We start from the raw sequence: 64,533 nt of genomic DNA, 5'->3' as shown, positions 1-64,533 counted from the left end.
GCCCATTAAAATTCATAAAAAATTTTCGTAAATCTTTTTTTCCTCTTTTATAAAGATCAAAAATTTGATGTTTAAGTGTATTTTTCGAAACAGGTTTTGCTTGTGGAGTACTTGCGGTTTGTATAAAGTGTTTAACATCAAAATTTTCACCAAAATTAAAAGATAAACGTTCAACGGCAACACATCTAGGTAATTCTTCTTTATAAACTTTGTCACTGTAACGAAATAAATGAGGAATGTTAGGATTGACGTATCCGAAAATTTGTTGTTGGCTGGTGTCGATCCCCGCTTGCGTTTGATGTTTTGACTTCAGACGCCGTTTAAATGTTCAATAGCCACCTCCACCTATGAATTTGTATGTTGCCCATAATATTTACATTTTACCTATTACTTGTTTGCGCCCGAATGTCCTTTGTGAAGTGTTCCCATATGTCGAATGTGACCTCCCATTCTGACTTCTTTGTTGTTGATGTTTCTTCGATCTTGCTAGGAAGATAAAGACTTTCTTGCGTTGGGATGTACTCGAAATTGGGAATAATGTTAATATCATCAACATCGTCTTCCCAATATGCAAAATCATGAGGATGGTGAAGATAATCGGATTTCCCCGTTGGGCTCTTTTTTCTGTTACTAGCTTGATTTTCACTTGCCATTTTTTGAGAGAATTGAGCGGAAAGCGGATTCAGAAAATTAACGAAATTGAGCGGATTGAGAGAATTGAGAGGATTGAGAGAATTTGAGAAAAAAAAATGAAAGATGGAAATGTATATTTATAATAGTTAGGATAGAATTAATAAATTAATTAAAAAAAGAAAATAAAAGGGTGAGAGAAAAATGGCCGTTGCAAGCGGTTCATCTATATATGGACTCATAACCGGTCCATATGGGACGGACCGGTTCCGGTTCGAAATCTGCGGGCTCGGTCAACGGGCTAGTTATGGGTTTGACCCGGGCCGATTCCGGGCCCAATTTGGCCCGTGGTCACCACTAAGTAGAGACCCTAATACTAACGCATTTCGTCGTTAGTTTAACAAATCGCTCGAGTATAGGTTGTTGACACACGATTTTTAATCAATTTTTCTTTAGTTTTATTTTCCAAAATTCCCAAAAATTCATAAAAAATCAAAAAATTAAAAATCAACATTGGAAGCCTTGGCCAAGCTTAAGGAACCAATTTTGAATAAAAAATAATTTTTCATATTTTTCACATTTTTTAATATTTTCGAAAAATAGGAAAATATTAGAAAATTCATAAAAAAAATACTTTTCGAGGTCACAAAAATATAGAAAAATGTCTAATATTTTTATTTTAATTATCTTTTCATATTGACCTCAAGAAAAATAAAAAATCGAGTTCAATTTTAGGTGTTTCTTCACAATGCCTAGAGTTGAATTTCCATAAAAAATACCAATTGAGTCTTTTTATTTGCAATTTTTCCACTTTTATTGTCTAGACATCCAATTGCAGTCCTTTCAAGTTTCAATTTGATCAATTGCACCCCGCATAGCGCGAATTGCATGGATTAGACAAAAAATCCCCAAAATATTTGCAATTTAGTCCCTCAACTTACCCATTTTTGAAATTACTCTTAATTGAGGGACTTTTGTGGTAAAATTGGACCGTCTCCCTAGGTTTTTACACATTCTGAATCGATTGGCAGGATTGATTTGGTCCAATTTGGTCGAATTGGCACTCAATTGAACTTTTCTCCAAATTGGGATTTTAGAAAAATTTGGGGTTTTCATAGAAATTGAAGTGAACTTTTGGGCAAAATTGCATTTCTAGATAATATCCAGGCCCCTAAGTCCAATTTTGAAGTTTAATTGCAAAAATTCTCACTCAATTTCAATTAATTTTGAAAATTCTACGAAATTCACCGTTTGAACCTGTTCGGACCGGTCTGACCGCCGGTCGGACCGATCGAACCGGTCCAGCACAATGTCGTCTTTCTCACAGAATTGCGTGAATTGCAGGTTTGAGAGGCGAGTTTCAATGATCAAATCGAAGACCAATTCGAAACCAATTGAATCGATTCAGGTGGGGTTTTTGATCCTCGGACCAAGGCGCGTTGATTGCCATCGGCGGCTCGGACAATGGCCGCCGGAAGTGGTCGTAATCGCCGGTCAAAGGTTCGGCACACACAAAAGTCAACATATTAGAAATCACGAGCAATTCGCACTCATTTGTGCTCGCTTGAGTGTCAAACGGACATTGACGGAATCATAACCGATTCCGTCATCGTCCGGCGACCAAAAATCGTGTGATTGGCACGTGAGAACCTTGGCCAGCTCACACCCGACGCGTGCAAATTCAAAACGGGGTATAAAAGGCTGGGAACCGCATTCGTAGCGAGAGTTGTGATTATGCATGATGTGCACGCCATTTGGAGCATAAGCGAGGAAAAGAGAGAATTCAAGAGTTATACGCGAGATTGATGAAGAAGCCTCGTGCAATTAAGACGAACCCAAAGCACTCCCCGATTAAGAAGAAAGAAGTCATCACCATATCCTCCGCTGATGAAGAAGATGTTGAGCTTCCCGAGATAGTGGAGATCTCATCGGATGAGTACACCATTTCGATTGCCTAGTTTAGTGCGACTTTGGGGCATTTCTAAGGTTCATTACATTTTGAGTCGATTATGTACTTTCATTTATATCTGTTGTCCGAATATCTTTAGATGCTATCATGTTCTATCTCTTTCGGCTTTATTATACTAGATTTGTGAATTTCGTGAGTTGTCAAATTTAGAGTTGTAAAAGCGACTTTCTATCCCGATCACACTTAAATGATCCTAATCAATTACATGCCATCTTTGGGTGAGATTTGGTCCATAATTACCCTATTTGGCTTATTTGGGTCAAATGGGAGTAGTTGACCCTCATGTTACCAAAAGATGACATGGAATTTGGTTAGTGCATTTGCATGTCATTTCATGCATATTCATATTAAATCCGTGGTAATTGACTTTGGGATCATCATTTTGCATTTTTAGATCATGGGGAATGGAGATATCAAAGTCATCTCGGTACCGCGCAAGGAGCTTTCTTTATGGTGGGATCGCCTTGACATAATTAATAAAGCATACGTTGAAGGGCATTTGGGGACGATTGGTGGACTTGATCAAAGTTGAATATCAACCGGCTCTCATTCAAGCGTTGGCCAAAGCATGGGAATTGCGCACGATGACATTTAATTTCCAAGGTCTTGAACCGACTCCTACACTTGAGGAGTATACCGCTATCATTGGGGCTAAGTTTGACGATCATATAGCTCAACCCCCTCTTGACATGGATTCTACTCGTTCTCTATCGAGCTTTCTTCGTCTCAAAACCTCTGAAATAGGAAAAGTCTATAAGTCCAATTATGGCAAATTCACATTCTCCTTCCTTTTTGACAACTATTCCTCTCTACCCACCGAAACCGGTCATAGATCGGGAAAGATGTTCATTTTAGCCTTCTTTGCATTCGTCCTATTCCCAACCTCTAGGACCACTTTTGACCCTTCTATAGTCCATATTGTCAGACAAGCATGTTGTCGTTGGAATTATTCATACATGATTTTAGCTGAGACCTTTCTCTTCCTAAACCGTTCCAAAACTTCCAAAAATGCCATTTTCCAAGCATCTAATGGATTACTCCACATGTGGTTCACATCTCATATAAAAATTTTCCAACTCCGAGTAGGGTGTTATGAGATTAATGAGCATGTTCACCCACTTAAATCCTTCCTCAAGTGTCAATCCCTCATACCCAAAAACTCTTTTAAGAAGTGGGTTGAGCTATTGGAAAATTTAAAGCCTGAGCACATTAGATGGCGTTTGACTTGGCCTAAGATCGTCGAGGCTCGCATCATTGGTATTGAAGATAGCCCTATCCCCTTCTTGGGATGTACTGATGCTGTGGCATATTATCCCATTCGTGTGGTGAGACAATTTGGAGTTTTGCAAGAAGTGCCACCGGATGTTTGTCCTGGGATTTTCTCATTTGACATGACACGGGGAAAGCTCACAAAAGAAGCAAAGAAGTTGTATCGGGCTCGGATCAAGCTCATTCTTCATGCTTTGAAGAACTCCCCGCTGCAACAAGTTGAATGGCCGGATTATTTATATGACGAGATGAACATTCATAGAGCCTCCAAGGAGTATATTCAGAAGTTTAAGGAGTATCGCCAATCATTGGTTGAGCCATATGTACCCGAATGCGTATCTCCTCGGATTGAAGAGGTGGATTCCTACGAGCCCGAGTACATGGTACCGTATGTCCCGGGAGTGGAGCCGTACATTCCTGAAGATCCGGAGTAGTGGGTGTCGGAAGAAGGAGAAGACCCATACCTGTGGGATTCTGATGGATCAGAAGAGCAAGAAGAGTGGAAGCGTCCTCGACTTGGATAGATTCATTCCCCCATTTAGATTTTACATATTTGTTATCTTTTAGACACTTTTGAACAGTTTGGTTTGTAATAAATGCATATTATTCCTTTTTATGAGCATTTCATGCATACATATAAAAAATTCAAATTACCACGGATCAACGTCTCTAAACCCTCCGATGTTCCCAATACTGATTTGATGTTCCGAAAAACAGGTGATTGATAAACACGAGGACTCGTAGCAAGACGCGCCAATTAAGAATGGAACAGGAAGAGCTCGCACCTCGTGTGGGTAACTTGGAGAACCAAATGAATATGATCGCCACAATGGTGGCAGAGATGAAGGCAATGCTGATCGCTAGTCAGGGGAGATATCCCGTTGATCCGAATCCCCAAGCCCCTGCGGGCTCGTCTGATGGAACAAACGCTAATCCGGCACCCGCCGCCAATCCCACCTTGAATCCGGAGCAACCGCCTAAGGATCCTCCCATTGTGATTGATCCGGAAAAGAAGGAGAAGCAAGTCCTCAAAATGGAAGAGGAAATCAAAAGACTCGCTAAGATCGAAGAATGCTTAGCAAGTCGTGGGTATGAACTCTCGAGATTTGATAAGGTCGGGCCATTTGAAAAGACCGAGGTTCCTACTGATTACAAGGAACCAGATTTTGTGAGGAAATATAATGGGACCGGGTGTCCCAAGGCGCACTTGAAGTATTATCTGCGCCGAATGTCACAATTCTCGGACAACATCCCACCGCTGGTTAACACTTTCCATGAAAGCCTATCCGGGGTAGCCTTGGCGTGATTCATTGAGTTGGAGCCAGAGAGGCTCGCCGATTGGGACAAGCTGGCGGACGAGTTCCTTCGGCAATACAAGTTTAACACCCCGACTACCCTCACTAGAGAGGACCTTCCGAGAACCGTAAAGGGAAAGAATGAGGCCGTTCGCGCCTACGCTCGGAGATGGAGAGCATTGGGCGTGCGGGTAAAACCGCCCGTCCCCGAAGAAGAACCGATAGACCTTTTCCTCAAAGCACTTCCCTTTGAGTATTTCGACAAGTTGAACACCTCTGGGTGTCAAACATTTGCGTACTTGATTAGGTGGCGTAACGTCATGAATGGGCACTAAGAGAGAAGAAGATACCCGAAGCACCTTTCGGACGCCAATACCCCTTGAGAAGGGATAATAGGGAGCAACCTGGAGAAGTGGCCTTTGTCCCAAACCCGCCTAAGCCCAAAAATTTCTCACCTTCTACCCCTACCCAAGGAACACCCTCCTAGACTACTTCCAAACCACCGTAACCTAGAAGAAGGAACCGACCCGTTTTCACCCCATTACCTCGACCCTTATCCAAACTACTACCCATGTTGTTGGAGAATCGACTAGTTGCAAAAGAGCCACCTAGAGCTCATCCTCCAAGATTTCCCGGGTTTGATGAGACCCGGACATATGTATACCATATGGGAGAAAGGAGGCATAATGTGGACAACTGTCTCGCTCTCAAGTTCAAGGTACAACCATTGATCGATGGAAAAGTCCTAGAGTTTGATAAAGTTGAACCAAATGTGCAACAAAACCCGCTACCCGAGCATCGCGAGGCAAACGCGATTTTTGGAGACGAAGAGGAAGAGGTTCTGGAATTTATAGTGGATGTAAGTAAAATGCGGGATATCCTAGCATTGGCCTCACAATACCCGGAAGGAGAGAGTATTTTCCGGGAGCAAAAGGAGGCTTACTTAGAAAAACTAATCAATTTGGGCGTCACAGGAAAAATGGAAGATGTCGCTTTTAAGGGGATGTATGTGATTGTGGACATGCTGGCGGAAGAATTCACAATGAAAGCTACGAGGGGATGTGGTTGGAAAGTACCCTCGGGATATTTGATGAACGTCAAAAACGATAAGGAAATTAAGGAACATGATGAATATGAAATCCGCATGGACAAGACCCGCAGGGGCGATAGAAGGTTTTTACAAAAGGCCCTAGAAAGAGGAGAAATAGTTGACAACCTTGGAGAGGATAGTGGCGGTTACAATTTTAAAGTGTTATATTCGGCGCCCCCGAGCTTTTTCGTTGACTATGGAGAAATAATTCTAGACGGTTGGGGTGGCATGGATGATCCCGAAAGTGAAGAATTTGTGGGAACGGTTGATGAAGCTAAGAATCAAGAGGCTCCTCGGAATGAACAGGTGAATCGGGAGTCCAACGTGCGACTTTCTAATCTGGAAACTCACATACGTTATTTGATAACGATGGTGGTAGAATTATCTCGCTTGGTGACTAAGAATAACGCCACCACCGTAGAGAAGAATATGCAGAATCTAGAGATACGGCGAGCCATGGAAACGCAAAATCGAAAGATCGCTCTCTTGCAAGAGCAAGGGGATGATGTGTCAAGGAAGATGGATGAGTTGAAAGAACTGGTTACGCCACTCACTTAAGCAAGAAATGTTCCGCCCCAAGGCGTGAACCCGAGAGTGACCTTCCACACGAAGTATAATGGCGCCTGGTGTCCTCTGGCACATATTTCGTATTATCTCCGCCAAATGGTTGGCCATCATGAAGATGACGAAACGCTAATCCGGAATTTCGGACATAGTTTGACGGGCCCCGCACTAGTATGGTTCCAATCAATCGATCCGGACTGGGGCCCAAGCCGGAAGGATCTATCAGAGCACTTTATACGGCACTTTGAAGTTGGGATCAGAGGGTACTTTACTAAAGCTAATTTGTTGAACATTAGAAAAGGGGAAGATGAGAGTTTTGAACTCTTCGCTAGGAGATGGAAGAAACATGCTGCAATGGTGCAACCGCCACTATCAGAAAGGGAGATGCTGGAGTTCGTGCTCAAGTTACTTCCGGCAGAATATTTTGATCACATGTATGCGTACACGTATTCTTCATTCCAACACCTGGTGGAGATTGGCATTAGAATTGAAGGAATAATCTTAAGGGTCGGGAGGGAAAGGCAGAGGCGTCTAGATGAAGAAAATGCTACGCCGGTAAGGGCCATGTCCGAACATAATCCCGATGATATCCATGAAGATGAGATAATCGGGATGGTAGATATCCCGATTCGTTTCGTGATTGATTTGAACAAAATAGATAACTGGGAGGCTGAAGCTTCTAACTTGGAGAAGATAATAGCACTAGAATCACCTCGGGAGGAAATCGGACCGGTGAAGATTAAATTGCCGCCTGTGGAAGAGTATAACTCGAAGGCGGTTCACTGGGATTATGGAACGGGCGAGATTGATGCCATAATGAGGTCGGGAAGATGTTATCCACCAAGAGAGGCGGATTACGAAAAGAAGGTCCAAACTGCGGAAGAAGTTGAGAAGTTACAATCGGTCGTAAGAACCGGTGAATATGAGGTCGTCGACCAATTGTGGAAAATGCTGGCCCGCATCTCTTTGCTAGATCTCTTTAAGAATTCTGAAAAGTACAAGAATGCCCTCCCGAAAGTACTAGACGAGGTCCATGTCCCGGAGACAATTAACAAAGTTCAATTAGGGGATTTCGTGGGGGCTATCCTCTTGAAAGACCAGATATCCTTCTCGGATGAAGATTTCCCAAAGGAAGGGCGTGTGCATAATAGAGCCCTTTATATTGCCGTAAAATGCCACGGAAAAGAGGTTCCTCACGTTCTGATTGACAATGGCTCGGCCTTTAATCTCTGTCCTCCGAGCACTTTGAGAAGCTTGGGGATAAACGAAGATTTCGTCAAGACATCCAAGGCCACCATCCGGTCATTTGACGGGGTCTCCAAAAACGTAGTGGGAGAAATTGAACTGGATATCTTGATTGGACCGGTGACTTTCTGTGCACCGTTTCAAGTGCTGGACATTCATAGTGCCTTCACCTTGCTTCTTGGAAGACCGTGGATTCACGTGTGCAGGGCGGTACCTTCCTCCTTGCATCAAAAGGTAAAATTTGTAATCAATGGTCAGCTGATCACCATCCATGGTGAGACAGGGCACCGCGCTTCGTTAAAAGGGATGGTCCCATACATTAAACCTTCAAAGGAGGAAGAGCTGAGTTATCATACTTTTGATATTGTATCAGTCATGCACGTACCATCCGACGTGAGGATGATTACTCCAAGATTGTCGAAACCTGCGACTATGGCGGGAAAAGTGCTACTCTCAAACGGTTTTATCCCGGGAGCCGGATTAGGGAAATACGGTCGGGGGATCCGTAACCCTTTGAATTTGAGCTCTAATGACCATAAGGTAGGTCCGGGCTATAAAGAGATAGTAGGGCGAAATACGGGTCGAGGCCGAGGTCGAAACAATTGTTACGGAGACCAAAGAGGCCGTGGACACCGAGATGGCCGTTTTGTAGGCACCGATGCGTGGAAAGCCAGAGGGAAGATGTTCCTAAACCCCTTATTTGAGGTGTTCTCTAAAGGAGACAAATGGCTGGAAGATGAGGATGTTTCTGGAGATGCATAACCGGACATGTTCAACCCGTTCCTGGATAATCGTGTGCACGTGATTATTGAGTGGCTGGAAGATGATTTCCCCACCCCGGAGTAAAAGGCTCTTTCTAAACTTTACCTTTTAAATGCATTTTGATTTCTGCATTCGTTGTTTTAGCACCATTTGGGTCTCATGCTGTGATCTAAGAAGTGCGATCTTGTATTACTTTTAGTTGCATTTATTAATGAAAGTCATCTCAAGCTTTATTACGGACATGTGGAACAACGGATTGGTCCGATGATGACAATCGCTTATCTTGTGAAACTTGAGGCCCGATCCGCCATGTGATCTTGAATTTTTAAAATGGCTTTTTGAGAACAAGGACGTCCGAAAAATTGTGGGCTAGTTCTCTTTTCTTTTTCTTCAAAAATCAAATTCGAAAAATGTTTTCATGTTAGAAAAGATTATGCATTCTTTAATTTTGTCATCTTTGAGTACTAACCATTCATGATGCATTTCGGGCATGCCATCCCACCCATGCATAACAGGTTAATATGTGACTTAGATCAGCTCGATGATTATGCATATGAAATTGATATAGAAGAGGGCGATGTGAGCGATATCAAGAGAGAATGGGATTGTTTTGAAGAGTCCAAGCCACCTATCTCCGAAGAACTTATCACTATTAATTTGGGGGACTCTACTTGCGTTCAAGAGGTGAAAGTGGGAGGACATTTATCTGCAGCAGATGTTTTAAGAATGACGGCATTGCTCAAAGAATATCAAGATATTTTCACCTGGTCATATCTTGACATGCCAGATTTAGACCGTGAAATAGTGGAGCATGCTCGTCCCACAGATCCCGCTTGCACACCGGTTAATCAGCCATCTAGATGGATGAACCCCGAATTAGCAGATAAAATCAAGGAAGAGGTGATGAAGCTCCTCAAAGTTGGATTTATCGAAGCAGTCCCATATCTTGATTGGGTCGCCAACATCGTACCGGTTAAGAAGAAGGACGGAAGAATTCAAATATGTGTGGATTATCGGGACTTGAACAAAGCTAGCCCGAAAGATGATTTTCCCTTACCGCACATTGATGTGCTCGTCGATAGCACTACGGATTTTGAACTATTCTCATTCATGGATGGATTCTCTGGATATAACCAGATCATGTTGAAGGAAGAAGATAAGATCAAGATCTCGTTCACTACACAATGGGGGATCTTCTGCTATAAAGTCATGCCCTTTGGGTGAAAAAACGCAGGGGCAACATATCAAAGGGCTATGGTAACCCTCTTTCATGACATGATACATAAGGAGATGGAAGTTTATGTGGATGATATGATCGCCAAATCCATACCTGGAGAAGATCATGTTTAAGTGCTAAGGAAATTATTTGATCGATTGAGGAAATACAAGCTCAAGCCGAATCCTGCGAAATGTGTATTTAGCGCAAGATCCGGAAAACTGCTTGGATTTGTCGTAAGCGGTCGTGGAATCGAAATCGACCCCTCCAAGATCAAAGTCATATGGGAAATAGGGACTCCTTCTACTTTTAAAGAAGTAAGGGGCCTACTGGGAATGTTGAATTATATATCCAGATTCATATCGCAGCTGTCAGAAACGGCGAAACCCTTCTTCAAACTCTTAAAGAAATGCGCGAAGGTAAAATGGGATGCAGAATGTCAATAAGCGTTTGAAAAGATCAAGGAATACTTGGTACAACCTCCGATCTTGGTACCTCCTATCCCTAACGTTCCTTTAACTCTATATCTGACGGTTCATGATGAGTCCTTGGGAGCTCTACTTGCCCAAACTAACCCCAAGGTTGGAAAGGAATGGGCAATATATTATTTGAGCAAAAAGTTCACAAGATCTGAAGCTAAATACTCATCAGTGGAAAGGACTTGCGTAGCATTGGTTTGGGTTCTCCACAGATTGAGGCGGTATACCTTGCACTATCATATCCAACTGGTCACCGAGAATGACTCTATCAAATATCTCCTGGAAAAACCAGCTTTATTGGGAAAGATGGCCAAATGCGAGTATTGCTTTCGGAGTTTGACATCAGAACCTCACCCCAAAAATCTGTCAAAGGGAGAGCGATTGCTGATATGCTAGCTGAAAATCCTCCTAAAGACGTTTCAGAGCAAAACAAGGGAGGTCAAAACCTGAACATATCTGAAGGCAAATGGATAATGTACTTTGATGGCGCAGTGAATCTCACTGGATCGTGCACCGGGGCGATTCTGATATCCCCTGAAGATCAACATTATCCAGTCTCAGCTAAGTTGGTATTCCTATGCACCAACAACATTTCTGAATATGAAGCTTGCATACTTGGATTACAATTGGCTATCTCATTAAAGGTAAAGAAGCTATTGGTATATGGAGATTTCATGTTAATCATTTTACAAACCCAAGGGGAGTGGAAGACAAAATATCCCAAGCTTATCCCTTATCATAAATACCTTGAAGAGCCGATCCAACATTTTGAGGAGATCACTTTCGAGTATCTACCAAGGACTCAAAATCATTTTGCTGATGCTTTGGCCACACTATCGGCAATGTTACAAGTGCAAGATGGCTTTGAGATAAAATCGTTAAGGATTGACATCCTTGATCAACTTGCATACTGTATGGTCATTGAAGAAGAACCCGATGAAGAACCATGGTATCATGACATCAAAAATTACCTGTTGAAGGGCGAATTCCCGCAAGACAGTCAACCAGAAGATAAGAAGTACATTAGCAAGATGGCTTCTAAATTCTTCCTCAATGGACAGATCCTGTACAAGAGATCCTTTGATTCGGTTCTATTGAGGTGCGTAAATGCCAAAGAAGCAAATCTCATTATGAAAGAGATTCATGAGGGGGAATGTGGGCCGCATATGAATGGTCACCTCCTCGCCAAGAAGATCATGAGACTCGGATATTCTTGGATGACTATCGAGTCGGACTGCAATCAATATGTTAGATCTTGTCATCAATGCCAAGTATACGGCGATAAGATAAATGCGCCGCCAATTGAGCTACATCGGATGTCGGAACCATGGCCATTTTCTATGTGGGGAATTGATATGATTGGCCCTATCAACCCGAAGGCCTCCAACGGACATCGTTTTATTCTGGTGGCTATTGATTATTTCACCAAATGGATTGAAGCCAGCTCATATGCCAACGTCACTGCGAACAATGTGGCTAAATTCATCAAACGAGATATCACCTCAAGATATGGAGTTCCAAGAGCCATCGTTACAGATAATGGCTCCAATCCGAACAATAAGGTAGTCGACCACTTATTGGAACAGTTTAAGGTAAGACACCTTAATTCTTCACCTTATCGCCCACAAATGAATGGAGTCGTGGAAGCGGCCAACAAGAACATCAATAAGATATTGGCCAAAACTGCTGAGAAATATCGAGACCGGCATGAGAGATTGCCATACGCTCTCATGGCCTATCGAACTTCGATTTGCACTTCAACCGGGGCAACTCCCTACTCTTTGGTATACGGTATGGAAGCAATCCTACCGGTAGAGGTGGAAATCCCCTCTTTAAGGATCCTGTCTCGGGTAGAACTCACGGAGAATGAGTGGAATCGGCAAAGACACGAACAATTGAATTTGATTGATGAAAAACGATTGAAGGCTGTATGCTATGGTCAAAGCTACCGGAAGAAATTAGCCGGGGCTTTTAACAAGAAGGTCAAGCCTAGAAATTTTGAAGTAGGGATGCTAGTTGTGAAGAAAATGCTCCCAAATGCTCAACATCCAGGAGGCAAGTTATGCCAAATTATGAAGGCCCCTACGTGATTCAGAAAGTCTTATCCGGGGGAGCTCTTATACTTGTAAACATGGATGGAGAAGAATTGGCAAGTCTAGTAAATGCAGACGCTATGAAGAGATATTATCCTTGAAATAAAATCAAGCTTCAAAGCAATTGATGAGCAGATCTGAGTCACATAAATTTTGCATTCGCTTGACGTTTGCATACATGCATTTGCATACGTTTGTATTTTGCGGGTGAACCGGGAGTCATGAAGAATCCTACTGAGCAATGGTTCGAACAAGGAAGTTGCTTCAGAATTTAAAATTTTAAACATCTTTGATTGACCGTTTCCTTTTGTTTATGTAGGAAACAGGAATCAACATCCGAAAAGATAGGAGGAAGTCGCTTCGGGATTTAAAATTTTGGATATCTTTAACTAACTGTTTCCTTTTGTTTATGCGGAAAACAGGAATCAACATCAGAAGGAGATAGGAGGAAGTCGCCTCGGGATTTAAAATTTTGGATATCTTTAACTAACAGTTTCCTTTTGTTTATGCGGGAAACAGGAATCAACATCCGAAGGAGATAGGAGGAAGTCGCTTCGGGATTTAAAATTTTGGATATCTTTAACTAATCGATTCCTTTTGTTTATGCGGGAAACAGGAATCAACATCCGAAGAAGACAGGAAGAAGTCGCTTCGGGATTTAAAACTTTGAACATCTTTGAACCGATTGTTTCCTTTTATTTACGCAGGAGACGGAAGTCAATATTTGAAGAAGACAGGTTTGAGTTTCTCCTCTTTTATGAAATATCTTCGTACACTGTCGTGATTGAAATTGAAAAACTTGGAACCGCAAAGCCATAAGGCCCTTTCAAAGAAGCGTTCCTTTCAAATTACAGAAACATCTTTTGAATACACCTTTTGATGAAAATTTTTTGCAAACGATGAATTATGATGAAAACGCCCTGAGTTTCTATGAAAGGGCATGTTTTGAAAGCTTTTCAAAAGAATGATTCTTCAAATGAAAAGAAGCAAACATTATCCTCAAACACGTCCCCGATACACTTGAGCGATGAGTGAGAATGATAGAGCGAAAAGAGCTTAATCTTGGGACGTAGGCATAATTCGCGGTGATTACATCGATTGAAGTGATGAAAGGCATTTCCATTTCAAAATTATCCATACACAGTTATATCCCTTGATACCACTCTGAACCAAAAAGGGAGAATTTTCTGAATATAACCCTGTCAAGAACCACCCCGCACCGGGGCATATTTGGAGGTTCATTGGATGATCCATTGGAGAAAAGATCAAGGTAAGACTTTATTATGCTAACCTGCATAAATCTTTTTGTAATAGCTTCATGTGATTTCTAGCAGTGACTTGGAACACCTCAAAGTGAAGAAAAACATTTCATTTTTATATCCCCCAACACTTACCCTTTGAAGAGCCAATTTGAGCCTTTAAATATTCATTTCTAAACCCTTGTTGGTGATCACCTCCCTACATTGGGGGCAAAGCAAAGGAATTGCCAGCAATGAGTCAAAAAGCGTAATTGGAAGAATTCTTGATACTGGTCTCAAAAGAGCCAATCAATGCAAAAATGGCAAGAAACGAAAGGGCTAGAAAAAGCAAAGTGTTTGGTAAAAGCAAGACCAAAGCCCATGAAAAGGAGCGTTCCGAAAAGGGCAAAGTTTGAAAAATCAAGATGAAATGGGGAAAATCCTCAAAGCAAGCTGGATAAAGCCGATCATGAAAATTCCTCAAAAGCAAATGAATGCTGGTTAGAATGTCAAGGTGATCACCCAAGTTCACCCCTTTTTCTGAAAATATGGCCTTTCTTAAAAGCCCACCTTAAACCAAGATACAACCTGTCACCAAAACTTTTCTGATCTAAGAGGTGTCTTAGGTTGATGTAAGAAATCACACAGGAAGCTACCTCTTAAAGAGGTAAGTACAATCCTGTCTTATCATGTCTTCGGGGTTCTTGATTTGTAGACCCGAAGAAGCTATTTTTTTATCAAGGTTCATTTCTAAACCTCAAAACGAATATCCTTTGATAAGCCTTTGACCTGGCCTGAATTACGGTCCCTTTTAAAATGCCTTCTCCGATTAGTCGGATTGTATGCATCTCAAATGATCCCGAAACCTCAAGGTTAGGTTTCCTGTGAGCGGATTTGAATTTCAAGAAAAGCCTTCCCAAAATGGTGAGAAGCCCTCTTGGATGAAGGAAAACCCTTTTGAAAAAATTTTAAAACAACCTTTTTGTAGAATACTCGGGATGTGTTATTCAAAATCCATCCCCAGTGGAAGTCCGAACTTGTGATTGGACGCATTTCCTTCACAATTATACTTTGAAAATTTGTCCGAAATTCTTAAGTTTCTCCCCCGAACTTAAAATTGTCATTCTAATGATGTTTGATTGAACTTTCTGCGGGTTCCCTAGTGAGCCCAAATCCTCGGAAAAGTTAAGTTTTAAAGATTTGATTAACTTGGATTTTCTGCGGGTCTTCCGGCATCCCTAGGTCCTCAGACCATCTCATTTGAAAAATTTGAAAATAAGGTATGAGCTTCTGTAGGTACACTAGTAAACTTAGGTCCTTAGATGGCACCCTCCTCTTTGAAAAATTTAAAAATAGGGTTTGAGCTTCTGTAGGTACACTAGTAAACCTAGGTCCTCAGATGGCACCCTCTCCTTTAAAAATTTGAAAATAGAGTTTGAGCTTCTGTATGTACACTAGTAAACCTAGGTCCTCGGATGGCACCCTCTCATTTGAAAATTTGAAAATTGGGTTTGAGCTTCTGTAGGTACACTAGTAAACCTAGGTCCTCAGATGGCACCCTCTCATTTGAAAATTTGAAAATCGGGTTTGAGCTTACGTAGGTATACTAGTAAACCTAGGTCCTCAGATGGCACCGTCTCCTTTGAAATTTGAAAATAGGGTTTGAGCTTCAGTAGGTACACTAGTAAACCTAGGTCCTCAGATGGCACCGTCTCCTTTGAAATTTGAAAATCGGGTTTGAGCTTCTGTAGGTACACTAGTAAACCTAGGTCCTCAGATGGCACCCTCCTCTTTTAAAAGGTGAATCCCCAGTGGATAGCCAACTCATTTTAAATCGACAAGTCCCTTCCTAGAGGATAGCCAATCTCATTTTTAATAGGTGAAACCCCTTTGTTACAAGGGTGACCCTCTCTTCCAGACGGTGAGTCCCTTCCTAGAGGATAACCGATCTGCATTTTAGATGGTGAGTCCCTTCCTAGAGAATAGCCAATCTCATTTTAATAGGTGAAACCCCTTTGTTACAAGGGTGAACCTCTCTTCCGCACGGTGAGTCCCTTCCTAGAGGATAATTGATCTGCATTTTAGATGGTGAGTCCCTTCCTAGAGGATAGCCAATCTCATTTTAACAGGTGAAACCCCTTTGTTACAAGGGTGAACCTCTTTTCCGGACGGTGAGTCCATTCCTAGAGGATAACCGATCTGCGTCTTAGATGGTGAGTCCCTTCCTAGAGGATAGCCAATCTCATTTTAATAGGTGAAACCCCTTTGTTACAAGGGTGAACCTCTCTTCCAGACGGTGAGTCCCTTCTTAGAGGATAAGCGATCTGCGTCTTAGATGGTGAGTCCCTTTCTAGAGGATAGCCAATCTCATTTTAATAGGTGAAACCCCTTTGTTACAAGGGTGAACTTCTCTTCCGGATGGTGAGTCCCTTCTTAGAGGATAGCCGATCTGCATTTCAAATGGTGAATTCCTTCTTACAGGATAGCCAATTTCCCCGGATGGTGAGTCCCTTCCTAGAGGATAACCAATCTGTTTTTTAATAGGTAAAACCCCTTTGTTACAAGGGTGAACCTTTCTTCCAAATCTTTAAACCACCGCTCGACACCGGACGGACGCCGACCATCACGAAATCTCGCCAACCATTCGTAGGTAATTCCATACACTCATTCACTCGACCTTAGATCAACAAATCTCGGACCACATACGGGTGAGCTACGGGTAAGTCTCTCCCTCTTCTCATCTCTCTTTCACATGAAATGAGCATGAATTGGAAATAATTTCTCGCGGAGTCGGAGCTTTAATGACAAAGGTAAGGCAATTGAATGTCAAAACTTGTTTTCTTTAGATTTCTTCCCCAGCAGAGTCGATTAAGGACCCAGGTGTCACCTTATCTTTGAAAGCAACCTCTAACCAAGATTACTTTCAAAGAGGGGCAGCTTTTGACACCTAATTTTTAATCAATTTTTCTTTAGTTTTATTTTCTAAAATTCCCAAAAATTCATAAAAAATCAAAAAATTAAAAATCAACATTGGAAGCCTTGGCCAAGCTTAAGGAACCAATTTTGAATAAAAAATAATTTTTCATATTTTTCACATTTTTTAATATTTTCGGAAAATAGGAAAATATTAGAAAATTCATAAAAAATACTTTTCGAGGTCACAAAAATATAGAAAAATGTCCAATATTTTTATTTTAATTCTCTTTTCATATTGACCTCAAGAAAAATAAAAAATTGAGTTCAATTTTAGGTGTTTCTTCACAATTCCTAAAGTTGAATTTCCATAAAAAATACCAATTGAGTCTTTTTATTTGTAATTTTTGCACATTTAATGTCTAGACATCCAATTGTAGTCCTTTCGAGTTTCAATTTGATCAATTACACCCCAAATAGCGCGAATTGCATGGATTAGACAAAAAATCCCCAAAATATTTGCAATTTAGTCCCTCAACTTACCCATTTTTGAAATTACTCTTAATTGAGGGACTTTCGTGGTAAAATTGGACAGTCCCCCTAGGTTTTTACACATTCTGAATCGATTGGTAGGGTTGATTTGGTCCAATTTGGTCGAATTGGCACTCAATTGAACATTTCCCCAAATTGGGATTTTAGAAAAATTTGGGGTTTTCATAGAAATTGAAGTGAACTTTTGGGCAAAATTGCATTTCTAGATAATATCCAGGCCCCTAAGTCCAATTTTGAAGTTTAATTGCAAAAATTCCCACTCAATTTCAATTAATTTTGAAAATTCTACGAAATTCACCGGCTGAACCGGTTCGGACCGGTCTGATCGCCGGTCGGACCGGTCGAACCGGTCCAACACAGTGTCGTTTTCCTCACGGAATCGCGTGAATTGCAGGTTTGAGAGGCGAGTTTCAATGATCAAATCGAAGACCAATTCGAAACCAATTGAATCGATTCGGGTGGGGCTTTTGATCCTCGGACCAAGGCGCGTTGATTGCCACCGGCGGCTCGGACATTGGCCGCCGGAAGTGGTCGCAATCGCCGGTCAAAGGTTCGGCACACACAAAAGTCAACATATTAGAAATCATGAGCAATTCGCACTCATTTGTGCTCGCCTGAGTGTCAAACGGACGTTGACGGAATCATAACCGATTCCGTCACCATCCGGCGACCAAAAATCGTGTGATTGGCACGTGAGAACCTTGGCCAGCTCACACCCGACGCGCGCAAATTCAAAACGGGGTATAAAAGGCTGGGAATCTTTGCGAACAAAAAAGAAGAGGCTCATTGTGCTCGCCGGACCAAACAGAATAGAGAGAGAAAGAGATAGATAGAGAGAGAAGCTCTTGGGCGACTCCATTCTTGGAGCTTCGAGCGAGTCCGCAAGTTCTTCGTGAGATCAATCCAGGCCAAATCAAGGCCTGCAATCAAGTTCAAAAGCTTCGTATCAACTCCAGGATTCGATCACGCCAGCTCGGTCAAGTTGCGAGCTCCCGAATCGGTGAGTCAATCTTCTAATCTCGCTACTGTGTTATCATGGCATCCTTACATCCCGAGCATGATTAGTGAAATTGCTGTGTGCCTTTTGATGCCCGAACTTCACCGACCACGATCGCATTGTTTTCTCGCTTTGATTTTGCCCAAACTCCATGAGTCGAACCTTCATCGCATCTCGGTGCGGCCGAACATTGGCCAGGCATTTCTAGCCTATGCGAGTTCAATCAGAACTCGAGGTAAGCTTCTAGAACTCCCGATTGTGCGATTGTATGAAGGAATTGGCTTATCTTGCTTTATTTTGCTCGATTCAAGTTCTGGATGTCTCAACCGTGTGTAGTCCGGTTCTTGAGATTTAGTCGATGATTTCGCTTGATTCCGATATATGTGAAACTGGAAGTCTAGATGAGTCGATAGGAGTTGGTTTCGTGAGAATTGGTAGAGGATTCACCGTTAGATCGTCGCCGGAAGCTTCCGGCCGTCCATTGCGTCGTTGGCGGGAGGAAGAAGACGAAGCCGACGTGTTTGGTCGGCGAGTCAACGTGCTGAAGTGGCGAGCTGTGATTAGTCCAGCTCAGCGCAGAGTCGGCTCGTCCGTTGAGCGAGCTGGGCGACTAGGATCAATCGACGGTCGAGATAATTAGGCTAGTTTAATTCTCGATTGTTTGATTAGATTTTTTAATATTTCGAATATATTAGATAGGAAAATAAAATGTTGAAATGGTGTCGTTTAAGGTAGATGATGCGGCGTCGTTTTCATATTAGATAGGATGAACGGTCCGGATTAGCTTTAGAATAGATCGCGACCGTTGAAGGTTTTAATCAATGCGTCGTCGTTTCGAGGTTTATAGGGACGGATGGCTCGGATTAGATATAGGATTAAATCGTGGCCGTACATTCGTTTAACAAAGCGACGGCGTTTAAGTGTACGAGTCCGAAGCGTCGTCGTTTTGTGTGTGGAAGGAGTGAACGGCTCGGATTGAGCCTTAGATCATATCGTGGCCGTCCATTTAAGGTGTGATGCGACGTCGTTTAGGGTATGCAAGCGGATGCGGCGTCGTTTTGCTTCAGAGTGCACGGATGGCTGAGATTAATCTTCGAAGTCGATCTCGGCCGTCCATTCCATTTTTGTATATTTAGAATATCAGAAAATAGCTTAGAAAATAGAAAATAAATATAAAAAATATATACGGTGTCGTTTTAGTGTCGCGAGCGAGTCAAGCGTGGTCTAGACCGGGTTGACCCGGTCCGGAATATTAATAAAAAAATAATAAAAAAATAAATAAAAATTCCAAAAAATCCAAAAATTCATAGAAAATTCACAAAAATTCCCAGATTTTCCCAAAAAATTTCTAAAAATTTCTAGATCGATTCGGGACTCTTATAGTCCGGATCAAGAATTTTCGAGGTTTCGAGGGTCGATTCACATCGATCCGGAAAATTCCAATTTTTTAGAAAATAAATGAAAAATTCAAAAAAAAAAAAAAGAAAAGAAAAAATAGAAAAATTCAAGAAAATCACAAAAAATGGGAAATGGCCACATTCAACTGGCCCGACCCCGATTTTGTGATTTTCGGGTCCCGAACCCCAAAAATGACCATTCTATTCTGCTGGGCCTTCCGCCCCAAATTTTCCCGAACCATCCCCGGAACCCAAACTTGATATTTCTGTGGGTCGATAGGGCCATATTAGACACATGTATACATCGAACCTTGATTGATTGACTGGATTGACTGTGATTATTTTGATTGTGCACATTAAATCTTCTGATTGTGATCGTTAGGAATAATAAAATTCCCATCTGCATGAATACCTTAAGAACGCTAGAACCTACCTCACCCAAAATTTCATCCGCATGAATTCGTAGGTTAGAAAATCACTCAACATCGGTAACCGAAAGGGTGTCAATGTAAATCTTGGCGTAACCAAGTCCCCGGACCCAAATCTCTGGTTCTCGTAGAATCGAACGGTTTCTCCCGACCGCTTGGTAGGGTTTTCCGATCATACCCTCCAATAAATTGATCGGTAGCGTCTCCAAAATGCATGTACACTACGCACATGCCACCCGACCACACAAAGGTCGACCTCGATATTTGATAAAATTTTTCTCACATCGCGATTCGAGCAATGGGTCTTAGGAGAGACCCGCGATCCCTAAAAGATCCCGCCGACAACCGGGGTTTTTCTAGAAAAAGGGATCGGCTTGTTAACTCTCACCCGCGCCGGAAGGGAGGGTCGCGACATAGGTTTACTGCAAATCAGATAGCAAGTAAAGATTAGCATTTTGAAGAAGAAATACAGAAAGAATGAAGGGAAGGATAATAAGGATAGGGCTTTCTCCAAGCCGCATGAACAGAAAGTTCTTGAGTTGTCCAAGAAAATTTGGGGTGCTAATAAGAGCAACGATGCCGGCGGGAGGGGTGAACAGATGCCTATGATCAAGGCCAATGATACCGCTAAGAGTGCTTCGTCTAAGTCGAAGTTGGAAGCCTCAAAGTCGGAGGCCCAAGGAGAACGGTGGACTAGTTCCATTTGAGCACAATGGCATGATACACGCGAGTATTGGCGGAGAAAGCTGGATTGATTCAATGGATGACCACTCTTATCTTAGACCCGGTCCCAAAAACATGTTTAAACGTATTTCGTCCGCCTTTTTTTTTTTTCCTCATAAATGTTGGTTTTAGAAAAATTTCATATTCCTGATTTTCTCCATTATGATTTTTCGTATAACTGCATAGATGTTACGGTCCCAATGACTGTTGAGTGGACTTATATCCCAAAACCATGTTACGTTTTTGGGCTCATGATGGAGTGATTTTTCTTGGCTCATAGAGTGATTTTTCTCGGCTTACTTATGGGGTTCGTGCCCCTTCAAGAACAAGGAGTAATATAGGAATGGATTAATGCTTGCCTCGATTGTGTTCTTGCCATTTTCCTTTGGCTCCAACGGGATTATGACATGGAAATTAGTTAAGAGCGAAACATTCGAGAGGAAGGTTAAAAATTTTACCTAAACTCTGTGTTTGGGCAGCCCAATTGGTCAAATCGTCAAGTCAAGGAAAGTCATCCAACGAAAATCTACGCTAAAATCCTTCCATCTGTGGTTTTGTGTGCAAATTTTTAGTAATTAATACATTTCTATTGGCAAATAGGAGGTTTTACCATTTGACTCCTTAAATTAACGATTTATCCTACCGAAATTGATGCATTAGTCTTTGCAGCCTCTGCTTTTTCGCGCCCTTAAAAAGGAATTTCTCCTAAATCATGGGAAAATGTAAAGCATCCTACTTGAGCTCCGTTGGCTTTGACTTAATCATAGCTCCAACAAAGGAAAACATGACCGACTTGAAAAGGGCGAAAAACTGAATGGTTCTAATTTTGATATATAATGCTGAAAAGTGCAAATTTGTGCCGAAAGAAGCAGCAATGACGGAGATTTGAGCCAAGTCATGGATCACCCTAATGAGGGAAACGCTCAAGCTAGGAGAGATCAACAGGCATTTAGAGCTCGGAAGAAAAAGGATAGATCGACGCATGTTGCATTGATAGTATGCAATTGCAAGATGATATCGTAAGAGAGTCCGAGTGTTTCCCTACTGTTTCCCTACTGCAAGTGAGATGCCGCTTGCACTGAAAGAGAGGTAAATCTCTTTATAGAAGATGTTAAGGGCCTGTTTGGTAATATTTCTGTTCCAAAAAAATGATTTTGATTAGAATCAATTTTTTGATTATGTTTTCTAGATGAGTTTTAGAGAATCAAAATTGTTTGATAACTGCATAAAATTTCTGTTCCCGAAACAGAAATGCTGAAAAATAATTTATCTTCCTAATTTGTCATTTAAATCAAACAATTACATAATCACATTTGATTTCCTCGGACCCCACAAATGCGATCTTCTTGCACCTTGACATCTTAAAATAAGGATGCTTCAGATTTGTTTTTTTGGAAGGATAATAAGCTAAATTTGTTATTTTCCCATGCTTCTCTTGAGGCTATGCATATACCAAGGATGAAGATGTGACTCTGATTATCTTTTATTGCTTATAATAAATAAAATCCATCACTGCCATATAGGTGGCTTAGTTTTACACTTGGATATCATGCGGATGGTTACTGATGTAGCATGTTACTCCGCAAACAAATCGGTCAAGGCTTAGGAAAAATCGAAAGGAAAAATCACCAAAAATAGGATTGACCAGTTTAATTGACCAATTTCCTACTTTTTAAGATTTTTTTGGAATTTTTGAGATTTTTTGGAACGATTTGCTCATGAGGGACAAAATTTTCATTTGGGAGAAATTGAAATGCAAAATCATTAAAAATAGGATTGACGAGTTGAAAATAACCCATCTCCTAATTTTTGAGATTTTTTTGAAAAATTTTCTGATTTTTTTTCCAATTTTTTTTTTTTATGAATTTTCCATTTTTTGGATGTTTTAATCATTTTCTGATTTTTTTAAAATTTTTTTTTATTAATTTTCAAATTTTTTATTAAAAAAATTACTCGGACCAGGTCGGGTTGACCTGGCTCACGCCTCGCGGGCACCCGACAAAAGTGAAAGAAGGCTATCGTTGTCTTTTTAATTGTCAAAAGTGTTTTTTTCTTTTTTTGAGAAACAACTTTTTTTTTGTTTTTATTTTCGGTCCAAAAGTGTTTCTATGAGTAGAATCATAATCAGAATTATTTATGTTACCAAATATGTTTATGATTCTTTTTTGTTTCGGAGAACAAAAATAGAAGAACAGAAACGTTACCAAACAGGTCATAAGCAACCTCAATCACAATAGAGAAACCAGCATTTGTTTCAAATCCGGAGATAAAGAAATCTTCCAAAACTCATACTAACATATATTCGCAAGGATTTGTGTCCTCGTTGCACTCTATGTCCATGGCTCCTCTCAAGCGAATCAATTACCATTCTAGCAGTGGTCAAGCAACCTCAACCTCAATAAAGTAAACTAGCGTTTGTTTCAAATTCTGAGATTAGCCGCATTCTACCCAGATTGAGGAAGAGCAGTTCTAATAAGAGGAACTAACATACATTAATTAGCAAGGATTTGTGTCCTTGTTGCACTATGTCCATGGCTTCTGATCAAGGTAAATCAACTAAAAATGTAACAGGTTAAACACACTTTACACCTGCAAAACGACGACATTTAGGTAACCTTCCGTCCACTACCAACCAAGGGACCATTTGAAAACAATCGAATCAAAGACAAAACCGAAAAAACTTTACCTGATCTTAACATCATATGAACAACCAACCACCAAAGTGGTATTAAGTTAGTCAAAGCAATGGTCACGCTTGACCAAACCACGCACTCTTTTCGTCCTCAACCATCAAGACGCAATTCGACGCAAGTTGTTGCGATTAGAGGAAAAGTAAAGGCGCCATTTGGCACGTCTTCAAGGAAAATCTCGTTCTTTGTACAGAGAAAATCTCCATTTGACTCGTCTTCAAGATTCGTCTCTGCAACACGCCGAGTCAGAGAAAATCTCGTTCGAGTTCACGAAACGGAGACTGATCATTTGACCTTTTGAACATTGCCCCCTGCAAACCCACTTTTGGAACAGACCGAACTTGAGCACTTTCGCAAGGCAGATTTCTCATAACACTACGTGTGGTAACAATTGAGAGGGTTAGAAGGATTTGAAAGTCACCAGGGAAAACGTGAAAATTATATAGATTCTGAAACTCAAAGTTGCAACCTTTAGACATGAGTTTTCTTAATTGAGATTTTTTTTTTTTGGGGTCAAAACAAAAGCTTTCATTAGATGGAAGGGCTGGCAGAACGTCCAGAGATGACATCAAAGCAAAGTAAATCCCAGAGAGGTTGGGGAGGCTTAGTCATCCACTTAGGAGGGAGAAAATCTAAACGATGTGCTTTTGCAATCCAATCCATGCATGAATTAGTTTCGCGTGGATTAAAGGCTATAGATACCCATGGAAGTTGGGCTAATAATTCTTTGCAATCCACCAAGAGGTTGCGGATGGACCATGGAGCTTGGGCCGGATCTGATAAGCAAACTAAACTATCAACCACTGATGAGCGATCAGAGATTTGAAGAAGAGCAATTTTGGCATGAAAAATAATTACGCAATAGTCCTTCATTCACTGTAAGATTAACAACCTATTCTGAGCTACAAAGAAAAAAGAAGAAGAAATAATTAAAAATTATTATGGGGTTCTCTCCTTCAATAAATAACAATTTCTTTCATTATAAAAAAAAATAACATTTTCTCTTGAAAAAGGTTGCTAATACTATACATTTATTTGGACATTGTAATTATTATTATCAACTTATTAATTTATCTAGTATCTTGTCTGGCTGAATCTTCTTCTTGTTCTGAGAAGCAAAATTAGCGACCATGCTGCACCCGGTGGCCATTTTCATAGCCATCGCTAATGGCCCATCAGTAGCGAAAGGAGATGATTTGCAAGATAGATGTCAAATCTCAACGGGTTTTCACGGTGTTTTATCTAGGTTTGGTACCACAGAAAATTTCAAATTGGTATAATTGTGATAAATTTACCACAAACTATTTTTTTAACCATAAAAAATTTTTAAATTGGTACACTTGTGACAATTTTACCCTAAACCGGTATATCTGTGATAAATTTACCCTCCGTTAGTTTTCGTTAAATCTAATCGTTAAAGTACTAAGTTATATGATATGTGACAATTGACGGATATACCGGCTTGGGATTTTTACCCTTTGTTTGTCACATGTGTATCATTTTGAAATTTTTTGTGGTATTTATCCAATTTAATGGAGGGTAAATTAGTCACATGTATATCGGTTTGAGGGTTTTTTGTGGTAAAAAAAATTATTTGTGATAAATCTATCACAAGTGCACTAGTTTAAGGTTTTTAATGGTAAAAAAAATAGTTTGGAGTAAATTTGTTGCAAATATACCAGTTTGGGATTTTTCGTGATCAAAAAAATAATTTGGTGTAAATTTGTTACAGGTGTATCAGTTTGAGGTTTTTTATTTTTATTTTTTATGCTATTACCCCTTTTATCTAATAGAGGAGTGAAAAAAAGTAATAGACTTCAGCTGGGGCACACCACTGGGCCGTGCCCAAGCAAGACGTGTTGGGTGGCGGGCCGACTCCTGGTTTCGGCCTTGGCTGTCCCAAGCCCAACCCAATTCTTCTTAATTTTGGATTGGGCCTGGGGCTGCCACATGGGTCCAATCACCAAGAATCGTTGGGGCCTCAAATTCAATAATTGGATCAGTGGCCCAACTCGACCCAAAGGACAGCGGGCCTCGGTCGGCCGTTGGTCCATAAAATAAATAGTTACAAGTGAACGTTGAGGTCGCAACAGCCAGCAGTTGCGGGGAATTTTTTTTTTTTGGATCCTCTATAAATTGAGCCCCTCTTGCTCTCATTCTTCAACATTTCTTAATTCTTCCTTAAATATCACTTCCAAACACTCTTAATCTATAAAATCATTTGTCAATTTCATTTATTTCCTTTTTCCCAATAACTATTTCATCGGTATCTAAGTACCACAATCGAGAACAATAATAACAATAACAGCAACTACCATGTCTGATTATTCCAACTATCTCATCATGATCTAAGTATCACAATCGTGAACAACAACAACAACAATAGCAATTACTGTGTCCGACTATCCCAATGCAATTTGGTCTTCACCATGCAATTGACGTGGAACTCCAGTTCTGCCACAATGACGTACACTTGTCGGCTCAGCCCCGCAATAAGCCGAATTCAACTATGATCGGGACAAATTTGTAGGGATGAACATTGGAATCTACTCCTTGTCGAGTCGCTTTCCATATGATACATTTTCCCATAACAATGCATAAGGATAATGAACGAATACCCCACTTGAAACTTGAAAGCCAGCGCAGCGCAGTTGGCGGTTTTCCAATTCGGTCCCATGGTGTGAGTTGAAATCCTTGAATTCAATTCGTTGCTCTTTGGATTTTCACTCAAATTCCCAGGTACACCTGGTAGTCCAAGTTGCCCTTCGTGATTTCAAGTTTTAAATAACATTCCCATGATCATTTATCGTTGATATGCATGACGGCATCTTCACCATGCGCCGTCGTATTTTGACAACTGAATACGTGGAATTACAAGGTGCCATCGTCATTCAACACATGTTTGGTGTGCGAATGACAATGCCCATGTGTAGGACACGCGACTGCCCGTCGTTCGGTGCCATTCACATGGCTTGTTTGATGGGTACATCGATGACTAGGTTAAGCCATCTTTTGGTGTCAACACATGAACAAAGTAAGCATTTGTCAAATACAAATAAGAGAATTCACTGGAAAAGAAAAGAATGGAAAATTCAATGGGTGAAGTTCAGCTTTGGAATATCAAATTTTAATTAGTATACTAGCACTTCGTGTTTTGATTGTACTATACCATGTCTTGGTTCTCCTAAAATATTGAATCTAATTTCCTAAAAATTCCTCAATTTTAAGTTTATTCTTGAATTTATCTCGATTTTTTTTTTTGTCTCAGAAAAAACCCAGCTTTAGGTTTCGTGCCAAATCTACCTCGATTTTTCTTTGTCTAAAGGAAAAATAATCAAATTTATTATAATCTCAAATCTACCTCCATTAGCCCTTTATCCAAAATTTGCTGTAAGTCGTCTCTAATTTTCACATCCTAGAACGGTTATATTTTGGAGAATTTCAACAATTTTTATGGGATAGATTTGTTGTCCATGTGGAAATGATGCATCGGTTTGTACCTATTGCTCTATTACTTTGTTGATGTAGATTTGTTATGGATGTGAAAATGTCACGCTAAGTTGGGACTGGACCATGCGATAGAGAACAGATTGAAAGCGGGTGATTTCCTTAGACAAAATATGTTTGGGGCAAATTTGTGACTAGACCTGAGTTTGGTGTTTTTTTTTTCCTCAAATAAAGAAAAGTTAAGAGCAAATTTGGAACTGGACTTAGGTCCTAAAATATTGTTATATTTTAATTTCTTGCAAAATTTATTCAATAGCATTGTATTAAACTTTTTTCCGTTATTTTGAGGAAATGCGTCCTTTACTTTAATTTTTTTTTTTTGTTGGAAAAAGAGGCACCAAGCGACATGTGCATTGACATGCCACTCTTTGAGGAGTGACGTTTTGTTATTCTAATGCTGTTCTATAAAGTTGTAAACGTACTATAGAAGTCAAAGCATTTGGCTATGTAGCTTCCAAGTCGTCGCCTTCGAGCTTCAAAAACATCAAAATCGGCTCTTCTATCGCGACTCCCTGACCAACTATATGAAAAAATTGTAATACAGCACCAAATTTTTCAATGTCTTCGTTTTGCTCCTTCTACATTTAAATCCATAATAAGATTTCAATAGTAGGATTTCTAAACGAACTCCTTAAAAAACATCCGTGACAATTGGGTGATGATCGTCGGCTCCGAGGGTAAACAAATTCACCCTCTACATCCAATCTTTTCAGCACACGTTTCGGAACAATTTGACAATGAAGAACTCAACTCGAGTCAGAATTTCTGGACGCCGATTTCTTACTTTCTTCCTTTGAACAACCACGAAACAAACACACATGAACGGCTTGCAAGGTAAAAAAAAAAGACGGGGACAAAATCAGCAGACCTAATCATAAAACCTAAGTACGACAATGGCCTTCTATCCCTGCTGCTTCGCTCGACTGTAGCAATCCATAAAAAGCTTCGCCTGGCGATTCATGAGCGCGGCTCTATCATTGGCGACCTGCAGCTCGGACAAGCGCAATTGCCGCCACCCATCTTTTAATTCCTCCATCTCTAACGAGTCGATCATCCCCATGCCAATCCTCGAAACTTCCTTGCCTAGCCCCATGCTGGTCAGCTGCAGTAGAGAAGATTCGCCGGCCCAATCGTTACCCTCCAACTCCTCCGGCGGCTTTGGCGGAGCAGCAGCAACCTTGCCGGCACTTTCTAGAGTCTTGCTCTTCTTGGAAGACAAGCGCGCTTCCTCCTCACCGCCTTTCCCGCCACCCCAGAAGACCCGAGAAAGCTCGGAGACCTTCTGATCGTGGGGCTTCTTCCAAATACGCCCGGTCTTAAGTCCATTCGTGAACTTCAATTTCATTTGCCTAATCTTGTTGTAGAACTGCGATTCGTTGCCGTGGAAGTCAAACCTTACTGGCTTCTTGTTGAGGTAATCTTTGAACGCACGGATATTGGTCGAGGGCTCTTGCCTCGTCTTCTTGCGAAATTTGATCATACCCCGAAGGAGCTTGATCTCATCTTTCTCACTCCAGAGGCGCTGAAACCTCGACGACCCCTCCCCGGTATGCTGCACCACGGGGCCGTCCTTGGCTCCATCATTAGCTTCGCTGCCCTTTCCCACTCTCTCCGTGGGCCGCTTCTTCAACTGTTGAGATGTGCTCGGCTTCTTCACCGGCGTGGCCTCCTTGCCGGTGGCGACAGGCACGGATTCAGAAGATGAATCTGAGTCCGGAGAGGGCTTCTTCGGGCGCGAGAGCTTTTGGGGCTCGTGCTTTGCTGCTTCATCATGTGACTTGGACCTTGACGCTCCAGACGCTGCTTCTTCTTCTTCTTCTTCTTCTTCTTCTTCTTCTTCGGCATCGGCATCGCCGTCCTTCTTAGCCCTCTCCGGAGGCTGCTTTTTTGACTGTTGTTGATAAGTGGCTGGCTTCTTCTTCAACCGCGTGCCCTCCTTGGTCGGGGCAACAGACTCGACAGTGCGAATTCCATCTTCGGGGTTGGATTCGGAACCGGAGTCATTGTCTTCTCCCTCTGGATTCTCAACTTCGTCGTCCTCTTTCCGTTGCTCTTGAGCTCTTGGGCGCACAGAGCCGGTGCGCGACTCCTCGCCGGAGGAAGCATCCGTATGTGACGATTCGTGTGAAGGCGTTGGGGATTTGCGTTTCGGCGCCATGAGAATTGAGAGAGAGAGAGAGAGCGAGGGAGATGAGGGGTTTTGGCTTGTTCTTGAGTTCTGTAGCAGTTTTGCTTTTGTGGCTTCTTAAATTTATAGATTGAGGGGAGAGAACAATCTTTTGGAGACTGCGCGAGCACGACGAAGACAATTAAATTTTTGCGGCCTGTTCTTTTTACGGTGAGTTTAATAATCTTGATAATTTATTGTATGCCAGTAGAGTCTCCGGTACTCGAGTCTTTTCAACTTTCTGTTTATATCTAAACGCACTCTTCTTTTTCATTGATTGGTTTTAGAAGAATTTCTGAATTTCATATTGCCGAGTTTTTTTTTTTCAATTAATGTATTTGTGCCGAAGTTTTTGCTAGTATAATGATTTTGGTCCTTAAAGTATATAGTTCACTATTAGACAAAAAAATAAATAAATAAATATGGGATTTTCGTTTAAGAAAATTATACAGGCCATCTATACTTTTAAACCCGTTAACATACATATGTTTGGTACTGAGTTATGGTTAAATTCTCAAATAAAATACAATATTCCCAATATTAAACGGATGAATTTATAAGAATAAAATTTATTACAGTTTAAACTAACAATGGTGGATCTAAAAGCTCTTTGGAGGAAAATGAGAAAGTAAACGGCATAGGTCATTTGTTGTGCAACATTATTAGTTAATATTACAATTCAGGTCACTAATTGCACGATTTTTTTTTTATAGAAAAATGACCTTGTTTTCTTTTATTTTAGCACTATGCAAATTCTTCTCCGTAAAAGAAAACACTATGTGAACATCTTGTTTTTTTTCAATAACGGAAATTAAAAATTCACTTAAAATAGAAAAAAAAAGTAAAAAAGAGAGAAACATTCTAAATTACTCACGTGGGGTACAAGGATGAGATTGACTGTACTAGAAGGAAAATTAAGTAACTTTTTTTTTTGGTCAAAAAATTAAGTTTACTAGGTGCACTTTCTCAATAGAAAATTTCTTCGTTTTAACTTCTTGTTATTTTTACAAGGTCAATTTCGTGTTCAATGTGAAGTCTATAACCATGCAATGAGAATTCTTGTTTAACTTTTCTGCCCATCATCATGATTAACTACAATGTGCTTCACTGCTCACAAGCTATGTGAAAAATGTTCATAAGAACGGCAAAAACGTATTTAATGTTAATGTTTTCAAAAGAAAATAGTCCGTGATCTATTTTTTTTTTTTTGAGACATTTGAATGTCATATTGCAACTTGTTTGCACATTCTTATAGTAATTAAAAAGGATTCGATGGGACACATCGGATAAATTAGGAGATTTGATTATACATATCATATGAATTGGAGGACCTAGATAATGGCAAAACGTTTTGACGAAAGAAGAAAGAATAAAAATGTGCAAAGATCTTTGATGGCATAATTTTTGCAACTCCACTCTCGCCTCTTCCAAGTCCCTTCCCAACCAATGATTCTCATTGGCCACACCCCCCTAAAAATTCAAGAGCGTGAGCAGAGTAACTCCTAAACTAGACTAGGGTCACACCGTATATTATTATTTAATAACTTCTCCATTAAAATAATAGGCATATAAAATATAGATGTATATATTGAATATTCATTTCTTTCACATGTGAATTCTCATTAAAAAAGAGTTGGAGATGAAAATCACTTAAGACATACTTTCGAGAGCATGTACATACAAAAAACTAAAGAGTGTGATGAAATTGTCATCCAATTTAATAACTTCTCCATTAAAATAATAGGCATATAAAATATAGATGTATATATTGAATATTTATTTCTTTCACATGTGAATTTTCATTAAAAAAGAGTTGGAGATGAAAATCACTTAAGACATACTTTCGAGAGCATGTGCACACAAAAAACTAAAGAGTGTGATGAAATTGTCATCCAATTTAATAACTTCTCCATTAAAATAATACGCATATAAAATATAGATGTATATATTGAATATTCATTTCTTTCACATGTGAATTTTCATTAAATAAGAGTTGAAGATGAAAATCACTTAAGACATACTTTCGAGAGCATGTACATACAAAAAACTAAAGAGTGTGATGACATTGTCATCCAATTAGTGAAGAGGCTTGTTCTGCAATAATTAGATTGCTCGGAAAAAATAAGAAGTAAGTGTTTTGGTTAAGAGTTAGTGCATGTCATTGATTTAAGAAAGAAGATAACTGGAACCTAATTGATGGTATGATGCTACTAGTTACAAAGAGATAAATATTTCGCTCGTACATTTTTTTTTTCCGAATCCTTCATGAAATAAAATGAGTTGAGGAATTATATCCATAATATTTAATATTAGAATCTTGTTTTTTAAACTAATTGAATGCCCAATCTGTGCGGTACGCTCTAACAAAAATCCATTAAAGGACCTTTTTCGGGTGCTAACTAAAAAATTCATGGAATCAGTTTAGTAAGAACTTTTACTTTTTGCAATTACATGAAACAAAACATTTCATCTAGCATGGACTTCAGTAAATTGTTAATCAATCGCATTTATGGAGAATTCACTTTGTTAATTAAAGAAAAGAAAATGCATGCTCCGTTTCGAAAAAAATATATTGTTATGACAAGTTAAACATTTTCTAAGCTTTTTCTGTATTTACCTGATGAAATTTGATGTCGTTTCTCAAAGAAGGGTTCATATTGTGATCATGGGCCTGTTAACATTATTAGCCTACTCAAGAGCTTTAGCATGTACTTCCAATTAGACTATCTTATGCATCTCCGTGATTTACCCTTGCATCACGTAATTAGTGCAAAAATTTTGCACTAAAATTGTAGGCCGCTTTCGAGAGAATTAAACTCTTGTCTTGGGGGTTCAAATTAGTTTTTCTGCTTTAAAATTGTAGGCCGCTTCTCATTTTCATTTTATAGTTAAAAATGTCGAAACCTACTTTAACATTAAAAAAAGGTAAAAGAACATGCTGACATGAAAAACCTATTTATTTGATTAACTTATTTCCATAGACGATCGATGAAGTCTTTGAGTATGGTATTTACTAATGTATATAAAAGAATAGATAATAATTGATTGCCGTCGAATAGTTCGTGGCATCCAAGCAAAAAAACCTTAAACCTTTTAATGGATTATTCAGGTTTTTTGATTCTTTATTTAGTTTTTTCAACGACACATTGATATAGAAAGGACGATGATTGTGGCAGTCGAAGCTTCACCTCGAGAAGTGAAAATCCATTTACTTGCTGCACTGCCCTAACTAACTTTAATTAGACGTCATAAAGGAATGCTTAGCCGTGCAAGAATCGAGAAGTTGGCGTGATCAATTCAATGATCATTTACAAGACTCACGAGGGGTTGCTTTGAGGATCACATTATCATCAATTTTCTTTGAAGATGTATGATTCGAAACATTCGTTTCGACAAAAAGAAGGAAAAGGATTTCAAATATCTTGTTGTGTCAGGAAATTGGCCCTTATTTCATAAGACATTTACAGGACAATTTCAAAGGGAAAATTATCCAAAAAGCCCGGACCTATTGTACGACGATCAATTAAGTCCAAACTTCTCAATTGTGTCAACTAAATCCTAAATCTTTTTGACGATTTGCCAATGTAGCCCCTCTATAGTCAAATTGGCCGAAAAGTGCCGACGTGGATGTGGACTAACATAAGTGGGGAAAAGTGTCAAAAAAGTCCTAAACATATTGCATTAGTGCCAATTCAGTCCTAAACCTTTTATTGGTGCCAATTCAGTTCTAAACCTTTTATATTGGTGCCAATTAAGTCCTAAACCTTTTATTGCTGCCAATTTAGTCCTAAACCTTTTACAATAGTGCCAATTTAGTTCTAAAAATTTTGCATTTATGCCAATTGCGTCAATTCGGCCAATTTTGATTGGAAATAATTAGCATGATATCAATTATCCTACGTGGCACGGTTGGCGCTAACGTGGATATTTTTTAAAATATTTTTTTTGATATTTTAAATAATTTCTTAAAATAATTTTTGAAAAAAACCAAACAAATGCTTAAAAAATTATTTAAAATGTTAAAATAATATTAAAAAATGTCCAAGTTAGCGCTAGCCGTGCCATGTAGGACAATCGATGCCCACGTCGCCGATTTTCGATCAAAATTGGCAAGGTTAACTCAAGTAGTATAAATATAAAAGATTTAGGACTGAATTGGCAACAATATAGAAGGTTTAGGACTAAATTATCATCAATAAAAGATTTACGACTTAATTGGCATCAATGTAAAATGTTTATGACTAAATTGGCACCAAAAAGATGTTTATGACTGAATTGGCACTAATGCAATAGGTTTAGGACTTTTTTGACACTTCTCCCATCATAAGTGACACGACCGCCACTTTAGCGATCTTCGATCAAAATTGGTTGGAAGGACTATATTAGCAAGTCGTTAAAATTTTTAAAACTATATCGACAAAGCTAAAAAATTTAGGACCGAATTGCTCATCGCACAATAGGTTTATGCATAATAAAGAACACATGTGGAGAGAGTGAGGCATCATGCATGTGAGGATACAAACGAGTCTTTATGATAACTTTGGAAGCATGTTGATTGCTGAATAAAATGAATAAAGAAAACAACAAGAAGAGATACTCCACATTAGTATGTATCCTGATAAGTCCCCTTCTAACTATGTTGGTTGAAGTGATAACATATTCTTGTGTTGCGGTTATACGTCGTGAAATCTCATGCATTGTGCATTTTTTTCTTTCTTTTTTTTTTTTGGTAATTTTCAACTTGTATGTTCAGTAATAAATATTTTTTATTCAACACCACTTTTAAACTGAATGGTGCATTGGAAGCCGTGGACGTGCGCAACATCGATTCTCTAGCTTTAAATGTGTTTCTATTCATGTGACAGGAATAAGGTCTCTTAACACACCAGTCTTAACCTTTAATATGTAAATAGTGGCTGACACAGAAGGATGAACCCATAGTTAGAAATATGAATTGGTTAAGATATAGACTATAATACGGGTCGTCGTTTCAAATAATTTAGAGTTAAAGAACTTTTCTAATTTGATTTAGCAAATGCTCTGTTTAGCGATTCGTTTAAGGATGTTTCTAATTTGATCTCTCAAATGCTCGGTTTATTGATTCGCGGACCGTTCATTTTTTTTTAAACCACGAGTCTTCCTCTAAATGGTTTCGGACACAAATATTACGCTTGCACGTCACTTGCTTTCCCGGGAATGTGTATGGAAAATGGAAAAGCTTTAACGTTCGCTTCGAGATAGACTACTTATGCTTTTCCATTATTTACATTTAGAGAATAATTGAAGGGAATAGTTTACGATGGCCATATGTCTATAAGTTAGGAGTCTTGCATCACATAGTTAGCTAGCGCCATGACGAGCGAATTAATCTCGTCTTTTCTATATTTGATCAAGAGCTTATGTCTTGGGGCTTCAAATTAGTTTTCGTGCCTCAAAACAATATGTCGCTTCTCATTTTAATTTCACATTAAGCGAATATGGAAACCCACTCTTATATAAACAAAATTTCAATGCAAAAGAATATGTTGACATGCAAAACCTATCTTTTTTAATGGAAATTAATTTGGTAGACCATGAATACTGAGTATGGTATTTATGTACTTGAAAAAAAAAAATTGAACGGAAAAAGTGGATTTTCGACTATTATTAAAACGAGTCGTAAAGATATTTATCTTTCCAATGACACGTCATTATAAAAACGATGATGATTGTGGAAGCCGAAGCATCACCCACTAACCGCTACATTCCTCGTCCAAGAGGACACGCCGACTTTAATTAGCCGTCATAAATGAGTGCTCAAACCTGCAAGAATCGAGGGAATATGTGACCATTATTAGGCATGAATGTATCATTTGCCGGTGCCGACAATTAAATGAGCATTTAGAAGACTGACGCATAAAAACCGGGGCCAACGAGGGGTTGCTTAGTGGGGAAGTCGCTTGCCCACTCATAGCACGAAGAAGCTGCCTCCGTCTGCCCTTCACTTAGTTCCTTTCATTCTAATAGTTTTGCCCAAATCTATTGTGTACTGACCCTTTTTGTTAACCCATCTGGTGCGTAGATGTATGCCTGTGTTGGTGATCTTTCGCGGGGAGCTCTTGGGCTTTCTCCGCTCGACCACCCATCTCTCTCCGGAGAGTGAGGAAAAGATGGATACACTCGAGTTCAGAGCTAAAAACGGAGAATCGGTCGATCGTCCCCATTTGTTATTGACCTCGTCCTGATCGAGGCTTGTCAAGCCAAACCCAATTTCCTTTTAATTTTAGATTGGGCCTTGAGGCTGCCACATGGGCCCAATTGAGTGTGAGTTTAAATCCTTCAATTGGCGTTGCACTTCGAACTTTCACTTAAATTCCCAGGTACATTTGGTAGGCAGAGCAATTTTGGCAAATCCGCCAAACTCTGCAACCAAATACAGTTTCCTTTCTCGAGGCATGCATGGTGCGGACCCTTCTTCACAAGATAACGAAGGGTAAGACTTAGGTGAGGCAAATGGATCAACTTACACATACCCAAATCATTCAAAAGTACACGGTGTGTTGCAAAGTTAAACAAAAAGAAGAAGCTACGACTATCAAGCGCAAGATGACTTCTCATGCCTGCATGGGGGCTGAGACAGTAGAGAAGACTCAAAAATCTCAAACCATTATGAAGTGACAATAAAGAATTAGTTGCAGGTAGCATCCGATCACATCGGAAGCAAACACAATACGTGATACACTCGGCGTTTCACAACCACGTAAATCTCAAATCTCGGACTAAGCAATAAGATTTGTACTATTCCCCAACAAAATTGTGAGAAGGGTAAGAGTATGGCTCATGGCTTGAGGAAATTTTTCTTCTTTTGAGTAAAGTTTCAGATGGTTGCTTAATCTGCCATTTTGTTCAAACGATGAATAGTGCTTCGAGCAACTCTGTTACCAGGATCAATCTTCAGCACCGTCCTCAGGTCTTCTGCACCAAGTCTGTACTTCTCCATACTCTCATACAAGAGAGCTCGCTGTACAAGAACGGCTACATTTGCATCATCATGTTCTAGCACCTGCTCAGTAAAAACACCAGTCATGCCTTTAATCGATTTCATCCTTTTCATGACGAGTATCGCAAAATCTTGCTATTATAATAAGTAAAATGTCTTGAGAGATATTTCATAAATCGCATTTCAAGAGTTCATATGCAATCTTTGACAGTTGCCAATCTAGATACTGCCTAAATTCATTAAGCATAAGTAGATACATGGCATGGTTGTGTCATTGTTATATCTTCGAAAATATGGAATCTTAAGCATAATTACACCCAACATGCCAAAAAAAAAATAAAGCGGGTCTCGATAAGAGGATTGATTCTTAAGCACCCAGACAGGGCAGAATGCTTTCAGAATTCAGCTTTGAAATAGTAGAAAACATCTGTAAGTTTGTGTGTTATCGAAAAGTAGCTCATCACTACTCAAATGACACACGAATCATTCTCATATTAATGAAGTCATCTTACCAAAGTTACAAAAATGTCTGATAGATACAACCATTAAACCCCAAGGAATCGCCATGCACCACCTTCATCAATAGAAAGAAGATTTCAATCTGTGAGTAATTATTGGCACTTTACCTTTGTACAGTCTGCCACAGCCTTCTTATACTCTCCAACTTCTTTGTAACATGAGGCTCGGCATGACAAGACTTCCATGGTTGCAGAATTATCTCCAGCCTTTTCGAGGAGAATAACAGCCCATGACAACCACTTAATGGCATCGGCATATTGCCCTTGCTTCTGATTGTCCATGCCCTTGTTCTTAGCGGTCAAAGCTGATACGCCTGAGGGAGGAGGGGGAAGCCCCTCAAGCTCCGTGGTGGAGCCGCTGCCCTCGTTTCCTCCTCCTAAATCTGAATCCAAACCCCAGTCATCCACTTCCACAGCTTGCTGTCCTCCAGTGGCACCAGCAGCAGCAGCCGAGCCAGAGGATGAAGAGAACAACACATCGAAACTGTCGGCGCCTGAGCTCTGACCAGGAATCTGATTCTGCTGACTGAAATCCTTGGCAGGCATCCCGAAATCATCCATTTTCGAATCAAAGCTCATATTTGATGCTGTAACATTGCTTTTATTTGTGGAAAACCCACTCGACGAGAATGTTGCTGTACCAGATGTTGGAGCATTCTGAAAATCTCCAAAATCCTGACTACTTGTGCTAGTCTTAGCACTCACCTTGCTTGCCGAGTTAAGACTGCCTGACTGCTGTTTTGATCCAAAACCAACCAAATTACTAAACGGATCCTTATTGGTATTGATTCCACCTCCACCAGTAGCAGCAGCAGCAGCAGCAGCCATATTTCCCGACGGAGGACCTCCGGGAGTTGCACTCTTATTATTGGTATTAACGCCATTCCAATTGACACCCGCAACGCCACCAGTGCTAGAACCACCAGATCCCCAACTTCCACTAATGTTCATTGGATTGCCAGATTTCGGCAGCGAATCCGCCAAATTCCCCATCGAATATGTTGTCTTGCTAGCCGATGCAGCTGGCGTCGGCGTCACGTTCTTCAACGGGACATTGCTACTGCTGCCCTTTCCCTGCCCTCCTAAGGCCGAGCTAACCAAATCCCCAAACAAGTGCGGGTCCTTCTTCGCGATCCCAATCCCCAACCCCGAGCCCATAGAACTCGTCGTCGACGACGACGACCAGCTCTTGCCGAAGATGTCGCCAACCATCGACGTGGGCCCGCCTAGGGAACCTGCTCCCGCAGACTGAGCCGGAGCGGCGGCAGCGGGCTGGTGGGTCCATGAGGGCTTGTTGGACCACGCGGGCCTCGACGGCTGGGCAGGCGACGACGTGGCGGCGTACGAGAAGGAGGTCGTCTTGTTCCTCTGATCGTTCAAGGACCTAGGTTTGTTGGAACCGATTCCGATATCGAAATCGAAGCTGTTGAGAGAACCGGAGCTCCGTTGGGGGTTATTGGGTTTGCCATAGTTCGAATTCATCTTCGAGGCTCGAGATCAAATCGGCCGATTGGCAAGATCCCTAAATTGGAATCCTAGTCTCAATCACTATCGGATCTGATTCAGAATTTGCGGATCGGAAAGAGGAAATGAGAGATCTGCGAAGAAATGAAGGCGAACAAGCGTACCTGATCGAGCAAGAAGAGAGATCGCAGCTTTCTACTTCTCTTCTTCGTCTTCGGTGGATGATGATGGCTTTGGTTTTTGTTTTGGGAGCTAAAATGAGAATTTAGGACAACGCTCATGGTGCTTCAATTTGGCTTCCTAAAGTCTTCTTTCATTGCCTTTTCTTTTCTTTCTCTGTTTTTTTTCCCTTTCTTTTTGGCACTGCAAAACTCATGATAATAGAGTCAAAGGAAAAAACAATTTTTTATGGTAAAAATATAACCTTTTCTTTTTAAATTTATAAATGGTCCACTTTCAAATTTGATGTCCATTCCGGACATGACCATGATGATCCTTCAATAAATCAAAGATGCGACGTACTATTATCGAAGGATATACAATAAAAAAGGACAAAAGAATACCCGCAATGTCAATATTTGTGTACGACGCTCACTTGAATATCAATATTTTTTTTGATTACTTAAATGTTAATTTTTTTTAAAACGGTTATTTCATTGCTAAGTTCGACGTGACTTATCGGAAATCATGCGTAGCACACATGTGGCTTGCCGGAGATCCTAAAAAGCAATAATAAAAAGCCAAAAAATAAGAAGAAATTCCACCTAATAAGCTAAAAACTGAAAAAATGGAAATAGTTAAAAACAAGCAAAAAAAAAAAAAAAAGATGGAGCCCTCTATTGTATGGTGAGGGCTCACAACCCTCGCCGGCCATTGTCGGTGAGGGGTGGGGCATAGCCGAGGAGGGTTGCTAGGGCCCCCCTTAGAGGGCTTGCCAAGGTTGGTGAGGCCTTGTCGTTGCCGGCGTAGCAAACCTAAGGCGAGGTCGAGCCTCGCCATGGAGGGGCTTGACCGACCTCGCTTAGAGACGGCCAAGCCTCGTTGAGTCGTTGCCGGGAGAGGTCGGCCTCGCCTACCCCGGTGAGCCCTCGGTGGGGGTAGCCGGGACCCGACGATCCCCCTTGGTCATCCCCCACTCCTCGCCGGCTATTGCAGGTGATGGTGGGGGTAGCGAGGGCTCACCGCCATCGTTGTTACATCTCATGCTTACCAATTTTTTTTTTCATTTTTTGAAAATTTTTAGGCTATTTTTCTGTTTAATTTGATTAAGCTTAACTATTTTTTAGAGAGGCCAGCAAAGGGATAGCAAACTTTTCCATTTTCCAGCCACAAAGGGATAGCAAAATTTTCCAGCAAAAATTTTTTGGGAGTAAGAACTAGCTCATCTTTGTGTGATATTTAGTATTAATTTTTTTTTTTCATTTTTTAGACTAATTTTCTATTCAATTTTAATTTTTTTTAAAAAATTAACTATTTTAATGTTGAAAAGTCCATGTGGCATCCACGTGTGTTGATTTTCAAAAACAATTTGACACGTAATATTAAAAAATTAATAAAAAAATGCCACGTGTACTGTTTGGCCAGAACCGACACTTAAATAATCATTTTTGGTTGGAATTGACACTTCGAGGATCCTTTTTTCTGCGATGTGGCACTTAAGTGATTCAAAAAAAAAAAAAAATTGGCACTAAAGTGAGTACTGTATATAAATATTGACACCCCATGTGTTTTTTTGCCAATAAAAAAGTATAGAAAAAATTTCAAATAAGGATTTCAAGTACCATCATTTTTTTAAATAGAGGCTTGAAGTAAATATTGTTTCAAATAAGAGCTCGAAGTGCCATCATTTTCTCAAATAGAGTCCAGAACTAAAATTTATTTCAAATAATAGCTTAAGGTGGCCATGTAATCTAAAAAATGGTATGGCTTTAAGGGCAATTTCGTCATTTACTTTTTTTTTAAAAACTTTTTTTAAAAAGGTTAAAAATTGAAAAAAAAAAAAATCCTTCATCTTCATCACCTTGAAGTTTCCACAATACAACCGTGATGCACAATTTGAAGACCACCACCACTACCGTCACCATCACCATCACCCTCACCGGATCTCCATCCCGCTTCACACCGCAGCGACCACCTCGAGGCCCTATCCTCTCTGCTCCTTCCCTTCGTTGACCCCAAAGCTGTTGAAGTCACATCGTTTCTCCCTCCTCACACCCTCCTCCTCTTGGTTCTTTGCCATCGCCACAATAGATCTTCCCTCTTGTCGGCAGGGCGGATCCGGGAGGGGGTCGCAACCCTCTTTCGATTCCGGTGAGGGCATTGGTTGGCGTGGTCATCGACCCTTGCGAGGCATTGGCAACCCCGCTGGCCATTGCCGAGGCCTCATTTGCGATGGCGCCGCAGACATAGGTAGTGGTGGTGGAGGTGGTGGTCATCCATAGTGGTCTTGGTGGTTGGCTATTGGACGGTGATGAAGAAGATGGATTTGTTTTTAACTTTTTAAATTTTTTTGACCAATTTTTTTAAAAAATTTTAAAATACAAAAAGAGGGAAAAACAAAGGAAAAAAAATCAAAATGGCAAATGATGAAAATGTCCTCGAGGTCGGGCCCTTTTTTCGAAACTACATATACGAATTCGGGCGCGAACAATTCCTTTGTAGTCCATGATAAATTTGCGCTCCACACTTTTACCAATTTCGAAAAAATTCAGGCGGTCACAAATTGCCACTTGGTGGGTCGAATTACATGTGAAACCACGCATGAAGGACACTTGGCAAGCATGCAAGCAACCCCCCACCCCACTATAAAAGGCCAAATTTTTGTCTCCTCTCTCATTTTTGATAGGGTTTCGGGATTGTCAAAACGCAGCGGAATATAAGTCTAAACAGAAACCCTAGACAGGATCCATGCGTATATTAAAATCAATCGAAGTTCAAGGTGTACCTTTTTGCGGATCGAAGTTAAATTGACGAACGATTATGTCCGGGTTAGCGCCCCAAGTGTTGCGCCTCTATCGGTATCCACACATGCGAATTGAAGTCTCCAACGATCCAAGTGCTAGCTTACGGATCTTGGAACTTCTCTTCCTTGATTGCCTTTTTGATCTCCGAGACTCTCTCAAAGATCTCACAACAGAGAATGGCTCTCTGCGTTTTTATTCTCATCCACCTCTCTAGGGTTTTTCCACGTCTTTATATATGCGTCAATATTTACGCGCAATAAAAGAAGTGGGGCCAAGCGGCTCGGGCCCGCTAAACCGTCTATCTCCAATCGTGCGTTTCATCGTTATCTCATAACACGCACGATCGCGTAGATATTTAGAATAAGAGAATAAATTAAAATCTACTTCTTAAGTAGATCAAGGCACATAGAAAATATAAACTTAGTTCGCTATTGTGTGCGACCCCGTAGGTTCACTAGACATTAGCAGTGTGCCCAAAACCCTTTTGGCCCACAAATTATAAGCGGTCTCTAGCAACACATTATGACTCCCTAAGTATAGTGAATGTCGTTTTTCGACACAACCTAATCCACAACTAATGTTAGAGCATCAACGTTGATTAGTTCCTATGGCGCACCGCTAACAATCTCCCACTTGCACCGGAACCAATCTTACAAACTAAGTCCCTTTTTCACTTGATGTCCGAGTCAAGCGTAAGGCAGGACAAGTGTCATCCTTATATAGCTCAAACTCATTTTCCCGATATCGCAGCTAGACTGTCAAACCAAGTAGTTGACTCATCAACTCACTTGAGCATGGCCATACATTTCACAGTCTCAACTCTACGGGAGGCTAAGATATCATACTCTCGTTATATGAGAGGGACAAATCCCATCTTGTCTACTCACATCCCTTAGCACGATTCATGACATGCCTAGCCATTACTTTTATAATCACCTATTACAACTGACGTTTGGTAATGTTAAAGCATGTCAATCTACGTCTAGGAAACGACGGCGGACTCGGGTCAAAGGACTATACTCTATAGCTGTGATGAGAAATACCGATGACATTATATAACAATCCTACAGTATTCTCATGGCGGGTCTGTCTAATACAATGTTCTCCAACATGTATTCAATGTGATCAACTTTATATCTCTATATTCATGACCCATGAAACTTGGTCATCAATTGACGCACATGCTAGTCTCAAACACCATTGGCGTTCTAATGCTCAATGACAATTGACTAGAGACATTTAGAATATTAATATCTATTCTATTAATAGAGTTTCATGATCAAATCACGCATTTGATTATCTATTAAGGCTATTCAATATTTAGGGGACTAAGATTTCGCATATAATCATATACTCAAATTAAATCGAAATCAAATATAACATATATTCTATTAATGAGCAATGCAAATGTATATTACATATACTTCCACTCACATCAAGACCAATCACTAATGTGTCTAAGGCCTAAAGCGTTACAATGGCGCTCATGCTTAGATTGTGGAAGAGCCTTCATCAACGGATCGGCTACATTCAACTCCGTTGCAACTTTACACATCTTGACATCGCCTCTCTCAATGAATTCTCGAATGAGGTGATACTTTCCGAGTATATGTTTAGTCTTATGGTGAGACCTAGGCTCTTTAACCAAAGCTATGGCCTCATTGTTGTCACAATAAAGGTCTCCGGGATTCGAACTAGTAGGACTGATTCCTAGTTCTTCTATGAACTTTCGAATCCAAACAGCTTCCTTTGATGCTTCTGAAGCAGCAATATACTCAGCTTCTGTCATAGAATCCGCAACAGTGTTCTGTTTGGAACTCTTCCAAGACACCGCTCCACCATTCACGCAAAAGACAAATCCCGATCATGATCGAAAGTCGTCTTTGTCGGTTTGGAAACTAGCATCAGTGTAACCACTTACAGTGATCTGTTCCTCACCTCCATAGACTAAGAATAGATCCTTAGTTCTTCTCAAGTATTTAAGGATATTTTTAACAGCTATCCAGTGAGGTTCTCCTGGATCTAATCGGTATCCGCTTGTCGTGCTCAATGCACAAGCAACATCGAGACGAGTGCACAACATAGCATACATGATGGATCCTACAGCAGATGCATAAGGAATCCTACTTATGCGGTCTCGCTCATCTTGTGTTGTAGGACACCGAGTCTTGCTAAGACTTATGCCATGTGTCATCGGGAGGAAACCTTTCTTGGAGTCTTGCATATTAAACCTATTGATGACTTTGTCAACATATGTACTTTGACTCAGTCCAATAAGTCTCTTTGATCTATCTCTATAGATTCTGATCCCCAAGATATAGTTTGCCTCTCCCATGTTCTTCATGGAGAAACATTTTCCTAGCTACGTCTTAACCGATTGAAGCATAGGAATATCGTTTCCAATGAGTAGTATGTCATCCACATACAACACTAGAAACATAATTGCGCTCCCACTAGACTTCTTGTATACACAAGCTTCTTCTTTGTTTCTAATGAAGCCAAACTCTTTGACAGTTTCATCGAAATGGATATTCCAGCTCCGTGATGCTTGCTTCAATCCATAAATAGAACGTTGAAGCTTACAAATCTTCCTAGCGTTATCTAGTGATGTAAAGCCTTCGGGCTGTGTTATATACACATCCTCATCTAGGTTTCCGTTGAGGAAAGCTGTCTTTACATCCATTTGCCATATCTTATAGTCATAATATGCGATAAACGCTAGGATAATCCGAATAGACTTAAGCATAGCTACTGGTGAATATGTTTCATCATAGTCAATACCATGAGTTTGTTTGAAACCTTTAGCTACCAGCCGTGCTTTATGGATGTGAACTTTTCCATCCATATCGGTTTTCTTCTTGAAAATCCATTTGCACCCTATAGGTCTAACACCTTCAGGTGGATCAACCAAAGTCCAAACTTTATTTTGATGTATTGAGTCTATTTTGGATTTCATGGCTTGAAGCCATTTATTGGAGTTTGGGCCCATCATAGCTTCTGTATAGGTCGTAGGCTCGTCATTTTCTATTAACAATAGATGACGATGTTCCGTTACATGAAAACCATATCTCATAAGCTCACGATGTGTTCTTTCGGACCTACGAACTATAGGCGCCACCGGAGTAGACTCTACAACTCTTTGTAGATCTAATTGAGGTTCTTCATAAACTAGAACACTCTCTTGTGGCACAATAACTTCTTCGAGGTTTACATTATTCCAATTGGATCCTTTAGTAAGAAACTCTTTCTCTAAAAAGATACCATTGCGAGCAACAAACACTTTATTCTCCGATGGGTTGTAAAAGTAATATCCTTTCGTTTCCTTAGGATATCCCACAAAGAAACATTTATCAGATTTGGGCCCAAGCTTATCGGAGAGTAAACGTTTTACATAAGCTTCGCAACTCCAAATCTTTAGAAAAGACATACTAGGAACTTTTCCTGTCAACATCTCAAATGGTGTCTTCTCTACGACTTTTGATGGACTTCTATTTAGTGTGAAAGCAACTGTCTCGAGTGCATATCCCCGGAAAGATAATGGAAGATCTGAATGACTCATCATTGATCGAACCATGTCTAACAAAGTTCGATTTCTTCTCTTAGAGACACCATTCCACCGTAGTGTTCTAGGGGGAGTGAGTGATGAAACAATTCCACACTCCTTGAGATGGTCATTGAACTCTTGGCTTAGATATTCTCCTCCTCGATCGGATCGAAGAGCCTTGATATTCTTGCCAAGTTGATTTTGTACTTCATTCTGAAATTCCTTGAACTTTTGAAAAGACTCGGATTTATGTTTCATCAAATAAATATATCCATATCTACCGAAATCATCGAAAAATGTAATAAAGTACTGATAACCTCCTCTCGCTGTAGAACTTAGTGGTCCACATACATCGGTATGTATAAGGGCCAATAATTCTTTTGCCCTTTCACTTTGATTAGTAAAAGGAGCTTTTGTCATTTTTTCAACTAAACAAGATTCACACATATCAAAAGATTCAAAATCAAATGAATTTAATAGCCCATCACTATGGAGCTTGTGAATTCGTTTCACGTTTATGTGGCCTAATCGACAATGCCATAGGTAGGTTGGATTCAAACCATTAGATTTAATCCTTTTTGTATCTATATTATAGATTGGCACATCAAGATTTAGAACGTATATCCCATCCACAATATGTGCGCTACCATAAAACAATCCATTAAGATAAAATGAACAACTATTGTTCTTTATATTAAAATAGAAACCTTTCTTGTCCAAACAAGAAACAGAAATAATATTCCCGCGTATAGCAGGTACATAGTAGCAATTGTTCGGTTCTAAAATCATGCCGGAAGGTAAAGCTACATCATATGTTCCTACGGCTAATGCAGCAACTCTTGCTCCATTTCCAACGCGTAGTTCCACTTCACCTTTTGCGAGTGTTCTACTTCGTTTTAGTTTCTGCACATTCAAACAAATGTGAGTACCACAATCGGTATCTAATACCCATGAAGTAGAACTAGTAGTAACATTTACTTCTATAACATAAATACCCGAAGTGGAAGTCTCACTTCCCTTCTTCTTCTTCAGATCCTCCAAATATTTCTTACAATTTCTCTTCCAATGTCCATTGTCACCACAATGGAAGCAGACGGTATCAGCAGTTGGGCCCGATTTGATCTTGGATTTAGGCTTGAGCCGAGTGCTCTTGCCCTTACCCTTGACCTTAATCGGCTTCTTAAAGCCTTTCCCCTTTTGAATCATGAGAACATTAGGGGTAGGGTCCTTCTTGATATTCCGCTCAACAGTTTTGAGCATCCCATGCGGTTCGATCAAAGACTTATTAAGATTATGCATGTTATAATTCATAACAAACGTGTCATAATCACGAGAAAATGACTCAAGAATAATGTTAGTAGCCAACTCTTGACTAATGTGAGAGCCCAGCCGCTCTAGGTTTTCAATATAACCTATCATCTTTATGACATGTGGGCTAACCGAGCTTCCACTTGCTAGCTTACACTCAATTAAGGCCTTTATCGTCCGGTACCTTTCGGTGCGTGCCTGCTCCCGAAATAAATTTTTCAGGTTCATGATCATATCATAGGCATCCATGTTCTCAAACTGTTTCTGAAGATCTGAGTTCATGGTAGCTAGCATTAGACATGATGCATCCAATGCATCATCTTTATGCTTCCAGTAAGCATTCCTTTCAGCATGGGGAGCATTGGAAGGAGGTGCCTTCTGGGGAAGTGGTTTCTCCGGAACATAATCCTTTTTCTCCTACTTGAGAACAATTCTCAAGCTTCTATACCACTCCAAGAAGTTTGAACCATTCAATTTGTCCTTCTCAAGGATAGATCGTAGTGAAAAACTTGATATAGAGTTATTTGCCATTATCTACAACAAATATGCAAAGTGAATTGTTCATTAATATTATTAATAATAAACTCCCACTATACTTTCATAATATGTGTCCCTATAAGTATAGTGGACCAAGATCCATATTTCACCAAGATATGAGTAAACTTTGGCTTACCGCTCAAGACTCGGTTATACGGGTAGACAACTCTTTATCAATTATATCGAATACAACTCTTGATTTTTGGGGTTAATATCTCATGTCTTATCCCCAAACTCTATGCCTCAAGGCTCAAAACTGTTTTGATAGCCTCGTTAAGTAAACCAATCTTGACATATGGATAACCATTACCCATCCTATCTTACTCAAATTGTTAAAGACACCTTACTTTGGCAGGCCCATCTTTTGACGATTCAAGTCTTGACAGGTGTATAATTGGAAAGACATCATTGTATTACTTAATTTTATTTGAGACTATTGAAGTTTATTTAGTGATGAACATATACATCTTATGGACATAAACAAAATATCACTAATCACAACAAGATACATCAATCAATGGGTTTAATAACAATTGAACAAACAATTCCATGCGGGGGTCAAGGGGGCAGCGCCCCCTTGTGGGGTCGAGGGGTAGCGCCCCTAGCGGGGTCAAGGGGCAGAGCCCCTTGCGGTGGTCTCGCTGACCGGTCAGCGAGCGGGGTTCGAAGGGGCAGCGCCCACGAAACCTAGACAGAATTCTCAATTCTATTTTCACAGGAAACCGACCGTCCCCTTGAACTATCCTCGTTAGGGCGGCCGATTTTAATTAAACCGTCCTTAAGGCCATCCCTATTTCGTTTCTTCTCAATTCCCTAAACAGAATTCGTAATTATGTTTTCTTAAAGAAACGCCTTTGGATCAATCACATTAATCCACATCAGTGCAGGAATTCAAATTTGTTTCAATGTGAAATTACTCAAATTGATCATATCAATTTGTATTTTCAATTCATCTAACCCTAATCAAGAATCATATCGGGCATACATCATATGCATCGACAATTAGGGTTTGCGATTCAACTTCAACATATCACAAGGGGTTCCGATACCACTGATAGGGTTTCGGGATTATCAAAACGCAGCGGAATATAAGTCTAAACAGAAACCCTAGACAGGATCCATGCGTATATTGAAATCAATCGAAGTTCAAGGCGTACCTTTTTGTGGATCGAAGTTAAATTGACGAACAGTTGTGTCCGGATTAGCGCCCCAAGTGTTGTGCCTCTACCGGTATCTACACACGTGAATTGAAGTCTCCAATGATCCAAGTGCTAGCTTACGGATCTTGGAACTTCTCCTCCTTGATTGCCTTTTTGATCTCCGAGACTCTCTCAAAGATCTCACAACAAAGAATGGCTCTCTGCGTTTTTATTTTCATCCACCTCTCTAGGGTTTTTCCACGTCTTTATATACGCATCAATATTTACGCGCAATAAAAGAAGTGGGGCCGGGCGGCTCGGGCCCGCCAAACCGTCTATCTCCAATCGTGCGTTTCATCGTTATCTCATAACACGCACGATCGCGTAGATATTTAGAATAAGAGAATAAATTAAAATCTACTTCTTAAGTAGATCAAGGCACGAAGAAAATATAAACTCGGTTCGCTATTGTATGCGATCCCGTAGGTTCACTAGATATTAGCAGTGTGCTCAAAACCCTTTTGGCCCACAAGTCATAAGCGGTCTCTAGCAACACATTATGACTACCTAAGTATAGTGAATGTCGTTTTTGGACACAACCTAATCCACAACTAATGTTAGAGCATCAACGTTGATTAGTTTCTAGGGCGGACCGCTAACAATTTTTTGGAAGAAACACTCAAGAACTCTCTCTCTCCTCTCTGGCCCATCTTGGCCATGATTCTCTTTTTCTCCCTCTCACGACCCGATGCTCAATCTCCCTCTCAATCCCTCTTGATTTGTCATTTGTGTGAGGAAGGCAAGTTCGAGCGGTGAAGCGACGATCCCCCGGTAATTTTTGTGCATGAAATTAAGGCGAGTAGACCTCTAACTCGTTGAAATCTTGGATGTTTGGTCTCGGCATGTATGTGCCGATTCTCTTTGCATATCGTGTTTATTAGCTTGATTGACATCTTTGAGAGTTGGGTTAGTGGAATCGTTGGACGGAGCATTGAAATTGAGCGGCAAAATGGAATTGCCGAGAGAGATAGGGTTCGGTTTTGGGCGGCAATGGACTTTGATTGAAGTGCATGCGGTCCTTATTAGTTTGATTAATGTCCTTGAGAGTTGGATTAATGGAATTGGGAATGGGTTTTTTCAATAGGGTGGCAGATTAAGCTTGGCCGAAAGAGATATATTTAGTTTTAGCATAAGGATTCCGTTTTGGTATTTGTGCGTCGAAGTAGCTTGCATATTATATCTTGCACTTGAATTTGAGTTTTGTAGCTCCGGGTAGCTAAGCTATGCAAACTAATCATTGGGCATATCATCGATTTGATGTAAAATTGAAGTTGCGGTGCAGATGATGGTTCAGTTGCGAGCCCTATAGAGGGGATAGTGCAATTTCATGTTTTGCTCGTTGATCTTGAGGGCTTGAATGAGTTGATTTGAATATCGTTTGCCTTGATAATGCATCATGAAACGAATGGAACATGTTTTATGCCATGATGTGTAAATATTTGATATTTAATGTGCTGAGATGAGTTATATAGCATGGCATAAACATGTCTTTGCATTGCATTTGAGAAATGAACTATGATAATGCCATCGATGATTAATGCCGATGAAGCCCTGTGGGGAGCCAGGATTGGAGATCGGGTTGCCTTCACTGTTTGCATTCGGAGAGGACCTCTGTTGTGTGTATTCGGGGAAGCCTCAGAGTGAGATGCCTGTGGACATGACAATCTGTGGAAGTTTGGTCGATAAATCGGAAGTGACCTACACGAGCTAACCGGACAACGAACCAGCGGTGTCGTTAGATGGGTGTGGATTTGAAATGCAATGGCCAATGAAACTACACGTGCATAGCAAATAGAGTTGCATTTTACCCGATGAGGTCATATGTTAATTTTATAGCATGTTTGATTGATTTATATTGTGAAGTCCGGCATGTATACCTCGTGACTAACATATCCGATTATTGGCGTGTTAGACTTTTACTCGTTGAGTTTTAGCTCACTTCTATTGAATTGTGGTTTTCAAATAGCCAGCAACATGCCTCCAATGACTCCCACGGTTCCTATGGTGCGTTACGGAGTGCCGGTAGACTTTTCTAGTACTTGGGAGGAGTACGTGGATCTAGAATTCCCGAATGTTCTATTTAGGAAGCTATTATACGTTTTATGGGTAGATTTAGGTTTAGCATTGGGTCTCGTGCCTTACCGTTTTGTAGCCGTGTATGTTCAAACCCATGATGGTAGTCTAGCGGGACCTCTTCCTTTCTTGCAAGACGATGATGGCAGTGACAATAGTGGTGTGGAGTAGACGAGTTCGGTATTGGAGGTGGGGCACTAGCAAGTTTTTGGTGTCGGAGGCATGACGGATATCTTTTTCACGAGTTGTGGTAGCTTGTTATGGGTGATGCTATTAGGTATGGTAGTATGGTGATGGCTATTATGTAGCATTCCCAACGTCCCAGTGACCTTTCGAACTCTTTATGTATGTAATTGGTCAAACTTATGTTATATGGATATATAAAATAGAATATCTATATGTGCGCAATGAGCTTGATGACAAGTACAAGTAGTGAACCTTATAAAGCCACATCTTCTTAGGTGGCGTATCTATGTTAATGATGGTCATACTATGGCATATTAGATTTATTTCGATATTGCTTTTTGCTTGCGCCTCATAATATGTAATAGAAGATTAATAGAGCTGCATATTTAGTATGGTGACGCCTTGGGACGTCACAAATACAATATCTCGAACCCATTTGTATCAGTACTATACGAACAGGATTCTATCGAACACTTTTCGAAACCAATACACTCAGAAAGTTACTATGAGAGGACTAGAGGAGTATTTCGAAATCTTTGAGTTGTACTTCTTAACCGAAGAGATGCATCTATTTATAGACTAGGAAAATGGCTGCGGACATAAGTTGAGCCATTAATCCAAATTGGTTACGTTGACATTTATTAATACTCGTGACTACAACAACGTCACACGTTCATCAATCTTGCCTAATCTCACCACACATCAACCATTGCACAAAGTCACATATCCCTATAGTTCCCGCCTCTTTCGTAGTACAATTAGTCAAATCCAAGAATTGACGAGGAGTTAACATGAAATTGCAATAATCACGATGATATGACATGCAAAACTATATGCTAGACATGTATTCGCATGTGCCATACCCGTGTCACATTTCTATCTTTAGACCATAGTGATATCACCGAGCTTGTCACCGTCGTTCTTGCAGAACGTATCACACGTAGTCTCTCTTTCCTCAGCTTTTGTACGAGCCATTGTTGGAAAAATATGATTGAATGAGATGAACAATGGATCAAATTTTGAGCCGTGATAGCACTGTATTTAAGGATTTATTTGCCCCACAACATTGCTGATGATTTTCGGCAAATATCCTCTAAGATACAACAAAGTCTTAATGAGAATAGCGGATAGCAATTCTATATTTCTCCAGGATATCTCAAGGGAAACTATTGGAGAAAATGCTGTGTTTCTTTTAGAGAAATGAAAAATTAAAATCTGAAAAATTGAAGTACTAAATTTGAATAGAATTGCTAAGTATATAATAGTCGAAAAGAGACAACTTTTAGTGTCTTAGAAACTTGTCATTCGAAAACAATTATTCGAGTTCAAAGAACAGATAATTTCAGACACGCCTCTTCGTGTTTAAGAAACAGTTAATTTGAACACAACTCTTCGTTGCTCAAAAAACAGTTAATTCAGACACAACTTTTCATTATCCGAATAACAATTAATTCGGACATAGCTCTTCATTGTCTAAAAATTGACTCTTCCGAAAAATTGCAACTCTTAGACATAAATAATTAATAGAAATTTGAAGAATAAATTTAATAAAATAACCGCAACTTCTACATGTACAATCGCACTGCTTTGTTAGGAATCAACAATTTATTTAATTATAATTTCAAAAAATAAAAAATAAAAAATAATTGATCGTTGATTAGTGTCAATAACTACCTGCGATTACACAAGCATACTAAGTGTGCTAATAATCGCACCAAAATCGCGCAATCACATGCGTACCGGCACACGAGTTTGGTAGGTTTTAGCCAACTCGCCCATTTCTCTTTATTTGAAAGACTATAGTATTTTTCTAACTAATAAGAGACTTGCTCTTTACCTTCCATCCTATGTGGGATGCAAAAATGACACTATTTTATTTTGTTTTTCCATAAAAACTTCAACAATCCCCCACTTTGTTTGAAAAAATAAAATTACAAAATGAAATTTCTAAAAAAAATACAGCCAAAATCTCCATGAGATTAATATACATGCATGAAGATCTCTTTCGAGTTAAATCTTCATTTAGTGTAAGTATCTCAAAATTCTATAAAAATGACAAATAGCTACTGGCTTTAAATTTGCTACTTTATGTAATAGAATCGGACATACCGTATATATACGAATATCTTATTTCAATGAGAAGTTCATAATCACTTATTACTATTATGGCCTTGTGCTTGTACCTATTTCATGAGCCCTCCAGAAAACAACCCTAACTTTCGTAAGAAGTGGTACTACTTCTAAGCTTATATAGGTGAAGTATCTACCATGTGTTTCTGTTACTAATAAACACATTACATTTCTGTGTTATACTCCATTAAGAATTTGATTCATCATCCAAAACGTAATAAACGATACTAACTTCTCATGTCCGGGCTAATGTCAATATCAAACAATCACTTTCAATAACTTGTTTTTACCCATTAAATCTTATAATTAGTGATATGCTAGTATTAGGTCGAGTTACGATTATTGGTGAATTTAAGTAAATGGTTCAGCTCCATTTCTTTTGAGGTTAGCTTTACCACATCTCTTGATAGAGCTTTTGTAAAGGGATCGACCGGATTCTTGCTTGACCTCACGTAAACAATTGTCATGATACCATCCCGAATCAATTGTTTCACGTACTCATGTTTTAAATTGATATGTCTAGGCTTTCCATTATAAATGCTACTATGAGCTCTTGCTAAAGTAGCCTGTCACAATAAATAGAAATAGTCTTATGCCATAATTTGATATTCAAAAACAAATTTCTAATCTACTCAGCCTCTTTTTCTACCGCCACTAAAGCAATGAATTCCGATTCCATCGTTGAGTGAGTTATGCATGTTTGTTTCTTGCTCACCCAAGATATAGTACATCCACCTAATGTGAAGATTTATCTAGAAGTGGAATATTTATTTCCTACACTAGAAATCCAACTAGCATCGGTGTATCCTTCTAATACAGCCATATAATTGTTATAGAACAATCTCAAATTTTTAGTTCTCTTAAGATAACCGAAAATTTTGGTATTGGCATTCCAATGTTATTCTTGGATTACTAGTATATCTACTCAACTTACGTACGGAAAAAGCAATATCGGGTCTAGTACAATGCATCGCATACATCAAAGACCCTATATCACTAGCATATTCGAGTTGTGTTATTGCTAATTCAATTTAATACTGGGATCAAACGGAGTACTAACTTTTTTGAAACCAAGATGTTTAAATTTATTCAATATTTTCTCAACATAATGACATTGGTTCAAAAAATAACCCCCACTATGTTTTTTAACTTTAACACCCAAGATAATATCTATTTCGCCCAAATATTTTATTTTAAAATTTGAAGTTAGATACTTCTTAGTCTTAATGACTCCAGTCATATTAGTTCTAAAGATATGCATATCATCAATGCATAAGTAAACTAGAACACTATAGTATTTGGTGAATTTAGAGCAAATACACTTATTAGCACTATTATGCTTAAAACCATTAGATAATATGACTGAATCAAATTTCTTATGCCACTGCTTTGGTGCTTGCTTAAGCCCATAAAGAGATTTAACCAATTTATATACTTTCCTCTCATTTTCAAGAAGAACAAGACCCTCTGGTTATTCCATGTACATTTTCTCATTTAGATCTCCATTTAGTAAAGTAGTTTTCACATCCATTTGATGAACAAAGAGATCATAAATGGATGCTAGAGCAAAAAGAATTCAGATAAATGTTATACATGCTACGGGAGCATAAGTATCAAAATAATCTATTCCTTCTTTTTGTCTATACCCCTTAGCCACTAAACTAGCCTTAAAAGCTTGGACAACATTATCAGAATTGTATTTTCTTCTAAAAACCCATTTGCACCCATTAGATTTAGATCCTTTTAGCAAGTCAGCTAATACTTAAGTATTGTTGGATATGATTGAGTCTATTTCATCATCTACAGCTTCTTTTCAATGTCGCGACCTAAAAATTAATTTAGGTTAATGGATTATTAGGTTAATTAGATGAAGTAACTAATCTAATACGGATTCTCCCAAACCCTACCAATTTGCAACTTAGGTTTGATTTTTTTCTTTTGTAGGAGCCGCCACTAATCTTTTTTGGTAGGTAGATTAGATACCTAAATAAAGTACGGGAGAATACTTTATTTTCTGCTAATAAGAGATTTAGGGTTCGGGGACTTGATTATGTTAATTTTTAATTAACACCCTTTCGGTACCAGATTTCATGAAAATACCTTTTCTTGATTGATGATGCGAATTGAATGTTTTTTTTTTCGTTTTCCCTTTTATTATTTTTTTGTTTTTTCGAATTTCTTTTAAGCTTGAATTTGAACAAAGTTAAACAAAAATGCCCATAATATACCTTAAATTCCAAATATTCCAAATTTTTCAATAAATCTTCTCATTCCCAAAGATTCGGCCCGGAGCGAGATTTTACCCGTTACATCCTTGAGGATTCGAGCCGAGACGCAGATAAATATATAGAAATACAATGTCCCTTCTCTCCAAAGGGCGGAATACAAATTTCTATATTTAAATCACCATCCCATCCCATAAGATCATGGGCGTGGCGTGTGATTTAATTTTCCAACGGGACTAGGCATCGGTGAGCATACATTATGGGCGGTTTTGTTTAAAGATGTGCAAATATTTATTGAATTTTCAAAAATCCTTAAGGGATTTCGGAATTTTCAAGGAGATAAGCTCCTATCCACAAAGGATTGATATCTTTTAATTTAGGTAAGTTATCTCTTGAGATTTGAAAGAATTTTTTTAGCTAATTCCCTAAATTTTAAAGATATGTTCAGAATTCCCAACCGAGATACGGATCTTATCCGATATGCTCATAATTCTCATATGGATTCAAATTTTGATCACAAGATAAATTAGATATTCTAAAAAAATTGTACACTATCCTTTCAAGATGATGTTAAGATTTTTTAGATATCTCAAATTAGCCACAAAATAAATCAAATATCCATAGATATGCCACAAATCGGGATATATGCTCAAGATATATGCAATATCCACAAGAATAAAAGATATGCAGAAAAATTTAGATTTGATATGCAAAGGTCAATCCTTATCCTTGAATGATCCACCAAATCTCGATCGAATATCACTTTTCGTTATCTTGCCAAGATTCACCGTTATCCAATTAACTTTCTTTAGAACGTGCAAGATAATTCAAAGTTAACCAAGATAAACAAGACAAAGTAAAATTCAATCAAAGTAATCTCAATTTTTTGATGTGGTGAGATCAAAGAGAAATTTGAACTTTTCATGCATGCCTTCCAATTTGATAATTTCTTATAACCCCATGTAATAGTCCATGACTAACATCTAACAAAAAGAATTTAACTTTTTTAGAACACCGAACAAACAATCAATCATATTGGCAACGAAATTTAACGACGTGACAAATTAGAATTGCTCGTTACCTAATTTGAACTTTGCTTGGAGGTTTTTCAGAAGGGACCAATCGGCTAGGGACTTTGCACGTGCTTAGGAGGATCCGACGAGATGAAAACACAACAGCTATTTTGTGCCTTCAACAGCATCGAATATTCAAGAAATTATCGCTGAAGTTTGCGACAATTGATCCCGAATGACGAGCAAAAATCCTGCACCGATTAGTGATAAAAACCACACAAGATGGAGCTGTTTTGAGCCCCGAATAGCAGTGAAATTATCTTTGGACAGCAGCGGGATTAACCCTCAAACTGGAGTATGAACTTGCTTAGGCAAAGTCTCAAAAGTATGCCCGAACAGCAGCTAGACTCAACTAAACAGCACCACAATCTCGTCGGGATAGTAGCTTGAGCACCGATGAACCAAGGCGGGATGATGGATGATCATGCAGCAACGTCGAGCAGCTGATGTAGGCAACAATAATGGCTACTGGCATGTGGGTGATGGAGCTAAGGCACACGAACAATGGAGCAACCTCCACCAAGGAGGAAAGACAAGCACTTTCTCCCTCTCCTTTCTTCTCACGTGATTTCTGAACTCAATGTGCAGATTTTTTTCTTTTTTGGTTGCCCCCCTCTAAACCCTAGGCATAACTGTGTATTTATAGAATAAAGGGTTGCCTGCAAGCGTAGGATTTACCGATGACCGTTCGATTCAGAAACTCTTATTAGATATCGATCGTTGGATTGAAAATTCTAGCTTTTGAAGAGTTCTATTTATTAAAAATAGCTAGAATTTTCGTCCAAATGAGGACTCCCACAAGTTGGACCAAAATCCTAGGCTTTTGTGGGCTCATTTTGTCATTCTGGACCCAATTGGACCTTAACTAATCAAATAGATAATTAATTTAGACCTTTTTGCAATTTTAAGAGCTCAAACGGGTTGTTTTAAGTCCAAAATTATGATGAAAAATTCGGCATCCCCCCTAGGCCTCATTCGAAATTTTCAAACTAGTATGGTCCAACCGCCTATCAAATTAAGCTCAATTGATTCGACATCCGACCCTAAATGCCATAACATGCTTTTGACTGACAAAAAATAAATGTGCTATGCATGATAAAATTATTTTTGTGAGAACCATTACTAATTCTCATTTTTATGAAATGATAAATGAAAATTAAAATTTAGGTGTCAACATTCAAAAAGAAGCATCTTTAAAAGACATAGCATCACTAACACTTTTATGATCGTCTTCTAAATTTAATACTAAAGGGTATTTATTTACCGTGTTATTATATCTATTTCTTTCAATGAGAAAAACATGAGTAGTAAAATCTGGACCAAAATTCTTCGATTTTCTTGCTCTAGTGCTTTTCCTAGGTTCAATCATGTCTTGAGAATCATTTTTTATTTTCTCATGAGAATCTATATGTGTTTCTATGGGTTCTAAATGATTTGTATCTTGAGTTTGAGCATTATTCTCAATAATTTTAGAATCCATAAAACATTTATTCTCAAAGAATTCAACATTTCTTAATTTTACAATGACATTTGAATTTAAATCAAGAAGCTTATAAGCTTTGCTGTTTTCAGTATATCCAAGAAATACACTTTTCATAGCTCTAGGGCCATAGGATGCACTGAAAATCATTATCATAGAAGACTTTGGCAAAATGTTTTATTTTTACATAGAAATAGATTCACTCAAAAAAGATTCCACAAGATGTTACCGTAAATGAAAAGATTGATTACAGAGAAAAAGAAAGATAGATTCGTATTCTATTATTAAGATGTGACAAGTTCGATTTTCTACCTTTCCAAACTTCATGTGAATTGATGTTATTTTTCTTGGATGGTATCCTATTATAAATGTAACACGCAGTAAGCAATGTCTCTTCCCAAAGATTAATTGGTAGCTTTGAATTCAAAAGCATAAAATTAACCATTTTTCCTAAAGACCTATTTTTTCTTTCAGCAAAACTGTTTTATTGTGGAGTGTACGGTGCCGAAACTTGATGAATAATATCGTGTTCTTCATAAAAGGCTGAAAAATTATTTAGGAAATATTTTCTGCTTCTATCCGAACATATAACTTTAATTTTCCTTTCTATTTGATTTTCCACTTCAGTCTTATATCTCTTAAACATAATAAACGTCTCATCCTTTGATCTTAGAAGATATACATATAAGTATCTATTGTAGTCATCCACAAAAGTAATGAAATACCTTTTACCATCTATATTAATATGCCATTAGATTCATATATATCACTATGACCCAAATATAATAAATTCAACTTTTTTGCTAACACTAGGAAATGGTCTCTTTGTCAACTTAGACTTAACACAGATTTCATATTTATCTAATTCACCATCAAAATTTATCAAGTCTGATTTTTCCATATTCTTTAAATTGCGAAAAAATGTAAATGCACTAATCTATTGTGCTATAAATAAAGAGAATCAACAACGTAAGTCGAAGACACGATATTATTATTAATATTCAGTTGATATTGTGAAGTTCGAAATTTCGAGGTCTCGTATGAAAATATAATTCGATGGACTCGAATTTCGATCCGGTGAATATGATTGGATTTTTGAGAATTTAAGAGACAATAATTGGATTATCCTAAGACGTTGGTCAGAGACGGTCAAGCCCGAGTAGTCGAGTCGTCATGTCGTAGTACCGGAAACCTTCGTGTCCGAGCTTAGCGTTGATTGAACCCTAGATGTGAAAATACCAAATTGTCCTCACTCGGTTGAGCTAAATGACTAACCGGTACCCATTTATCAAATGACCGTTTTGTCCCTAGATAATATGCACTACGGGACAAAAATTTAAAAGTTTGATTTAGCCCGTGGGCCTCCCTTAGTCAACTCATCCCCCTAATCACGTCACTCCTTCTCTCTCTTACTTCTCTCTCTCTCTCTCTCTCTCTCTCCCGCCCCCTTGAACTTGACGACCATTTCTCCCTCCTCACTTATCGGCGACACCACCACCTCCATTAGCCACCCACTTCCGTAGCCACCTACAGCTGCCCGTCTCCCGCCGCCTAACTTCCGCCACGACAGCTGCCGCCTTCGCCGTCCTCCCTCTCGTCTCGCAACCCCGAGTAGCCGAGAGGCTTGCACGAGCCAGGTGACTCGCAGCCTCTTTGTTGCTGTATTGCCACCACCCGAGCCACCTTGCTCGCGCTCGGTCGTCATCCCGCAGCCTCGTCTGCCGTTGCCCATCGCTGCCTAAGCTCCCCAAGCCCCGTCCGAGACCCATGACTCCTCTTGCACTAGAGACCCACCACCACTCGTGAACCCATGAGCGATCACTCTTGTTCGGCGCCTCCACCCGTAGTCACCCGGTCGCAAGCCACCGGTCTGTTGCCCCCCACCCCAATAGTTGCTAACCCGTCGCCATCCAACGAAACCCCGCCGGCCGAGCCAACCGATGACCTCGGCCACTCCGAGACCCACAAATCAATAGCTACCTCGTCGACCCGCGACCCTAGCTTCCCAAACAGCTGCTCTTGTCCTCCGCCTTCATGTTTGCTGCCCGTCGTGTCGCCGAGCTACCGCCTCATAGAGAATAGCTGGAGGACCCGAGCCCGCAACCCGAGATCCAAACATGACTTGTGCCGCCGCTGTACCCGCGAACCTCGCCATTGTCGTCGCCGCCGTGCCCGAGTCATTGCCGACCGTCGTTTAGTTAGTGAATTAGTCCATAAACTTTAATTAGGAAATTAATTATGTTTAGGGGATAAATAATTAGTGTTAAGCACGGATTAGTTAGTTAACTGTGGTCGGATTAGGTTAGTAACCTTGATTAGGTTAAATGGCCATGGTTAGTTTGAGTTAACTTTAGTTAGCTAAAGTAGACTGTGGCTAGTTGATAGTAGATCGTACTTGATTTAATTGTGAGCGGGTTAATTAGCTAAAGCTGAGTGAACAGATAATTGTCGGGTCGATTAATTAAGGTGGACTAATTAATTGTAATTGGATTAATTAATTGCAATTGGGCTAATTAATCGAGACCAAGTTAGCTAATTATTGGGAGGTTAATTAACCGATGTTGACCTAGTTAACTACGGCCGGGATAATTAATTGAGGTAGATTAATTAATTAAAGTCGGGTAATTAATTAAGATGGACTTAATTAATTATAATGAGTTTAATTAAATACAATTATGCTAATTAACCTGAGTTGAATTAATTAATTAATTAATTATTGGGTGACTATTGGATGATTGCTTGATGATTGCTGGATGTCTTGATTGCTGAGCATTTTATAATTGAGATGAATAATCACCTTGTTTAAGATGCAAAGTCTAATAGATAATATGTATTCATATGACCATGTGTGAATCGAATTTTGAACATGAAAAATGGCCTTGAGCCAAGCTTTGAGCACAACCGTGTGATTATTTAACTAAATGCAAAGGTAAGAACTGGCTAGTTGCCCGACGTGCTTGTATGGTCATATAATAGTTACCGTTACCCTTGGGTATTTGGGGACGAAGTCGACCCCTTAGGTACTTGGGATCGAGCCGGGTATGTTTGTACCGAGGGTACTTAGAACCACATGACTTATCGGATGCCGGTTGCGGTAAGATATGGGTCAACGCTCCCTACATGAATGCCTGATTGTTAATCCATGCCGAGGGTACTTGAAACTACATAGCTTATCGGTTGTCGTTGTTGAAAGAATGGAACGATGCTTGATCTTGCCAAAAGGGCACTAACTGTTTAGTGTGTCGGGTCGAGTGTCCATTAATAACTGGAACACGTGTGATATATTATGCTTGAGAGTTTTGCTAAGTGTTACGATTGTGTGCCTTGGTTCATGTGCAATTGGTTGCATGATATGTATTGTTCAATGTGTGGACCAATGCGGGGTAAGATTACATGTGATTGCGGTTTAACCGTTGGGATATGCCTAATCCTATGGTAGATAAAGCGTAGCGATACTCGCACGCTATTGATCCGTTATTGATACTTGTCTTGCATGTTTAGGTTGTCTTGAGTGAATCAATGCCCTATTTGGACTTAGGAGTTGACTCACGGGGATTTTATATCTTAACCGTTGTTATTAATAATTTTTCAGGACCTTAGCGGTGGAGAGCTTGTTTTGAGGTGGATGTGGACGTCGGTTCCTTTTTGAGTAGTATAGAGTAGTATTAACCCCAATTCCGATCTAGTATCTTTTGATGGTTGTAGGAAGTGGCCTTGAGGTAGGACTTGTGTGTATATATATGTACTTCCCATGATTAACGAGATAAATAAATAAAAGTGATTTTTTTTATTGATGTTGATTGATTTAACTGCCTGCTAGTCTATCCCTACTATTGTTTAAATATTAAGTAACACGTTCCGCATGCTCTTAATCAAAGATAAAATGAATGTGTTGATGACGTGCTTGGAACGTCGTTCTTAATGACCTAAGGTGTGTTGGTAGGGTTGTTGCGTGCCTAGGGATCGGGGCATGACAGATACGTTCCGTCATTGGCATAACTCTTTCCCACAAATAGCCCATTCTTCGACAGGATAACCTTATCAGACTCAAACAAAACTCGAAGCCCCCTTTTACAAATCAAATCAACGGAAACTAGATTTTTTTTATTTATTTCGGGTATAACAAAACATTAAGAAGGGTAACCTTCTTTCCAGAAGTAAAATATAAAATCACTATTCCTTTGCCAACAACCTTCGCAAGAGCTTTATTTGCCATCTCAACCTCTTGGAGATTCACTTCAACAATCTTTTCAAATTGCTTGAACATCGATCGATCCTTGCATATGTGACTATGGCACCAGAATCTATCCACCAAGTAGATTCAACGTAAGCGAAATTAATTTCAGAAATCATGGCCACATAATCCTTAACCTTTTTAGAAACATTCAAGTTTGAATACTTGATTGAAACCATGGCCACGTAGTTCTCTTTAACCATATTTGCATTGCGTTAACTGTTAAGTGTTCTTGTTCTTGAATGTGCTCTTGTGATATCTGCATTTCTTTGCATAGTGACCATCCTTGCCACAAACAAAGCATCAACTTTTTTTATTCTTATGTGGCCTCTTAAAATTCTGCCCTATCTTGCGTTTTGATTCTGGTGGATTTTGGATTGAAATCCATTTCTCTCTCCGATATTCACTTTGGTATCATACAAAATAAATTTATCACGTAAATGTGACTCTTCCTCAATACGAAGATGTTTTTGAATTTAATCCAAAGTGATGTCCTCAGATTTATACAGCATCCTTTTTCCATAATCTTTCCAACTTGAAGGCAATTTTGCAATAATTTCTCCAACATGAAAAGATTCTAAAATATCTATCCCGAAAGAATGAATTTTATTGACCAGTACTTGCGATTTGTGGACTTGCTCCAACAAGGGTTTAGTATCAACGAACTTGAAGTCAAAATACTTATCAATCAGATATTTGTTCGTACCTTGCTCCTTCACTTTATACTTGAAGCCAAGTGCATTCCATATTTCTCTAGTATACTTCATTTCGATGAACAAGTCATAGAGACGATTGGATAATGTGTTCAGTATATGGCAACGACAGAGTAATTCGTCCTCTTCACGTTTCTTTCTCTCCTTATTGACCCTTTCAACATATTCTACACTAGGCTCTCCTCCCTTAGTGGCAAGTTACAGATCCTCTATAGGTGTCAAATTGACATCAAGGATATAGGAAATCTAGAGGGCCGTGAGGAAGAACATCAACTTGTCTTTCCAGTGTGCAAAATTATTCCCATCGAACCAATCCAGTTTCACCATATCTTGATTCATGACTTTGATGGATTTTGACTCCATTGTTGTGCGAATAAATCCTTAAAATTGTTGGAAAAATATGGTCGAATGAGATGAAAAACGGAATCATATTTTGAGACACGATAACACTTTCTTTAAGGATTTATTTGCCCTATACTGTTGCTAATGGTTTTCGGCAATAATCCTCTAGGATACAAAAAAGTCTCAATGAGAATAGCAGATAGAAATTCTGATATTTTTTTCAAGATCTCTCAAGGGAAACAATTGAAAAAAATGTAGTGTTGTTGACATTTGATTTTCAATAAGTTTTTCTTTAGAAAAATCTTTAAAAATTCATAAAAATCCATAAAATTGAAAAATTAATTTTGAAAGTCTTTTCCAAGCCTAAGGAACTAATTTTGGACAAAAAATATTTTTTGGTATTTTTCACTTTTTTAATATTTCTCGTATATTCGGAAAATACCCAAAAATAGCAAAAAATAGCATTTGTGGTCGAAAAAATATGGAAAAATAGCCAATATTTTTATTTTAATTCATTTTTGAGTTTGGACTTTGAAAATTTGAAAAAATTCAATTCAGGATCACATGAGTCTTCACAAACAGAAACTCAATTTGAGCCAAAAAATTACACTTTGAGTCATTTTATTTTCTCTTTTAACATTTTCCAAGTCACGACATTTGCCCCTAATGCCTTACGTTGCATTTCAATTCATTCGTTTAAAGAATCATTCAATTTTGGCAAAAAGGACCTAATTGCGCTATTAATTTTCAATTTAGTCCCTCAATTTCTCCAAAGTGCAATTAGTCATTTTTTAGGCAAGTTCATTCAAATATAAACTGCTACCCATATGTTTTTCAGCATTCCGAACACTTTGGTGGGGTTAGTTTGGTCTGATTTTATCATTTCAGATTTGTCATTCCTAGATAATACACGTGTTGTAGAGTCCAATTTTGAGCTTATTTGTGAAGATGCGTCAGATTGACACTGAATTGGGCTAAACCGGGTCAACCGAGTTAGGTCAACCCGACCTGGTCGACCCGATCGACCAAGTCAACACAGCAACTCAAAGAACGGTGGCAGTTTTACGTTCTTTCTCAGGCACGCATGTGGATTTTGGATGAGAAGTAACCATAAGTCCATAACCAACTGATTCCAATTCTTCCCCAACAATAACAGACCATCTTGGACGTCACAGAAGCTTCGTGGTGAGGGGGCATAGGGGATTGGAATGAAAAAAATTCGGTTAGAGGAGGAGAAAAAACCAAATCTGTGGGTGCAGGGGGAGGCCATCGAGGGCTCATCTTCGGTTCCACAGCTTCACCGAGCGAGGGTGAGTGAGAGAGAAGAAGTCAAGCCTGTCGCCATCGCACTGCCATGCCGCCATCATCGTCGGCGAAAAAGGTCAGTCCACCACCTCCTTTGTACACATGCTCTGTTTTTTGGTACTGTGCTTGGGAGCTCGATTTGGTTCCTGACCAAGTGAAGCCAATCCGAACGCATAACGACTCTTCGGAATGTGCATGTGATCGTTCTTGAATGATCGTTCGATTTGATTTTGATCGGAGATCCATTTCTTCTGCATTTTGATGGTTTTTACTGGTCTGCACTCCGCATGCTCGACAAAATGACTTCGCGAGAGTTTTTGAGATTTGATGTCCGTCATGAACTTCAGAGGCGTTATTTGCACATTTTTCATTTCGATCTGCATCTAAGACCTTTACTAAGCCTAGCCTTGACCCACTTTTTTGGTTCATTGAACGTCGATTTCCCAATGGCCGAATCCTTTCCGAACCTCGCCGGAGTCGCAAGCTATTGGCCTCCAACGGACGATCGCCAAGCGATAAGGATGTCCAGGTAAGCTTGCTAAGCCTTCGTTGATGTTTGATGTGTGTTTAGATTTGAGCTCAAAAAACTGGAAGTGCAGAATTAGGGCTTGCCGAAAACTGCATTCTAGCTAGAGTTGTTAGGCTCGGTATAGGTGCCGAATAGCTTCAAGATGGATATATGTTGCACGATTTGAGGTTTAGAACAGATTAGGCTTGAATTTGACGCCTTTCAAGTGAGTTTTGGGTACTGTTAGGGAGAGTTGGCGAGGCCCCGGCGGTTTTGGCCGGAAAATCATACTTCCGATCGTCTTCCCCGGCGAGGGTTGACTCGATCAACGATGACATGGCGTCATGTGACGTGATATGTCTATATTAGTGGGAGACTTTCATAACCGCTTTTTAGTAAAAAATATAAAAAAAACTCAATCTGACAGTGGAGATGGATGCCACGTGTCGTGATCATGTGTTTTTCTGAAATAAAAATCAATTTTTTTGAAAATAAAAGTTGTTTTGAGATTGTGTGGCCCAGGTTTGG

General features: G+C 39.5%; 2 protein-coding genes across 3 annotated transcripts; both read right to left on the bottom strand.

The window, feature by feature from the left end:
• Positions 1-27,824: 27,824 nt before the first annotated feature.
• Positions 27,825-29,215, bottom strand: LOC115757446 (GLABROUS1 enhancer-binding protein-like). The gene has a single exon (XM_030697657.2). The coding sequence runs from the start codon at positions 29,213-29,215 to the stop codon at positions 27,959-27,961; it is 1,257 nt and encodes a 418-aa protein (XP_030553517.2). The 3' UTR covers positions 27,825-27,958.
• A 6,634-nt stretch (positions 29,216-35,849) lies between these two features.
• On the bottom strand, positions 35,850-38,481 carry LOC115757457 (uncharacterized transmembrane protein DDB_G0289901). Of its 2 annotated transcripts, none has more exons than XM_048280874.1 (3): positions 38,350-38,481; positions 36,830-38,256; positions 35,850-36,266 (listed from the first exon to the last, which is right to left on the bottom strand). In XM_048280874.1, the coding sequence occupies exons 2-3, from the start codon at positions 38,201-38,203 to the stop codon at positions 36,093-36,095; spliced, it is 1,548 nt and encodes a 515-aa protein (XP_048136831.1). In that variant the 5' UTR covers positions 38,204-38,256; positions 38,350-38,481; the 3' UTR covers positions 35,850-36,092. The 2 variants fall into 2 exon arrangements, with proteins under 2 accessions (XP_048136831.1, XP_030553533.2); XM_030697673.2 differs by having other exon boundaries at positions 36,830-38,278; positions 38,350-38,457.
• Positions 38,482-64,533: the final 26,052 nt, after the last annotated feature.

Source organism: Rhodamnia argentea, chromosome 6 (assembly GCF_020921035.1).
Source record: "Rhodamnia argentea isolate NSW1041297 chromosome 6, ASM2092103v1, whole genome shotgun sequence".
In the NCBI taxonomy this organism is placed as follows: domain Eukaryota; kingdom Viridiplantae; phylum Streptophyta; class Magnoliopsida; order Myrtales; family Myrtaceae; genus Rhodamnia; species Rhodamnia argentea.
Note: the sequence above shows the minus strand (reverse complement) of the source record. Positions and strands in the feature narration are given on the sequence as shown.

Excerpts from the sequence above, each read along its gene's own strand:
- LOC115757457 (XM_048280874.1), bottom strand. The coding sequence starts at position 38,203 with ATGAATTCGAACTATGGCAAACCCAATAACCCCCAACGGAGCTCCGGT. Across the intron at positions 36,267-36,829 it reads CTGTGGCAGACTGTACAAAG|GTGCTAGAACATGATGATGC; the intron begins GTAAAGTGCCAA and ends TTTACTGAGCAG.
- LOC115757446 (XM_030697657.2), bottom strand. The coding sequence starts at position 29,215 with ATGGCGCCGAAACGCAAATCCCCAACGCCTTCACACGAATCGTCACAT.